This window comes from Schistocerca piceifrons, chromosome 2 (genome assembly GCF_021461385.2).
Source record: "Schistocerca piceifrons isolate TAMUIC-IGC-003096 chromosome 2, iqSchPice1.1, whole genome shotgun sequence".
NCBI lineage: Eukaryota > Metazoa > Arthropoda > Insecta > Orthoptera > Acrididae > Schistocerca > Schistocerca piceifrons.
In genome coordinates, this window is record NC_060139.1 from 128,902,706 (window position 1) to 128,974,794 (window position 72,089).

Here is a 72,089-nt window from a genome sequence, read left to right on the forward strand (position 1 = left end):
GATGAGCGACGGAAATTAAGTAAGCTGTTTCAAGTGAAAGTGAGTCAGCTGCTCACACGTTTCTGCCTGTTCTGGTAAACACAGCTCATGACCCTAAAGGAAAACCGTATTCAGTTTTGATTGTCTCATATGTGTGTTTGTGTGTGTGTGTGTGTGTGTGTGTGTGTGTGTGTATGTTGGTATGCATATATATCGTGAAAGTCTAAACAGGAAGTTGTGTTAAAACAGGAAACAAATGACTGATGAAGAACCACAAAGGTAAACATCAACCACACCTAACCCACTTTGAAAAGTGTCTGTCAGTTTTCTGGCTGACCCGTTTTTTTAATATTAATTGCAGCACCACTGAAGCCTAATTCCGCCAGTTGATTCGATCCGAGAACAAGACTGTATCAGAAACTAACTACTGCTCACAGCTGTACTCGCTCATCAGTAGTTTCATTATGATGAGCGACGGAAATTAAGTAAGCTGTTTCAAGTGAAAGTGAGTCAGCTGCTCACACGTTTCTGCCTGTTCTGGTAAACACAGCTCATGACCCTAAAGGAAAACCGTTTTCAGTTTTGATTGTCTCATATGTGTGTTTGTGTGTGTGTGTGTGTGTGTGTGTGTGTATGTTGGTATGCATATATATCGTGAAAGTCTAAACAGGAAGTTGTGTTAAAACAGGAAACAAATGACTGATGAAGAACCACAAAGGTAAACATCAACCACACCTAACCCACTTTGAAAAGTGTCTGTCAGTTTTCTGGCTGACCCGTTTTTTTAATATTAATTGCAGCACCACTGAAGCCTAATTCCGCCAGTTGATTCGATCCGAGAACAAGACTGTATCAGAAACTAACTACTGCTCACAGCTGTACTCGCTTATCAGTAGTTTCGTTATGATGAGCGACGGAAATTAAGTAAGCTATTTCACGTGAAAATGTATCAGCTACTCACACGTTTCTGCCTGTTCTGGTAAACACAGCTCATGACCCTAAAGGAAAACCGTATTCAGTTTTGATTGTCTCATATGTGTGTTTGTGTGTGTGTGTGTGTGTGTGTGTGTGTGTGTATGTTGGTATGCATATATATCGTGAAAGTCTAAACAGGAAGTTGTGTTAAAACAGGAAACAAATGACTGATGAAGAACCACAAAGGTAAACATCAACCACACCTAACCCACTTTGAAAAGTGTCTGTCAGTTTTCTGGCTGACCCGTTTTTTTAATATTAATTGCAGCACCACTGAAGCCTAATTCCGCCAGTTGATTCGATCCGAGAACAAGACTGTATCAGAAACTAACTACTGCTCACAGCTGTACTCGCTTTTCAGTAGTTTCGTTATGATGAGCGACGGAAATTAAGTAAGCTATTTCACGTGAAAATGTATCAGCTACTCACACGTTTCTGCCTGTTCTGGTAAACACAGCTCATGACCCTAAAGGAAAACCGTATTCAGTTTTGATTGTCTCATATGTGTGTTTGTGTGTGTGTGTGTGTGTGTGTGTGTGTGTGTGTGTGTGTGTATGTTGGTATGCATATATATCGTGAAAGTCTAAACAGGAAGTTGTGTTAAAACAGGAAACAAATGACTGATGAAGAACCACAAAGGTAAACATCAACCACACCTAACCCACTTTGAAAAGTGTCTGTCAGTTTTCTGGCTGACCCGTTTTTTTAATATTAATTGCAGCACCACTGAAGCCTAATTCCGCCAGTTGATTCGATCCGAGAACAAGACTGTATCAGAAACTAACTACTGCTCACAGCTGTACTCGCTTATCAGTAGTTTCGTTATGATGAGCGACGGAAATTAAGTAAGCTATTTCACGTGAAAATGTATCAGCTACTCACACGTTTCTGCCTGTTCTGGTAAACACAGCTCATGACCCTAAAGGAAAACCGTATTCAGTTTTGATTGTCTCATATGTGTGTTTGTGTGTGTGTGTGTGTGTGTGTGTGTGTGTGTGTGTGTGTGTGTGTGTATGTTGGTATGCATATATATCGTGAAAGTCTAAACAGGAAGTTGTGTTAAAACAGGAAACAAATGACTGATGAAGAACCACAAAGGTAAACATCAACCACACCTAACCCACTTTGAAAAGTGTCTGTCAGTTTTCTGGCTGACCCGTTTTTTAATATTAATTGCAGCACCACTAAAGCCTAATTCCGCCAGTTGATTCGATCCGAGAACAAGACTGTATCAGAAACTAACTACTGCTCACAGCTGTACTCGCTTATCAGTAGTTTCATTATGATGAGCGACGGAAATTAAGTAAGCTGTTTCAAGTGAAAGTGAGTCAGCTGCTCACACGTTTCTGCCTGTTCTGGTAAACACAGCTCATGACCCTAAAGGAAAACCGTATTCAGTTTTGATTGTCTCATATGTGTGTTTGTGTGTGTGTGTGTGTGTGTGTGTGTGTGTGTGTGTGTGTGTGTATGTTGGTATGCATATATATCGTGAAAGTCTAAACAGGAAGTTGTGTTAAAACAGGAAACAAATGACTGATGAAGAACCACAAAGGTAAACATCAACCACACCTAACCCACTTTGAAAAGTGTCTGTCAGTTTTCTGGCTGACCCGTTTTTTTAATATTAATTGCAGCACCACTGAAGCCTAATTCCGCCAGTTGATTCGATCCGAGAACAAGACTGTATAAGAAACTAACTACTGCTCACAGCTGTACTCGCTTATCAGTAGTTTCATTATGATGAGCGACGGAAATTAAGTAAGCTGTTTCAAGTGAAAGTGAGTCAGCTGCTCACACGTTTCTGCCTGTTCTGGTAAACACAGCTCATGACCCTAAAGGAAAACCGTATTCAGTTTTGATTGTCTCATATGTGTGTTTGTGTGTGTGTGTGTGTGTGTGTGTGTGTGTGTGTGTGTGTGTATGTATGTTGGTATGCATATATATCGTGTAAGTCTAAACAGGAAGTTGTGTTAAAACAGGAAACAAATGACTGATGAAGAACCACAAAGGTAAACATCAACCACACCTAACCCACTTTGAAAAGTGTCTGTCAGTTTTCTGGCTGACCCGTTTTTTTAATATTAATTGCAGCACCACTGAAGCCTAATTCCGCCAGTTGATTCGATCCGAGAACAAGACTGTATAAGAAACTAACTACTGCTCACAGCTGTACTCGCTTATCAGTAGTTTCGTTATGATGAGCGACGGAAATTAAGTAAGCTATTTCACGCGAAAATGTATCAGCTACTCACACGTTTCTGCCTGTTTTGGTAAACACAGCTCGTGACCCTAAAGGAAAACCGTATTCAGTTTTGATTGTCTCATATGTGTGTGTGTGTGTGTGTGTGTGTGTGTGTGTGTGTGTGTATGTTGGTATGCATATATATCGTGAAAGTCTAAACAGGAAGTTGTGTTAAAACAGGAAACAAATGACTGATGAAGAACAACAAAGGTAAACATCAACCACACCTAACCCACTTTGAAAAGTGTCTGTCAGTTTTCTGGCTGACCCGTTTTTTTAATATTAATTGCAGCACCACTGAAGCCTAATTCCGCCAGTTGATTCGATCCGAGAACAAGACTGTATCAGAAACTAACTACTGCTCACAGCTGTACTCGCTTATCAGTAGTTTCGTTATGATGAGCGACGGAAATTAAGTAAGCTATTTCACGTGAAAATGTATCAGCTACTCACACGTTTCTGCCTGTTTTGGTAAACACAGCTCGTGACCCTAAAGGAAAACCGTATTCAGTTTTGATTGTCTCATATGTGTGTGTGTGTGTGTGTGTGTGTGTGTGTGTGTGTGTGTGTGTGTGTATGTTGGTATGCATATATATCGTGGAAGTCTAAACAGGAAGTTGTGTTAAAACATTAAACAAATGACTGATGAAGAACCACAAAGGTAAACATCAACCACACCTAACCCACTTTGAAAAGTGTCTGTCAGTTTTCTGGCTGACCCGTTTTTTTAATATTAATTGCAGCACCACTGAAGCCTAATTCCGCCAGTTGATTCGATCGGAGAACAAGACTGTATCAGAAACTAACTACTGCTCACAGCTGTACTCGCTTATCAGTAGTTTCGTTGTGATGAGCGACGGAAATTAAGTAAGCTATTTCACGTGAAAATGTATCAGCTACTCACACGTTTCTGCCTGTTTTGGTGAACACAGCTCGTGACCCTAAAGGAAAACCGTATTCAGTTTTGATTGTCTCATATGTGTGTGTGTGTGTGTGTGTGTGTGTGTGTGTATGTTGGTATGCATATATATCGTGAAAGTCTAAACAGGAAGTTGTGTTAAAACAGGAAACAAATGACTGATGAAGAACCACAAAGGTAAACATCAACCACACCTAACCCACTTTGAAAAGTGTCTGTCAGTTTTCTGGCTGACCCGTTTTTTTAATATTAATTGCAGCACCACTGAAGCCTAATTCCGCCAGTTGATTCGATCCGAGAACAAGACTGTATCAGAAACTAATTACTGCTCACAGCTGTACTCGCTTATCAGTAGTTTCGTTATGATGAGCGACGGAAATTAAGTAAGCTATTTCACGTGAAAATGTATCAGCTACTCACACGTTTCTGCCTGTTTTGGTAAACACAGCTCGTGACCCTAAAGGAAAACCGTATTCAGTTTTGATTGTCTCATATGTGTGTGTGTGTGTGTGTGTGTGTGTGTGTGTATGTTGGTATGCATATATATCGTGAAAGTCTAAACAGGAAGTTGTGTTAAAACAGGAAACAAATGACTGATGAAGAACCACAAAGGTAAACATCAACCACACCTAACCCACTTTGAAAAGTGTCTGTCAGTTTTCTGGCTGACCCGTTTTTTTAATATTAATTGCAGCACCACTGAAGCCTAATTCCGCCAGTTGATTCGATCCGAGAACAAGACTGTATCAGAAACTAACTACTGCTCACAGCTGTACTCGCTTATCAGTAGTTTCGTTATGATGAGCGACGGAAATTAAGTAAGCTATTTCACGTGAAAATGTATCAGCTACTCACACGTTTCTGCCTGTTTTGGTAAACACAGCTCGTGATCCTAAAGGAAAACCGTATTCAGTTTTGATTGTCTCATATGTGTGTGTGTGTGTGTGTGTGTGTGTGTGTGTGTGTGTATGTTGGTATGCATATATATCGTGAAAGTCTAAACAGGAAGTTGTGTTAAAACAGGAAACAAATGACTGATGAAGAACCACAAAGGTAAACATCAACCACACCTAACCCACTTTGAAAAGTGTCTGTCAGTTTTCTGGCTGACCCGTTTTTTTAATATTAATTGCAGCACCACTGAAGCCTAATTCCGCCAGTTGATTCGATCCGAGAACAAGACTGTATCAGAAACTAACTACTGCTCACAGCTGTACTCGCTTATCAGTAGTTTCGTTATGATGAGCGACGGAAATTAAGTAAGCTATTTCACGTGAAAATGTATCAGCTACTCACACGTTTCTGCCTGTTTTGGTAAACACAGCTCGTGACCCTAAAGGAAAACCGTATTCAGTTTTGATTGTCTCATATGTGTGTGTGTGTGTGAGTGTGTGTGTGTGTGTATGTTGGTATGCATATATATCGTGAAAGTCTAAACAGGAAGTTGTGTTAAAACAGGAAACAAATGACTGATGAAGAACCACAAAGGTAAACATCAACCACACCTAACCCACTTTGAAAAGTGTCTGTCAGTTTTCTGGCTGACCCGTTTTTTTAATATTAGTTGCAGCACCACTGAAGCCTAATTCCGCCAGTTGATTCGATCCGAGAACAAGACTGTATCAGAAACTAACTACTGCTCACAGCTGTACTCGCTTATCAGTAGTTTCGTTATGATGAGCGACGGAAATTAAGTAAGCTATTTCACGTGAAAATGTATCAGCTACTCACACGTTTCTGCCTGTTTTGGTAAACACAGCTCGTGACCCTAAAGGAAAACCGTATTCAGTTTTGATTGTCTCATATATGTGTGTGTGTGTGTGTGTGTGTGTGTGTGTGTATGTTGGTATGCATATATATCGTGAAAGTCTAAACAGGAAGTTGTGTTAAAACAGGAAACAAATGACTGATGAAGAACCACAAAGGTAAACATCAACCACACCTAACCCACTTTGAAAAGTGTCTGTCAGTTTTCTGGCTGACCCGTTTTTTTAATATTAATTGCAGCACCACTGAAGCCTAATTCCGCCAGTTGATTCGATCCGAGAACAAGACTGTATCAGAAACTAACTACTGCTCACAGCTGTACTCGCTTATCAGTAGTTTCGTTATGATGAGCGACGGAAATTAAGTAAGCTATTTCACGTGAAAATGTATCAGCTACTCACACGTTTCTGCCTGTTTTGGTAAACACAGCTCGTGACCCTAAAGGAAAATCGTATTCAGTTTTGATTGTCTCATATGTGTGTGTGTGTGTGTGTGTGTGTGTGTGTGTGTGTGTGTGTGTGTATGTTGGTATGCATATATATCGTGAAAGTCTAAACAGGAAGTTGTGTTAAAACAGGAAACAAATGACTGATGAAGAACCACAAAGGTAAACATCAACCACACCTAACCCACTTTGAAAAGTGTCTGTCAGTTTTCTGGCTGACCCGTTTTTTTAATATTAATTGCAGCACCACTGAAGCCTAATTCCGCCAGTTGATTCGATCCGAGAACAAGACTGTATCAGAAACTAACTACTGCTCACAGCTGTACTCGCTTATCAGTAGTTTCGTTATGATGAGCGACGGAAATTAAGTAAGCTATTTCACGTGAAAATGTATCAGCTACTCACACGTTTCTGCCTGTTTTGGTAAACACAGCTCGTGACCCTAAAGGAAAACCGTATTCAGTTTTGATTGTCTCATATGTGTGTGTGTGTGTGTGTGTGTGTGTGTGTGTGTGTGTGTGTGTGTGTGTGTATGTTGGTATGCATATATATCGTGAAAGTCTAAACAGGAAGTTGTGTTAAAACAGGAAACAAATGACTGATGAAGAACCACAAAGGTAAACATCAACCACACCTAACCCACTTTGAAAAGTGTCTGTCAGTTTTCTGGCTGACCCGTTTTTTTAATATTAATTGCAGCACCACTGAAGCCTAATTCCGCCAGTTGATTCGATCCGAGAACAAGACTGTATCAGAAACTAACTACTGCTCACAGCTGTACTCGCTTATCAGTAGTTTCGTTATGAGGAGCGACGGAAATTAAGTAAGCTATTTCACGTGAAAATGTATCAGCTACTCACACGTTTCTGCCTGTTTTGGTAAACACAGCTCGTGACCCTAAAGGAAAACCGTATTCAGTTTTGATTGTCTCATATGTGTGTGTGTGTGTGTGTGTGTGTGTGTGTGTGTGTGTGTGTGTATGTTGGTAAGCATATATATCGTGAAAGTCTAAACAGGAAGTTGTGTTAAAACAGGAAACAAATGACTGATGAAGAACCACAAAGGTAAACATCAACCACACCTAACCCACTTTGAAAAGTGTCTGTCAGTTTTCTGGCTGACCCGTTTTTTTAATATTAATTGCAGCACCACTGAAGCCTAATTCCGCCAGTTGATTCGATCCGAGAACAAGACTGTATCAGAAACTAACTACTGCTCACAGCTGTACTCGCTTATCAGTAGTTTCGTTATGAGGAGCGACGGAAATTAAGTAAGCTATTTCACGTGAAAATGTATCAGCTACTCACACGTTTCTGCCTGTTTTGGTAAACACAGCTCGTGACCCTAAAGGAAAACCGTATTCAGTTTTCATTGTCTCATATGTGTGTGTGTGTGTGTGTGTGTGTGTGTGTGTGTGTGTATGTTGGTAAGCATATATATCGTGAAAGTCTAAACAGGAAGTTGTGTTAAAACAGGAAACAAATGACTGATGAAGAACCACAAAGGTAAACATCAACCACACCTAACCCACTTTGAAAAGTGTCTGTCAGTTTTCTGGCTGACCCGTTTTTTTAATATTAATTGCAGCACCACTGAAGCCTAATTCCGCCAGTTGATTCGATCCGAGAACAAGACTGTATCAGAAACTAACTACTGCTCACAGCTGTACTCGCTCATCAGTAGTTTCGTTATGATGAGATACGGAAATTAAGTAAGCTATTTCAAGTGAAAGTGAGTCAGCTGCTCACACGTTTCTGCCTGTTCTGGTAAACACAGCTCATGACCCTAAAGGAAAACCGTATTCAGTTTTGATTGTCTCATATGTGTGTGTGTGTGTGTGTGTGTGTGTGTGTGTGTGTGTATGTTGGTATGCATATATATCGTGAAAGTCTAAACAGGAAGTTGTGTTAAAACAGGAAACAAATGACTGATGAAGAACCACAAAGGTAAACATCAACCACACCTAACCCACTTTGAAAAGTGTCTGTCAGTTTTCTGGCTGACCCGTTTTTTTAATATTAATTGCAGCACCACTGAAGCCTAATTCCGCCAGTTGATTCGATCCGAGAACAAGACTGTATCAGAAACTAACTACTGCTCACAGCTGTACTCGCTTATCAGTAGTTTCGTTATGAGGAGCGACGGAAATTAAGTAAGCTATTTCACGTGAAAATGTATCAGCTACTCACACGTTTCTGCCTGTTTTGGTAAACACAGCTCGTGACCCTAAAGGAAAACCGTATTCAGTTTTGATTGTCTCATATGTGTGTGTGTGTGTGTGTGTGTGTGTGTGTGTGTGTATGTTGGTAAGCATATATATCGTGAAAGTCTAAACAGGAAGTTGTGTTAAAACAGGAAACAAATGACTGATGAAGAACCACAAAGGTAAACATCAACCACACCTAACCCACTTTGAAAAGTGTCTGTCAGTTTTCTGGCTGACCCGTTTTTTTAATATTAATTGCAGCACCACTGAAGCCTAATTCCGCCAGTTGATTCGATCCGAGAACAAGACTGTATCAGAAACTAACTACTGCTCACAGCTGTACTCGCTTATCAGTAGTTTCGTTATGAGGAGCGACGGAAATTAAGTAAGCTATTTCACGTGAAAATGTATCAGCTACTCACACGTTTCTGCCTGTTTTGGTAAACACAGCTCGTGACCCTAAAGGAAAACCGTATTCAGTTTTGATTGTCTCATATGTGTGTGTGTGTGTGTGTGTGTGTGTGTGTGTGTGTGTGTGTGTGTGTGTGTGTATGTTGGTAAGCATATATATCGTGAAAGTCTAAACAGGAAGTTGTGTTAAAACAGGAAACAAATGACTGATGAAGAACCACAAAGGTAAACATCAACCACACCTAACCCACTTTGAAAAGTGTCTGTCAGTTTTCTGGCTGACCCGTTTTTTTAATATTAATTGCAGCACCACTGAAGCCTAATTCCGCCAGTTGATTCGATCCGAGAACAAGACTGTATCAGAAACTAACTACTGCTCACAGCTGTACTCGCTTATCAGTAGTTTCGTTATGAGGAGCGACGGAAATTAAGTAAGCTATTTCACGTGAAAATGTATCAGCTACTCACACGTTTCTGCCTGTTTTGGTAAACACAGCTCGTGACCCTAAAGGAAAACCGTATTCAGTTTTGATTGTCTCATATGTGTGTGTGTGTGTGTGTGTGTGTGTGTGTGTGTGTGTGTGTGTATGTTGGTAAGCATATATATCGTGAAAGTCTAAACAGGAAGTTGTGTTAAAACAGGAAACAAATGACTGATGAAGAACCACAAAGGTAAACATCAACCACACCTAACCCACTTTGAAAAGTGTCTGTCAGTTTTCTGGCTGACCCGTTTTTTTAATATTAATTGCAGCACCACTGAAGCCTAATTCCGCCAGTTGATTCGATCCGAGAACAAGACTGTATCAGAAACTAACTACTGCTCACAGCTCTACTCGCTTATCAGTAGTTTCGTTATGAGGAGCGACGGAAATTAAGTAAGCTATTTCACGTGAAAATGTATCAGCTACTCACACGTTTCTGCCTGTTTTGGTAAACACAGCTCGTGACCCTAAAGGAAAACCGTATTCAGTTTTGATTGTCTCATATGTGTGTGTGTGTGTGTGTGTGTGTGTGTGTGTGTGTGTGTGTGTGTGTGTGTGTATGTTGGTAAGCATATATATCGTGAAAGTCTAAACAGGAAGTTGTGTTAAAACAGGAAACAAATGACTGATGAAGAACCACAAAGGTAAACATCAACCACACCTAACCCACTTTGAAAAGTGTCTGTCAGTTTTCTGGCTGACCCGTTTTTTTAATATTAATTGCAGCACCACTGAAGCCTAATTCCGCCAGTTGATTCGATCCGAGAACAAGACTGTATCAGAAACTAACTACTGCTCACAGCTGTACTCGCTCATCAGTAGTTTCGTTATGATGAGATACGGAAATTAAGTAAGCTATTTCAAGTGAAAGTGAGTCAGCTGCTCACACGTTTCTGCCTGTTCTGGTAAACACAGCTCATGACCCTAAAGGAAAACCGTATTCAGTTTTGATTGTCTCATATGTGTGTTTGTGTGTGTGTGTGTGTGTATGTTGGTATGCATATATATCGTGAAAGTCTAAACAGGAAGTTGTGTTAAAACAGGAAACAAATGACTGATGAAGAACCACAAAGGTAAACATCAACCACACCTAACCCACTTTGAAAAGTGTCTGTCAGTTTTCTGGCTGACCCGTTTTTTAAATATTAATTGTAGCACCACTGAAGCCTAATTCCGCCAGTTGATTCGATCCGAGAACAAGACTGTATCAGAAACTAACTACTGCTCACAGCTGTACTCGCTCATCAGTAGTTTCATTATGATGAGCGACGGAAATTAAGTAAGCTGTTTCAAGTGAAAGTGAGTCAGCTGCTCACACGTTTCTGCCTGTTCTGGTAAACACAGCTCATGACCCTAAAGGAAAACCGTATTCAGTTTTGATTGTCTCATATGTGTGTTTGTGTGTGTGTGTGTGTGTGTGTGTGTGTGTGTGTGTGTGTGTATGTTGGTATGCATATATATCGTGAAAGTCTAAACAGGAAGTTGTGTTAAACCAGGAAACAAATGACTGATGAAGAACCACAAAGGTAAACATCAACCACACCTAACCCACTTTGAAAAGTGTCTGTCAGTTTTCTGGCTGACCCGTTTTTTTAATATTAATTGCAGCACCACTGAAGCCTAATTCCGCCAGTTGATTCGATCCGAGAACAAGACTGTATCAGAAACTAACTACTGCTCACAGCTGTACTCGCTTATCAGTAGTTTCGTTATGAGGAGCGACGGAAATTAAGTAAGCTATTTCACGTGAAAATGTATCAGCTACTCACACGTTTCTGGCTGTTTTGGTAAACACAGCTCGTGACCCTAAAGGAAAACCGTATTCAGTTTTGATTGTCTCATATGTGTGTGTGTGTGTGTGTGTGTGTGTGTGTGTGTGTGTGTGTATGTTGGTAAGCATATATATCGTGAAAGTCTAAACAGGAAGTTGTGTTAAAACAGGAAACAAATGACTGATGAAGAACCACAAAGGTAAACATCAACCACACCTAACCCACTTTGAAAAGTGTCTGTCAGTTTTCTGGCTGACCCGTTTTTTTAATATTAATTGCAGCACCACTGAAGCCTAATTCCGCCAGTTGATTCGATCCGAGAACAAGACTGTATCAGAAACTAACTACTGCTCACAGCTGTACTCGCTTATCAGTAGTTTCGTTATGAGGAGCGACGGAAATTAAGTAAGCTATTTCACGTGAAAATGTATCAGCTACTCACACGTTTCTGCCTGTTTTGGTAAACACAGCTCGTGACCCTAAAGGAAAACCGTATTCAGTTTTGATTGTCTCATATGTGTGTGTGTGTGTGTGTGTGTGTGTGTGTGTGTGTGTGTGTGTGTGTGTATGTTGGTAAGCATATATATCGTGAAAGTCTAAACAGGAAGTTGTGTTAAAACAGGAAACAAATGACTGATGAAGAACCACAAAGGTAAACATCAACCACACCTAACCCACTTTGAAAAGTGTCTGTCAGTTTTCTGGCTGACCCGTTTTTTTAATATTAATTGCAGCACCACTGAAGCCTAATTCCGCCAGTTGATTCGATCCGAGAACAAGACTGTATCAGAAACTAACTACTGCTCACAGCTGTACTCGCTTATCAGTAGTTTCGTTATGAGGAGCGACGGAAATTAAGTAAGCTATTTCACGTGAAAATGTATCAGCTACTCACACGTTTCTGCCTGTTTTGGTAAACACAGCTCGTGACCCTAAAGGAAAACCGTATTCAGTTTTGATTGTCTCATATGTGTGTGTGTGTGTGTGTGTGTGTGTGTGTGTGTGTGTATGTTGGTAAGCATATATATCGTGAAAGTCTAAACAGGAAGTTGTGTTAAAACAGGAAACAAATGACTGATGAAGAACCACAAAGGTAAACATCAACCACACCTAACCCACTTTGAAAAGTGTCTGTCAGTTTTCTGGCTGACCCGTTTTTTTAATATTAATTGCAGCACCACTGAAGCCTAATTCCGCCAGTTGATTCGATCCGAGAACAAGACTGTATCAGAAACTAACTACTGCTCACAGCTGTACTCGCTCATCAGTAGTTTCGTTATGATGAGATACGGAAATTAAGTAAGCTATTTCAAGTGAAAGTGAGTCAGCTGCTCACACGTGTCTGCCTGTTCTGGTAAACACAGCTCATGACCCTAAAGGAAAACCGTATTCAGTTTTGATTGTCTCATATGTGTGTTTGTGTGTGTGTGTGTGTGTGTGTGTGTGTATGTTGGTATGCATATATATCGTGAAAGTCTAAACAGGAAGTTGTGTTAAAACAGGAAACAAATGACTGATGAAGAACCACAAAGGTAAACATCAACCACACCTAACCCACTTTGAAAAGTGTCTGTCAGTTTTCTGGCTGACCCGTTTTTTAAATATTAATTGTAGCACCACTGAAGCCTAATTCCGCCAGTTGATTCGATCCGAGAACAAGACTGTATCAGAAACTAACTACTGCTCACAGCTGTACTCGCTCATCAGTAGTTTCATTATGATGAGCGACGGAAATTAAGTAAGCTGTTTCAAGTGAAAGTGAGTCAGCTGCTCACACGTTTCTGCCTGTTCTGGTAAACACAGCTCATGACCCTAAAGGAAAACCGTATTCAGTTTTGATTGTCTCATATGTGTGTTTGTGTGTGTGTGTGTGTGTGTGTGTGTGTGTGTGTGTGTGTGTGTGTGTGTGTGTATGTTGGTATGCATATATATCGTGAAAGTCTAAACAGGAAGTTGTGTTAAAACAGGAAACAAATGACTGATGAAGAACCACAAAGGTAAACATCAACCACACCTAACCCACTTTGAAAAGTGTCTGTCAGTTTTCTGGCTGACCCGTTTTTTTAATATTAATTGTAGCACCAATGAAGCCTAATTCCGCCAGTTGATTCGATCCGAGAACAAGACTGTATCAGAAACTAACTACTGCTCACAGCTGTACTCGCTCATCAGTAGTTTCATTATGATGAGCGACGGAAATTAAGTAAGCTGTTTCAAGTGAAAGTGAGTCAGCTGCTCACACGTTTCTGCCTGTTCTGGTAAACACAGCTCATGACCCTAAAGGAAAACCGTTTTCAGTTTTGATTGTCTCATATGTGTGTTTGTGTGTGTGTGTGTGTGTGTGTGTGTGTGTATGTTGGTATGCATATATATCGTGAAAGTCTAAACAGGAAGTTGTGTTATAACAGGAAACAAATGACTGATGAAGAACCACAAAGGTAAACATCAACCACACCTAACCCACTTTGAAAAGTGTCTGTCAGTTTTCTGGCTGACCCGTTTTTTTAATATTAATTGCAGCACCACTGAAGCCTAATTCCGCCAGTTGATTCGATCCGAGAACAAGACTGTATCAGAAACTAACTACTGCTCACAGCTGTACTCGCTTATCAGTAGTTTCGTTATGATGAGCGACGGAAATTAAGTAAGCTATTTCACGTGAAAATGTATCAGCTACTCACACGTTTCTGCCTGTTTTGGTAAACACAGCTCGTGACCCTAAAGGAAAACCGTATTCAGTTTTGATTGTCTCATATGTGTGTGTGTGTGTGTGTGTGTGTGTGTGTGTGTGTGTGTGTGTGTATGTTGGTATGCATATATATCGTGAAAGTCTAAACAGGAAGTTGTGTTAAAACAGGAAACAAATGACTGATGAAGAACCACAAAGGTAAACATCAACCACACCTAACCCACTTTGAAAAGTGTCTGTCAGTTTTCTGGCTGACCCGTTTTTTTAATATTAATTGCAGCACCACTGAAGCCTAATTCCGCCAGTTGATTCGATCCGAGAACAAGACTGTATCAGAAACTAACTACTGCTCACAGCTGTACTCGCTTATCAGTAGTTTCGTTATGAGGAGCGACGGAAATTAAGTAAGCTATTTCACGTGAAAATGTATCAGCTACTCACACGTTTCTGCCTGTTTTGGTAAACACAGCTCGTGACCCTAAAGGAAAACCGTATTCAGTTTTGATTGTCTCATATGTGTGTGTGTGTGTGTGTGTGTGTGTGTGTGTGTGTGTGTGTGTGTATGTTGGTAAGCATATATATCGTGAAAGTCTAAACAGGAAGTTGTGTTAAAACAGGAAACAAATGACTGATGAAGAACCACAAAGGTAAACATCAACCACACCTAACCCACTTTGAAAAGTGTCTGTCAGTTTTCTGGCTGACCCGTTTTTTTAATATTAATTGCAGCACCACTGAAGCCTAATTCCGCCAGTTGATTCGATCCGAGAACAAGACTGTATCAGAAACTAACTACTGCTCACAGCTGTACTCGCTTATCAGTAGTTTCGTTATGATGAGATACGGAAATTAAGTAAGCTATTTCAAGTGAAAGTGAGTCAGCTGCTCACACGTTTCTGCCTGTTCTGGTAAACACAGCTCATGACCCTAAAGGAAAACCGTATTCAGTTTTGATTGTCTCATATGTGTGTTTGTGTGTGTGTGTGTGTGTGTGTGTGTGTGTATGTTGGTATGCATATATATCGTGAAAGTCTAAACAGGAAGTTGTGTTAAAACAGGAAACAAATGACTGATGAAGAACCACAAAGGTAAACATCAACCACACCTAACCCACTTTGAAAAGTGTCTGTCAGTTTTCTGGCTGACCCGTTTTTTAAATATTAATTGTAGCACCACTGAAGCCTAATTCCGCCAGTTGATTCGATCCGAGAACAAGACTGTATCAGAAAGTAACTACTGCTCACAGCTGTACTCGCTCATCAGTAGTTTCATTATGATGAGCGACGGAAATTAAGTAAGCTGTTTCAAGTGAAAGTGAGTCAGCTGCTCACACGTTTCTGCCTGTTCTGGTAAACACAGCTCATGACCCTAAAGGAAAACCGTATTCAGTTTTGATTGTCTCATATGTGTGTTTGTGTGTGTGTGTGTGTGTGTGTGTGTGTGTGTGTGTATGTATGTTGGTATGCATATATATCGTGAAAGTCTAAACAGGAAGTTGTGTTAAAACAGGAAACAAATGACTGATGAAGAACCACAAAGGTAAACATCAACCACACCTAACCCACTTTGAAAAGTGTCTGTCAGTTTTCTGGCTGACCCGTTTTTTTAATATTAATTGTAGCACCACTGAAGCCTAATTCCGCCAGTTGATTCGATCCGAGAACAAGACTGTATCAGAAACTAACTACTGCTCACAGCTGTACTCGCTCATCAGTAGTTTCATTATGATGAGCGACGGAAATTAAGTAAGCTGTTTCAAGTGAAAGTGAGTCAGCTGCTCACACGTTTCTGCCTGTTCTGGTAAACACAGCTCATGACCCTAAAGGAAAACCGTTTTCAGTTTTGATTGTCTCATATGTGTGTTTGTGTGTGTGTGTGTGTGTGTGTGTGTGTGTGTATGTTGGTATGCATATATATCGTGAAAGTCTAAACAGGAAGTTGTGTTAAAACAGGAAACAAATGACTGATGAAGAACCACAAAGGTAAACATCAACCACACCTAACCCACTTTGAAAAGTGTCTGTCAGTTTTCTGGCTGACCCGTTTTTTTAATATTAATTGCAGCACCACTGAAGCCTAATTCCGCCAGTTGATTCGATCCGAGAACAAGACTGTATCAGAAACTAACTACTGCTCACAGCTGTACTCGCTTATCAGTAGTTTCGTTATGATGAGCGACGGAAATTAAGTAAGCTATTTCACGTGAAAATGTATCAGCTACTCACACGTTTCTGCCTGTTCTGGTAAACACAGCTCATGACCCTAAAGAAAAACCGTATTCAGTTTTGATTGTCTCATATGTGTGTTTGTGTGTGTGTGTGTGTGTGTGTGTGTGTGTGTGTGTATGTTGGTATGCATATATATCGTGAAAGTCTAAACAGGAAGTTGTGTTAAAACAGGAAACAAATGACTGATGAAGAACCACAAAGGTAAACATCAACCACACCTAACCCACTTTGAAAAGTGTCTGTCAGTTTTCTGGCTGACCCGTTTTTTTAATATTAATTGTAGCACCACTGAAGCCTAATTCCGCCAGTTGATTCGATCCGAGAACAAGACTGTATCAGAAACTAACTACTGCTCACAGCTGTACTCGCTTATCAGTAGTTTCATTATGATGAGCGACGGAAATTAAGTAAGCTGTTTCAAGTGAAAGTGAGTCAGCTGCTCACACGTTTCTGCCTGTTCTGGTAAACACAGCTCATGACCCTAAAGGAAAACCGTATTCAGTTTTGATTGTCTCATATGTGTGTTTGTGTGTGTGTGTGTGTGTGTGTGTGTGTATGTGTGTGTGTGTGTGTGTGTATGTTGGTATGCATATATATCGTGAAAGTCTAAACAGGAAGTTGTGTTAAAACAGGAAACAAATGACTGATGAAGAACCACAAAGGTAAACATCAACCACACCTAACCCACTTTGAAAAGTGTCTGTCAGTTTTCTGGCTGACCCGTTTTTTTAATATTAATTGCAGCACCACTGAAGCCTAATTCCGCCAGTTGATTCGATCCGAGAACAAGACTGTATAAGAAACTAACTACTGCTCACAGCTGTACTCGCTTATCAGTAGTTTCGTTATGATGAGCGACGGAAATTAAGTAAGCTATTTCACGTGAAAATGTATCAGCTACTCACACGTTTCTGCCTGTTTTGGTAAACACAGCTCGTGACCCTAAAGGAAAACCGTATTCAGTTTTGATTGTCTCATATGTGTGTGTGTGTGTGTGTGTGTGTGTGTGTGTGTGTGTGTGTGTGTATGTTGGTATGCATATATATCGTGAAAGTCTAAACAGGAAGTTGTGTTAAAACAGGAAACAAATGACTGATGAAGAACCACAAAGGTAAACATCAACCACACCTAACCCACTTTGAAAAGTGTCTGTCAGTTTTCTGGCTGACCCGTTTTTTTAATATTAATTGCAGCACCACTGAAGCCTAATTCCGCCAGTTGATTCGATCCGAGAACAAGACTGTATCAGAAACTAACTACTGCTCACAGCTGTACTCGCTTATCAGTAGTTTCGTTATGATGAGCGACGGAAATTAAGTAAGCTATTTCACGTGAAAATGTATCAGCTACTCACACGTTTCTGCCTGTTTTGGTAAACACAGCTCGTGACCCTAAAGGAAAACCGTATTCAGTTTTGATTGTCTCATATGTGTGTGTGTGTGTGTGTGTGTGTGTGTGTGTGTGTGTGTGTGTGTATGTTGGTATGCATATATATCGTGGAAGTCTAAACAGGAAGTTGTGTTAAAACATTAAACAACTGACTGATGAAGAACCACAAAGGTAAACATCAACCACACCTAACCCACTTTGAAAAGTGTCTGTCAGTTTTCTGGCTGACCGTTTTTTTAATATTAATTGCAGCACCACTGAAGCCTAATTCCGCCAGTTGATTCGATCCGAGAACAAGACTGTATCAGAAACTAACTACTGCTCACAGCTGTACTCGCTTATCAGTAGTTTCGTTATGATGAGCGAAGGAAATGAAGTAAGCTATTTCACGTGAAAATGTATCAGCTACTCACACGTTTCTGCCTGTTTTGGTGAACACAGCTCGTGACCCTAAAGGAAAACCGTATTCAGTTTTGATTGTCTCATATGTGTGTGTGTGTGTGTGTGTGTGTGTGTGTGTGTGTATGTTGGTATGCATATATATCGTGAAAGTCTAAACAGGAAGTTGTGTTAAAACAGGAAACAAATGACTGATGAAGAACCACAAAGGTAAACATCAACCACACCTAACCCACTTTGAAAAGTGTCTGTCAGTTTTCTGGCTGACCCGTTTTTTTAATATTAATTGCAGCACCACTGAAGCCTAATTCCGCCAGTTGATTCGATCCGAGAACAAGACTGTATCAGAAACTAACTACTGCTCACAGCTGTACTCGCTTATCAGTAGTTTCGTTATGATGAGCGACGGAAATTAAGTAAGCTATTTCACGTGAAAATGTATCAGCTACTCACACGTTTCTGCCTGTTTTGGTAAACACAGCTCGTGACCCTAAAGGAAAACCGTATTCAGTTTTGATTGTCTCATATGTGTGTGTGTGTGTGTGTGTGTGTGTGTGTGTGTGTGTATGTTGGTATGCATATATATCGTGAAAGTCTAAACAGGAAGTTGTGTTAAAACAGGAAACAAATGACTGATGAAGAACCACAAAGGTAAACATCAACCACACCTAACCCACTTTGAAAAGTGTCTGTCAGTTTTCTGGCTGACCCGTTTTTTTAATATTAATTGCAGCACCACTGAAGCCTAATTCCGCCAGTTGATTCGATCCGAGAACAAGACTGTATCAGAAACTAACTACTGCTCACAGCTGTACTCGCTTATCAGTAGTTTCGTTATGATGAGCGACGGAAATTAAGTAAGCTATTTCACGTGGAAATGTATCAGCTACTCACACGTTTCTGCCTGTTTTGGTAAACACAGCTCGTGACCCTAAAGGAAAACCGTATTCAGTTTTGATTGTCTCATATGTGTGTGTGTGTGTGTGTGTGTGTGTGTGTGTGTGTGTGTGTGTATGTTGGTATGCATATATATCGTGAAAGTCTAAACAGGAAGTTGTGTTAAAACAGGAAACAAATGACTGATGAAGAACCACAAAGGTAAACATCAACCACACCTAACCCACTTTGAAAAGTGTCTGTCAGTTTTCTGGCTGACCCGTTTTTTTAATATTAATTGCAGCACCACTGAAGCCTAATTCCGCCAGTTGATTCGATCCGAGAACAAGACTGTATCAGAAACTAACTACTGCTCACAGCTGTACTCGCTTATCAGTAGTTTCGTTATGATGAGCGACGGAAATTAAGTAAGCTATTTCACGTGAAAATGTATCAGCTACTCACACGTTTCTGCCTGTTTTGGTAAACACAGCTCGTGACCCTAAAGGAAAACCGTATTCAGTTTTGATTGTCTCATATGTGTGTGTGTGTGTGTGTGTGTGTGTGTGTGTGTGTGTGTGTGTATGTTGGTATGCATATATATCGTGAAAGTCTAAACAGGAAGTTGTGTTAAAACAGGAAACAAATGACTGATGAAGAACCACAAAGGTAAACATCAACCACACCTAACCCACTTTGAAAAGTGTCTGTCAGTTTTCTGGCTGACCCGTTTTTTTAATATTAATTGCAGCACCACTGAAGCCTAATTCCGCCAGTTGATTCGATCCGAGAACAAGACTGTATCAGAAACTAACTACTGCTCACAGCTGTACTCGCTTATCAGTAGTTTCGTTATGAGGAGCGACGGAAATTAAGTAAGCTATTTCACGTGAAAATGTATCAGCTACTCACACGTTTCTGCCTGTTTTGGTAAACACAACTCGTGACCCTAAAGGAAAACCGTATTCAGTTTTGATTGTCTCATATGTGTGTGTGTGTGTGTGTGTGTGTGTGTGTGTGTGTGTGTGTGTGTATGTGTATGTTGGTAAGCATATATATCGTGAAAGTCTAAACAGGAAGTTGTGTTAAAACAGGAAACAAATGACTGATGAAGAACCACAAAGGTAAACATCAACCACACCTAACCCACTTTGAAAAGTGTCTGTCAGTTTTCTGGCTGACCCGTTTTTTTAATATTAATTGCAGCACCACTGAAGCCTAATTCCGCCAGTTGATTCGATCCGAGAACAAGACTGTATCAGAAACTAACTACTGCTCACAGCTGTACTCGCTTATCAGTAGTTTCGTTATGATGAGCGACGGAAATTAAGTAAGCTATTTCACGTGAAAATGTATCAGCTACTCACACGTTTCTGCCTGTTTTGGTAAACACAGCTCGTGACCCTAAAGGAAAACCGTATTCAGTTTTGATTGTCTCATATGTGTGTGTGTGTGTGTGTGTGTGTGTGTGTGTGTGTATGTTGGTAAGCATATATATCGTGAAAGTCTAAACAGGAAGTTGTGTTAAAACAGGACACAAATGACTGATGAAGAACCACAAAGGTAAACATCAACCACACCTAACCCACTTTGAAAAGTGTCTGTCAGTTTTCTGGCTGACCCGTTTTTTTAATATTAATTGCAGCACCACTGAAGCCTAATTCCGCCAGTTGATTCGATCCGAGAACAAGACTGTATCAGAAACTAACTACTGCTCACAGCTGTACTCGCTTATCAGTAGTTTCGTTATGATGAGCGACGGAAATTAAGTAAGCTATTTCACGTGAAAATGTATCAGCTACTCACACGTTTCTGCCTGTTTTGGTAAACACAGCTCGTGTCCCTAAAGGAAAACCGTATTCAGTTTTGATTGTCTCATATGTGTGTGTGTGTGTGTGTGTGTATGTTGGTATGCATATATATCGTGAAAGTCTAAACAGGAAGTTGTGTTAAAACAGGAAACAAATGACTGATGAAGAACCACAAAGGTAAACATCAACCACACCTAACCCACTTTGAAAAGTGTCTGTCAGTTTTCTGGCTGACCCGTTTTTTTAATATTAATTGCAGCACCACTGAAGCCTAATTCCGCCAGTTGATTCGATCCGAGAACAAGACTGTATCAGAAACTAACTACTGCTCACAGCTGTACTCGCTTATCAGTAGTTTCGTTATGATGAGCGACGGAAATTAAGTAAGCTATTTCACGTGAAAATGTATCAGCTACTCACACGTTTCTGCCTATTTTGGTAAACACAGCTCGTGACCCTAAAGGAAAACCGTATTCAGTCTTGATTGTCTCATATGTGTGTGTGTGTGTGTGTGTGTGTGTGTGTGTGTGTGTGTATGTTGGTATGCATATATATCGTGAAAGTCTAAACAGGAAGTTGTGTTAAAACAGGAAACAAATGACTGATGAAGAACCACAAAGGTAAACATCAACCACACCTAACCCACTTTGAAAAGTGTCTGTCAGTTTTCTGGCTGACCCGTTTTTTTAATATTAATTGCAGCACCACTGAAGCCTAATTCCGCCAGTTGATTCGATCCGAGAACAAGACTGTATCAGAAACTAACTACTGCTCACAGCTGTACTCGCTTATCAGTAGTTTCGTTATGATGAGCGACGGAAATTAAGTAAGCTATTTCACGTGAAAATGTATCAGCTACTCACACGTTTCTGCCTGTTTTGGTTAACACAGCTCGTGACCCTAAAGGAAAACCGTATTCAGTTTTGATTGTCTCATATGTGTGTGTGTGTGTGTGTGTGTGTGTGTGTGTATGTTGGTATGCATATATATCGTGAAAGTCTAAACAGGAAGTTGTGTTAAAACAGGAAACAAATGACTGATGAAGAACCACAAAGGTAAACATCAACCACACCTAACCCACTTTGAAAAGTGTCTGTCAGTTTTCTGGCTGACCCGTTTTTTTAATATTAATTGCAGCACCACTGAAGCCTAATTCCGCCAGTTGATTCGATCCGAAATCAAGACTGTATCAGAAACTAACTACTGCTCACAGCTGTACTCGCTTATCAGTAGTTTCGTTATGATGAGCGACGGAAATTAAGTAAGCTATTTCACGTGAAAATGTATCAGCTACTCACACGTTTCTGCCTGTTTTGGTAAACACAGCTCGTGACCCAAAAGGAAAACCGTATTCAGTTTTGATTGTCTCATATGTGTGTGTGTGTGTGTGTGTGTGTGTGTGTGTGTGTGTGTGTATGTTGGTATGCATATATATCGTGGAAGTCTAAACAGGAAGTTGTGTTAAAACATTAAACAAATGACTGATGAAGAACCACAAAGGTAAACATCAACCACACCTAACCCACTTTGAAAAGTGTCTGTCAGTTTTCTGGCTGACCCGTTTTTTTAATATTAATTGCAGCACCACTGAAGCCTAATTCCGCCAGTTGATTCGATCGGAGAACAAGACTGTATCAGAAACTAACTACTGCTCACAGCTGTACTCGCTTATCAGTAGTTTCGTTATGATGAGCGACGGAAATTAAGTAAGCTATTTCACGTGAAAATGTATCAGCTACTCACACGTTTCTGCCTGTTTTGGTGAACACAGCTCGTGACCCTAAAGGAAAACCGTATTCAGTTTTGATTGTCTCATATGTGTGTGTGTGTGTGTGTGTGTGTGTGTGTGTGTATGTTGGTATGCATATATATCGTGAAAGTCTAAACAGGAAGTTGTGTTAAAACAGGAAACAAATGACTGATGAAGAACCACAAAGGTAAACATCAACCACACCTAACCCACTTTGAAAAGTGTCTGTCAGTTTTCTGGCTGACCCGTTTTTTTAATATTAATTGCAGCACCACTGATGCCTAATTCCGCCAGTTGATTCGATCCGAGAACAAGACTGTATCAGAAACTAACTACTGCTCACAGCTGTACTCGCTTATCAGTAGTTTCGTTATGATGAGCGACGGAAATTAAGTAAGCTGTTTCACGTGAAAATGTATCAGCTACTCACACGTTTCTGCCTGTTTTGGTAAACACAGCTCGTGACCCTAAAGGAAAACCGTATTCAGTTTTGATTGTCTCATATGTGTGTGTGTGTGTGTGTGTGTGTGTATGTTGGTATGCATATATATCGTGAAAGTCTAAACAGGAAGTTGTGTTAAAACAGGAAACAAATGACTGATGAAGAACCACAAAGGTAAACATCAACCACACCTAACCCACTTTGAAAAGTGTCTGTCAGTTTTCTGGCTGACCCGTTTTTTTAATATTAATTGCAGCACCACTGAAGCCTAATTCCGCCAGTTGATTCGATCCGAGAACAAGACTGTATCAGAAACTAACTACTGCTCACAGCTGTACTCGCTTATCAGTAGTTTCGTTATGATGAGCGACGGAAATTAAGTAAGCTGTTTCACGTGAAAATGTATCAGCTACTCACACGTTTCTGCCTGTTTTGGTAAACACAGCTCGTGACCCTAAAGGAAAACCGTATTCAGTTTTGATTGTCTCATATGTGTGTGTGTGTGTGTGTGTGTGTATGTTGGTATGCATATATATCGTGAAAGTCTAAACAGGAAGTTGTGTTAAAACAGGAAACAAATGACTGATGAAGAACCACAAAGGTAAACATCAACCACACCTAACCCACTTTGAAAAGTGTCTGTCAGTTTTCTGGCTGACCCGTTTTTTTAATATTAATTGCAGCACCACTGAAGCCTAATTCCGCCAGTTGATTCGATCGGAGAACAAGACTGTATCAGAAACTAACTACTGCTCACAGCTGTACTCGCTTATCAGTAGTTTCGTTATGATGAGCGACGGAAATTAAGTAAGCTGTTTCACGTGAAAATGTATCAGCTACTCACACGTTTCTGCCTGTTTTGGTAAACACAGCTCGTGACCCTAAAGGAAAACCGTATTCAGTTTTGATTGTCTCATATGTGTGTGTGTGTGTGTGTGTGTATGTTGGTATGCATATATATCGTGAAAGTCTAAACAGGAAGTTGTGTTAAAACAGGAAACAAATGACTGATGAAGAACCACAAAGGTAAACATCAACCACACCTAACCCACTTTGAAAAGTGTCTGTCAGTTTTCTGGCTGACCCGTTTTTTTAATATTAATTGCAGCACCACTGAAGCCTAATTCCGCCAGTTGATTCGATCCGAGAACAAGACTGTATCAGAAACTAACTACTGCTCACAGCTGTACTCGCTTATCAGTAGTTTCGTTATGATGAGCGACGGAAATTAAGTAAGCTGTTTCACGTGAAAATGTATCAGCTACTCACACGTTTCTGCCTGTTTTGGTAAACACAGCTCGTGACCCTAAAGGAAAACCGTATTCAGTTTTGATTGTCTCATATGTGTGTGTGTGTGTGTGTGTGTATGTTGGTATGCATATATATCGTGAAAGTCTAAACAGGAAGTTGTGTTAAAACAGGAAACAAATGACTGATGAAGAACCACAAAGGTAAACATCAACCACACCTAACCCACTTTGAAAAGTGTCTGTCAGTTTTCTGGCTGACCCGTTTTTTTAATATTAATTGCAGCACCACTGAAGCCTAATTCCGCCAGTTGATTCGATCCGAGAACAAGACTGTATCAGAAACTAACTACTGCTCACAGCTGTACTCGCTTATCAGTAGTTTCGTTATGATGAGCGACGGAAATTAAGTAAGCTATTTCACGTGAAAATGTATCAGCTACTCACACGTTTCTGCCTGTTTTGGTAAACACAGCTCGTGACCCTAAAGGAAAACCGTATTCAGTTTTGATTGTCTCATATGTGTGTGTGTGTGTGTGTGTGTGTGTGTGTGTGTATGTTGGTATGCATATATATCGTGAAAGTCTAAACAGGAAGTTGTGTTAAAACAGGAAACAAATGACTGATGAAGAACCACAAAGGTAAACATCAACCACACCTAACCCACTTTGAAAAGTGTCTGTCAGTTTTCTGGCTGACCCGTTTTTTTAATATTAATTGCAGCACCACTGAAGCCTAATTCCGCCAGTTGATTCGATCCGAGAACAAGACTGTATCAGAAACTAACTACTGCTCACAGCTGTACTCGCTTATCAGTAGTTTCGTTATGATGAGCGACGGAAATTAAGTAAGCTATTTCACGTGAAAATGTATCAGCTACTCACACGTTTCTGCCTGTTTTGGTAAACACAGCTCGTGACCCTAAAGGAAAACCGTATTCAGTTTTGATTGTCTCATATGTGTGTGTGTGTGTGTGTGTGTGTGTGTGTGTATGTTGGTATGCATATATATCGTGAAAGTCTAAACAGGAAGTTGTGTTAAAACAGGAAACAAATGACTGATGAAGAACCACAAAGGTAAACATCAACCACACCTAACCCACTTTGAAAAGTGTCTGTCAGTTTTCTGGCTGACCCGTTTTTTTAATTTTAATTGCAGCACCACTGAAGCCTAATTCCGCCAGTTGATTCGATCCGAGAACAAGACTGTATCAGAAACTAACTACTGCTCACAGCTGTACTCGCTTATCAGTAGTTTCGTTATGATGAGCGACGGAAATTAAGTAAGCTATTTCACGTGAAAATGTATCAGCTACTCACACGTTTCTGCCTGTTTTGGTAAACACAGCTCGTGACCCTAAAGGAAAACCGTATTCAGTTTTGATTGTCTCATATGTGTGTGTGTGTGTGTGTGTGTGTGTGTGTGTGTGTGTGTGTATGTTGGTATGCATATATATCGTGAAAGTCTAAACAGGAAGTTGTGTTAAAACAGGAAACAAATGACTGATGAAGAACCACAAAGGTAAACATCAACCACACCTAACCCACTTTGAAAAGTGTCTGTCAGTTTTCTGGCTGACCCGTTTTTTTAATATTAATTGCAGCACCACTGAAGCCTAATTCCGCCAGTTGATTCGATCCGAGAACAAGACTGTATCAGAAACTAACTACTGCTCACAGCTGTACTCGCTTATCAGTAGTTTCGTTATGATGAGCGACGGAAATTAAGTAAGCTATTTCACGTGAAAATGTATCAGCTACTCACACGTTTCTGCCTGTTTTGGTAAACACAGCTCGTGACCCTAAAGGAAAACCGTATTCAGTTTTGATTGTCTCATATGTGTGTGTGTGTGTGTGTGTGTGTGTGTGTGTGTGTATGTTGGTATGCATATATATCGTGAAAGTCTAAACAGGAAGTTGTGTTAAAACAGGAAACAAATGACTGATGAAGAACCACAAAGGTAAACATCAACCACACCTAACCCACTTTGAAAAGTGTCTGTCAGTTTTCTGGCTGACCCGTTTTTTTAATATTAATTGCAGCACCACTGAAGCCTAATTCCGCCAGTTGATTCGATCCGAGAACAAGACTGTATCAGAAACTAACTACTGCTCACAGCTGTACTCGCTTATCAGTAGTTTCGTTATGATGAGCGACGGAAATTAAGTAAGCTATTTCACGTGAAAATGTATCAGCTACTCACACGTTTCTGCCTGTTTTGGTAAACACAGCTCGTGACCCTAAAGGAAAACCGTATTCAGTTTTGATTGTCTCATATGTGTGTGTGTGTGTGTGTGTGTGTGTGTGTGTGTGTGTGTGTGTGTGTGTATATGTTGGTATGCATATATATCGTGAAAGTCTAAACAGGAAGTTGTGTTAAAACAGGAAACAAATGACTGATGAAGAACCACAAAGGTAAACATCAACCACACCTAACCCACTTTGAAAAGTGTCTGTCAGTTTTCTGGCTGACCCGTTTTTTTAATATTAATTGCAGCACCACTGAAGCCTAATTCCGCCAGTTGATTCGATCCGAGAACAAGACTGTATCAGAAACTAACTACTGCTCACAGCTGTACTCGCTTATCAGTAGTTTCGTTATGAGGAGCGACGGAAATTAAGTAAGCTATTTCACGTGAAAATGTATCAGCTACTCACACGTTTCTGCCTGTTTTGGTAAACACAGCTCGTGACCCTAAAGGAAAACCGTATTCAGTTTTGATTGTCTCATATGTGTGTGTGTGTGTGTGTGTGTGTGTGTGTGTGTGTGTGTGTGTGTGTATGTTGGTAAGCATATATATCGTGAAAGTCTAAACAGGAAGTTGTGTTAAAACAGGAAACAAATGACTGATGAAGAACCACAAAGGTAAACATCAACCACACCTAACCCACTTTGAAAAGTGTCTGTCAGTTTTCTGGCTGACCCGTTTTTTTAATATTAATTGCAGCACCACTGAAGCCTAATTCCGCCAGTTGATTCGATCCGAGAACAAGACTGTATCAGAAACTAACTACTGCTCACAGCTGTACTCGCTTATCAGTAGTTTCGTTATGATGAGCGACGGAAATTAAGTAAGCTATTTCACGTGAAAATGTATCAGCTACTCACACGTTTCTGCCTGTTTTGGTAAACACAGCTCGTGACCCTAAAGGAAAACCGTATTCAGTTTTGATTGTCTCATATGTGTGTGTGTGTGTGTGTGTGTGTGTGTGTGTATGTTGGTAAGCATATATATCGTGAAAGTCTAAACAGGAAGTTGTGTTAAAACAGGAAACAAATGACTGATGAAGAACCACAAAGGTAAACATCAACCACACCTAACCCACTTTGAAAAGTGTCTGTCAGTTTTCTGGCTGACCCGTTTTTTTAATATTAATTGCAGCACCACTGAAGCCTATTTCCGCCAGTTGATTCGATCCGAGAACAAGACTGTATCAGAAACTAACTACTGCTCACAGCTGTACTCGCTTATCAGTAGTTTCGTTATGATGAGCGACGGAAATTAAGTAAGCTATTTCACGTGAAAATGTATCAGCTACTCACACGTTTCTGCCTGTTTTGGTAAACACAGCTCGTGACCCTAAAGGAAAACCGTATTCAGTTTTGATTGTCTCATATGTGTGTGTGTGTGTGTGTGTGTGTGTGTGTGTGTGTGTGTATGTTGGTAAGCATATATATCGTGAAAGTCTAAACAGGAAGTTGTGTTAAAACAGGAAACAAATGACTGATGAAGAACCACAAAGGTAAACATCAACCACACCTAACCCACTTTGAAAAGTGTCTGTCAGTTTTCTGGCTGACCCGTTTTTTTAATATTAATTGCAGCACCACTGAAGCCTAATTCCGCCAGTTGATTCGATCCGAGAACAAGACTGTATCAGAAACTAACTACTGCTCACAGCTGTACTCGCTTATCAGTAGTTTCGTTATGATGAGCGACGGAAATTAAGTAAGCTATTTCACGTGAAAATGTATCAGCTACTCACACGTTTCTGCCTGTTTTGGTAAACACAGCTCGTGTCCCTAAAGGAAAACGGTATTCAGTTTTGATTGTCTCATATGTGTGTGTGTGTGTGTGTGTGTGTGTGTATGTTGGTATGCATATATATCGTGAAAGTCTAAACAGGAAGTTGTGTTAAAACAGGAAACAAATGACTGATGAAGAACCACAAAGGTAAACATCAACCACACCTAACCCACTTTGAAAAGTGTCTGTCAGTTTTCTGGCTGACCCGTTTTTTTAATATTAATTGCAGCACCACTGAAGCCTAATTCCGCCAGTTGATTCGATCCGAGAACAAGACTGTATCAGAAACTAACTACTGCTCACAGCTGTACTCGCTTATCAGTAGTTTCGTTATGATGAGCGACGGAAATTAAGTAAGCTATTTCACGTGAAAATGTATCAGCTACTCACACGTTTCTGCCTGTTTTGGTAAACACAGCTCGTGACCCTAAAGGAAAACCGTATTCAGTTTTGATTGTCTCATATGTGTGTGTGTGTGTGTGTGTATGTTGGTATGCATATATATCGTGAAAGTATAAACAGGAAGTTGTGTTAAAACAGGAAACAAATGACTGATGAAGAACCACAAAGGTAAACATCAACCACACCTAACCCACTTTGAAAAGTGTCTGTCAGTTTTCTGGCTGACCCGTTTTTTTAATATTAATTGCAGCACCACTGAAGCCTAATTCCGCCAGTTGATTCGATCCGAGAACAAGACTGTATCAGAAACTAACTACTGCTCACAGCTGTACTCGCTTATCAGTAGTTTCGTTATGATGAGCGACGGAAATTAAGTAAGCTATTTCACGTGAAAATGTATCAGCTACTCACACGTTTCTGCCTATTTTGGTAAACACAGCTCGTGACCCTAAAGGAAAACCGTATTCAGTCTTGATTGTCTCATATGTGTGTGTGTGTGTGTGTGTGTGTGTGTGTGTGTGTGTGTGTGTGTGTGTGTGTATGTTGGTATGCATATATATCGTGAAAGTCTAAACAGGAAGTTGTGTTAAAACAGGAAACAAATGACTGATGAAGAACCACAAAGGTAAACATCAACCACACCTAACCCACTTTGAAAAGTGTCTGTCAGTTTTCTGGCTGACCCGTTTTTTTAATATTAATTGCAGCACCACTGAAGCCTAATTCCGCCAGTTGATTCGATCCGAGAACAAGACTGTATCAGAAACTAACTACTGCTCACAGCTGTACTCGCTTATCAGTAGTTTCGTTATGATGAGCGACGGAAATTAAGTAAGCTATTTCACGTGAAAATGTATCAGCTACTCACACGTTTCTGCCTGTTTTGGTAAACACAGCTCGTGACCCTAAAGGAAAACCGTATTCAGTTTTGATTGTCTCATATGTGTGTGTGTGTGTGTGTGTGTGTGTGTGTGTGTGTGTATGTTGGTATGCATATATATCGTGAAAGTCTAAACAGGAAGTTGTGTTAAAACAGGAAACAAATGACTGATGAAGAACCACAAAGGTAAACATCAACCACACCTAACCCACTTTGAAAAGTGTCTGTCAGTTTTCTGGCTGACCCGTTTTTTTAATATTAATTGCAGCACCACTGAAGCCTAATTCCGCCAGTTGATTCGATCCGAGAACAAGACTGTATCAGAAACTAACTACTGCTCACAGCTGTACTCGCTTATCAGTAGTTTCGTTATGATGAGCGACGGAAATTAAGTAAGCTATTTCACGTGAAAATGTATCAGCTACTCACACGTTTCTGCCTGTTTTGGTAAACACAGCTCGTGACCCTAAAGGAAAACCGTATTCAGTTTTGATTGTCTCATATGTGTGTGTGTGTGTGTGTGTGTGTGTGTGTGTGTGTGTGTATGTTGGTATGCATATATATCGTGAAAGTCTAAACAGGAAGTTGTGTTAAAACAGGAAACAAATGACTGATGAAGAACCACAAAGGTAAACATCAACCACACCTAACCCACTTTGAAAAGTGTCTGTCAGTTTTCTGGCTGACCCGTTTTTTTAATATTAATTGCAGCACCACTGAAGCCTAATTCCGCCAGTTGATTCGATCCGAGAACAAGACTGTATCAGAAACTAACTACTGCTCACAGCTCTACTCGCTTATCAGTAGTTTCGTTATGATGAGCGACGGAAATTAAGTAAGCTATTTCACGTGAAAATGTATCAGCTACTCACACGTTTCTGCCTGTTTTGGTAAACACAGCTCGTGACCCTAAAGGAAAACCGTATTCAGTTTTGATTGTCTCATATGTGTGTGTGTGTGTGTGTGTGTGTGTGTGTGTGTGTGTGTATGTTGGTATGCATATATATCGTGAAAGTCTAAACAGGAAGTTGTGTTAAAACAGGAAACAAATGACTGATGAAGAACCACAAAGGTAAACATCAACCACACCTAACCCACTTTGAAAAGTGTCTGTCAGTTTTCTGGCTGACCCGTTTTTTTAATGTTAATTGCAGCACCACTGAAGCCTAATTCCGCCAGTTGATTCGATCCGAGAACAAGACTGTATCAGAAACTAACTACTGCTCACAGCTGTACTCGCTTATCAGTAGTTTCGTTATGATGAGCGACGGAAATTAAGTAAGCTATTTCACGTGAAAATGTATCAGCTACTCACACGTTTCTGCCTGTTTTGGTAAACACAGCTCGTGACCCTAAAGGAAAACCGTATTCAGTTTTGATTGTCTCATATGTGTGTGTGTGTGTGTGTGTGTGTGTGTGTGTGTATGTTGGTATGCATATATATCGTGAAAGTCTAAACAGGAAGTTGTGTTAAAACAGGAAACAAATGACTGATGAAGAACCACAAAGGTAAACATCAACCACACCTAACCCACTTTGAAAAGTGTCTGTCAGTTTTCTGGCTGACCCGTTTTTTTAATATTAATTGCAGCACCACTGAAGCCTAATTCCGCCAGTTGATTCGATCCGAGATCAAGACTGTATCAGAAACTAACTACTGCTCACAGCTGTACTCGCTTATCAGTAGTTTCGTTATGATGAGCGACGGAAATTAAGTAAGCTATTTCACGTGAAAATGTATCAGCTACTCACACGTTTCTGCCTGTTTTGGTAAACACAGCTCGTGACCCTAAAGGAAAACCGTATTCAGTTTTGATTGTCTCATATGTGTGTGTGTGTGTGTGTGTGTGTGTGTGTGTGTATGTTGGTATGCATATATATCGTGAAAGTCTAATCAGGAAGTTGTGTTAAAACAGGAAACAAATGACTGATGAAGAACCACAAAGGTAAACATCAACCACACCTAACCCACTTTGAAAAGTGTCTGTCAGTTTTCTGGCTGACCCTTTTTTTTAATATTAATTGCAGCACCACTGAAGTCTAATTCCGCCAGTTGATTCGATCCGAGAACAAGACTGTATCAGAAACTAACTACTGCTCACAGCTGTACTCGCTTATCAGTAGTTTCGTTATAATGAGCGACGGAAAGTAAGTAAGCTACTTCACGTGAAAATGTATCAGCTACTCACACGTTTCTGCCCGTTTTGGTAAACACAGCTCGTGACCCTAAAGGAAAACCGTATTCAGTTTTGATTGTCTCATATGTGTGTGTGTGTGTGTGTGTGTGTGTGTGTGTATGTTGGTATGCATATATATCATGAAAGTCTAAACAGGAAGTTGTGTTAAAACATTAAACAAATGACTGATGAAGAACCACAAAGGTAAACATCAACCACACCTAACCCACTTTGAAAAGTGTCTGTCAGTTTTCTGGCTGACCCGTTTTTTTAATATTAATTGCAGCACCACTGAAGCCTAATTCCGCCAGTTGATTCGATCGGAGAACAAGACTGTATCAGAAACTAACTACTGCTCACAGCTGTACTCGCTTATCAGTAGTTTCGTTATGATGAGCGACGGAAATTAAGTAAGCTATTTCACGTGAAAATGTATCAGCTACTCACACGTTTCTGCCTGTTTTGGTAAACACAGCTCGTGACCCTAAAGGAAAACCGTATTCAGTTTTGATTGTCTCATATGTGTGTGTGTGTGTGTGTGTGTGTGTGTGTGTGTGTATGTTGGTATGCAAATATATCGTGAAAGTCTAAACAGGAAGTTGTGTTAAAACAGGAAACAAATGACTGATGAAGAACCACAAAGGTAAACATCAACCACACCTAACCCACTTTGAAAAGTGTCTGTCAGTTTTCTGGCTGACCGGTTTTTTTAATATTAATTGCAGCACCACTGAAGCCTAATTCCGCCAGTTGATTCGATCCGAGAACAAGACTGTATCAGAAACTAACTACTGCTCACAGCTGTACTCGCTTATCAGTAGTTTCGTTATGATGAGCGACGGAAATTAAGTAAGCTATTTCACGTGAAAATGTATCAGCTACTCACACGTTTCTGCCTGTTTTGGTAAACACAGCTCGTGACCCTAAAGGAAAACCGTATTCAGTTTTGATTGTCTCATATGTGTGTGTGTGTGTGTGTGTGTGTGTGTGTGTGTGTGTGTATGTTGGTATGCATATATATCGTGAAAGTCTAAACAGGAAGTTGTGTTAAAACAGGAAACAAATGACTGATGAAGAACCACAAAGGTAAACATCAACCACACCTAACCCACTTTGAAAAGTGTCTGTCAGTTTTCTGGCTGACCCGTTTTTTTAATATTAATTGCAGCACCACTGAAGCCTAATTCCGCCAGTTGATTCGATCCGAGAACAAGACTGTATCAGAAACTAACTACTGCTCACAGCTGTACTCGCTTATCAGTAGTTTCGTTATGATGAGCGACGGAAATTAAGTAAGCTATTTCACGTGAAAATGTATCAGCTACTCACACGTTTCTGCCTGTTTTGGTAAACACAGCTCGTGACCCTAAAGGAAAACCGTATTCAGTTCTGATTGTCTCATATGTGTGTGTGTGTGTGTGTGTGTGTGTGTGTGTGTGTGTGTGTGTGTATGTTGGTAAGCATATATATCGTGAAAGTCTAAACAGGAAGTTGTGTTAAAACAGGAAACAAATGACTGATGAAGAACCACAAAGGTAAACATCAACCACACCTAACCCACTTTGAAAAGTGTCTGTCAGTTTTCTGGCTGACCCGTTTTTTTAATATTAATTGCAGCACCACTGAAGCCTAATTCCGCCAGTTGATTCGATCCGAGAACAAGACTGTATCAGAAACTAACTACTGCTCACAGCTGTACTCGCTTATCAGTAGTTTCGTTATGATGAGCGACGGAAATTAAGTAAGCTATTTCACGTGAAAATGTATCAGCTACTCACACGTTTCTGCCTGTTTTGGTAAACACAGCTCGTGACCCTAAAGGAAAACCGTATTCAGTTTTGATTGTCTCATATGTGTGTGTGTGTGTGTGTGTGTGTGTGTGTGTGTGTGTGTGTATGTTGGTATGCATATATATCGTGAAAGTCTAAACAGGAAGTTGTGTTAAAACAGGAAACATATGACTGATGAAGAACCACAAAGGTAAACATCAACCACACCTAACCCACTTTGAAAAGTGTCTGTCAGTTTTCTGGCTGACCCGTTTTTTTAATATTAATTGCAGCACCACTGAAGCCTAATTCCGCCAGTTGATTCGATCCGAGAACAAGACTGTATCAGAAACTAACTACTGCTCACAGCTGTACTCGCTTATCAGTAGTTTCGTTATGATGAGCGACGGAAATTAAGTAAGCTATTTCACGTGAAAATGTATCAGCTACTCACACGTTTCTGCCTGTTTTGGTAAACACAGCTCGTGACCCTAAAGGAAAACCGTATTCAGTTTTGATTGTCTCATATGTGTGTGTGTGTGTGTGTGTGTGTGTGTGTGTGTGTGTGTGTATGTTGGTATGCATATATATCGTGAAAGTCTAAACAGGAAGTTGTGTTAAAACAGGAAACAAATGACTGATGAAGAACCACAAAGGTAAACATCAACCACACCTAACCCACTTTGAAAAGTGTCTGTCAGTTTTCTGGCTGACCCGTTTTTTTAATATTAATTGCAGCACCACTGAAGCCTAATTCCGCCAGTTGATTCGATCGAGAACAAGACTGTATCAGAAACTAACTACTGCTCACAGCTGTACTCGCTTATCAGTAGTTTCGTTATGATGAGCGACGGAAATTAAGTAAGCTATTTCACGTGAAAATGTATCAGCTACTCACACGTTTCTGCCTGTTTTGGTAAACACAGCTCGTGACCCTAAAGGAGAACCGTATTCAGTTTTGATTGTCTCATATGTGTGTGTGTGTGTGTGTGTGTGTGTGTGTGTGTGTGTGTGTGTGTATGTTGGTATGCATATATATCGTGAAAGTCTAAACAGGAAGTTGTGTTAAAACAGGAAACAAATGACTGATGAAGAACCACAAAGGTAAACATCAACCACACCTAACCCACTTTGAAAAGTGTCTGTCAGTTTTCTGGCTGACCCGTTTTTTTAATATTAATTGCAGCACCACTGAAGCCTAATTCCGCCAGTTGATTCGATCCGAGAACAAGACTGTATCAGAAACTAACTACTGCTCACAGCTGTACTCGCTTATCAGTAGTTTCGTTATGATGAGCGACGGAAATTAAGTAAGCTATTTCACGTGAAAATGTATCAGCTACTCACACGTTTCTGCCTGTTTTGGTAAACACAGCTTGTGACCCTAAAGGAAAACCGTATTCAGTTTTGATTGTCTCATATGTGTGTGTGTGTGTGTGTGTGTGTGTGTGTGTGTGTATGTTGGTATGCATATATATCGTGAAAGTCTAAACAGGAAGTTGTGTTAAAACAGGAAACAAATGACTGATGAAGAACCACAAAGGTAAACATCAACCACACCTAACCCACTTTGAAAAGTGTCTGTCAGTTTTCTGGCTGACCCGTTTTTTTAATATTAATTGCAGCACCACTGAAGCCTAATTCCGCCAGTTGATTCGATCCGAGAACAAGACTGTATCAGAAACTAACTACTGCTCACAGCTGTACTCGCTTATCAGTAGTTTCGTTATGATGAGCGACGGAAATTAAGTAAGCTATTTCACGTGAAAATGTATCAGCTACTCACACGTTTCTGCCTGTTTTGGTAAACACAGCTCGTGACCCTAAAGGAAAACCGTATTCAGTTTTGATTGTCTCATATGTGTGTGTGTGTGTGTGTGTGTGTGTGTGTGTGTGTGTGTATGTTGGTATGCATATATATCGTGAAAGTCTAAACAGGAAGTTGTGTTAAAACAGGAAACAAATGACTGATGAAGAACCACAAAGGTAAACATCAACCACACCTAACCCACTTTGAAAAGTGTCTGTCAGTTTTCTGGCTGACCCGTTTTTTTAATATTAATTGCAGCACCACTGAAGCCTAATTCCGCCAGTTGATTCGATCCGAGAACAAGACTGTATCAGAAACTAACTACTGCTCACAGCTGTACTCGCTTATCAGTAGTTTCGTTATGATGAGCGACGGAAATTAAGTAAGCTATTTCACGTGAAAATGTATCAGCTACTCACACGTTTCTGCCTGTTTTGGTAAACACAGCTCGTGACCCTAAAGGAAAACCGTATTCAGTTTTGATTGTCTCATATGTGTGTGTGTGTGTGTGTGTGTGTGTGTGTGTGTGTGTGTGTGTGTGTATGTTGGTATGCATATATATCGTGAAAGTCTAAACAGGAAGTTGTGTTAAAACAGGAAACAAATGACTGATGAAGAACCACAAAGGTAAACATCAACCACACCTAACCCACTTTGAAAAGTGTCTGTCAGTTTTCTGGCTGACCCGTTTTTTTAATATTAATTGCAGCACCACTGAAGCCTAATTCCGCCAGTTGATTCGATCCGAGAACAAGACTGTATCAGAAACTAACTACTGCTCACAGCTGTACTCGCTTATCAGTAGTTTCGTTATGATGAGCGACGGAAATTAAGTAAGCTATTTCACGTGAAAATGTATCAGCTACTCACACGTTTCTGCCTATTTTGGTAAACACAGCTCGTGACCCTAAAGGAAAACCGTATTCAGTGTTGATTGTCTCATATGTGTGTGTGTGTGTGTGTGTGTGTGTGTGTGTGTGTGTGTGTGTGTGTGTGTGTGTATGTTGGTATGCATATATATCGTGAAAGTCTAAACAGGAAGTTGTGTTAAAACAGGAAACAAATGACTGATGAAGAACCACAAAGGTAAACATCAACCACACCTAACCCACTTTGAAAAGTGTCTGTCAGTTTTCTGGCTGACCCGTTTTTCTAATATTAATTGCAGCACCACTGAAGCCTAATTCCGCCAGTTGATTCGATCCGAGAACAAGACTGTATCAGAAACTAACTACTGCTCACAGCTGTACTCGCTTATCAGTAGTTTCGTTATGATGAGCGACGGAAATTAAGTAAGCTATTTCACGTGAAAATGTATCAGCTACTCACACGTTTCTGCCTGTTTTGGTAAACACAGCTCGTGACCCTAAAGGAAAACCGTATTCAGTTTTGATTGTCTCATATGTGTGTGTGTGTGTGTGTGTGTGTGTGTGTGTGTGTGTGTATGTTGGTATGCATATATATCGTGAAAGTCTAAACAGGAAGTTGTGTTAAAACAGGAAACAAATGACTGATGAAGAACCACAAAGGTAAACATCAACCACACCTAACCCACTTTGAAAAGTGTCTGTCAGTTTTCTGGCTGACCCGTTTTTTTAATATTAATTGCAGCACCACTGAAGCCTAATTCCGCCAGTTGATTCGATCCGAGAACAAGACTGTATCAGAAACTAACTACTGCTCACAGCTGTACTCGCTTATCAGTAGTTTCGTTATGATGAGCGACGGAAATTAAGTAAGCTATTTCACGTGAAAATGTATCAGCTACTCACACGTTCCTGCCTGTTTTGGTAAACACAGCTCGTGACCCTAAAGGAAAACCGTATTCAGTTTTGATTGTCTCATATGTGTGTGTGTGTGTGTGTGTGTGTGTGTGTGTGTGTGTGTGTGTATGTTGGTATGCATATATATCGTGAAAGTCTAAACAGGAAGTTGTGTTAAAACAGGAAACAAATGACTGATGAAGAACCACAAAGGTAAACATCAACCACACCTAACCCACTTTGAAAAGTGTCTGTCAGTTTTCTGGCTGACCCGTTTTTTTAATATTAATTGCAGCACCACTGAAGCCTAATTCCGCCAGTTGATTCGATCCGAGAACAAGACTGTATCAGAAACTAACTACTGCTCACAGCTGTACTCGCTTATCAGTAGTTTCGTTATGATGAGCGACGGAAATTAAGTAAGCTATTTCACGTGAAAATGTATCAGCTACTCACACGTTTCTGCCTGTTTTGGTAAACACAGCTCGTGACCCTAAAGGAAAACCGTATTCAGTTTTGATTGTCTCATATGTGTGTGTGTGTGTGTGTGTGTGTGTGTGTGTGTGTGTGTGTGTGTGTGTGTGTGCGTATGTTGGTATGCATATATATCGTGAAAGTCTAAACAGGAAGTTGTGTTAAAACAGGAAACAAATGACTGATGAAGAACCACAAATGTAAACATCAACCACACCTAACCCACTTTGAAAAGTGTCTGTCAGTTTTCTGGCTGACCCGTTTTTTTAATATTAATTGCAGCACCACTGAAGCCTAATTCCGCCAGTTGATTCGATCCGAGAACAAGACTGTATCAGAAACTAACTACTGCTCACAGCTGTACTCGCTTATCAGTAGTTTCGTTATGATGAGCGACGGAAATTAAGTAAGCTATTTCACGTGAAAATGTATCAGCTACTCACACGTTTCTGCCTGTTTTGGTAAACACAGCTCGTGACCCTAAAGGAAAACCGTATTCAGTTTTGATTGTCTCATATGTGTGTGTGTGTGTGTGTGTGTGTGTGTGTGTGTGTGTGTGTGTGTGTATGTTGGTATGCATATATATCGTGAAAGTCTAAACAGGAAGTTGTGTTAAAACAGGAAACAAATGACTGATGAAGAACCACAAAGGTAAACATCAACCACACCTAACCCACTTTGAAAAGTGTCTGTCAGTTTTCTGGCTGACCCGTTTTTTTAATATTAATTGCAGCACCACTGAAGCCTAATTCCGCCAGTTGATTCGATCCGAGATCAAGACTGTATCAGAAACTAACTACTGCTCACAGCTGTACTCGCTTATCAGTAGTTTCGTTATGATGAGCGACGGAAATTAAGTAAGCTATTTCACGTGAAAATGTATCAGCTACTCACACGTTTCTGCCTGTTTTGGTAAACACAGCTCGTGACCCTAAAGGAAAACCGTATTCAGTTTTGATTGTCTCATATGTGTGTGTGTGTGTGTGTGTGTGTGTGTGTGTGTGTGTGTGTATGTTGGTATGCATATATATCGTGAAAGTCTAAACAGGAAGTTGTGTTAAAACAGGAAACAAATGACTGATGAAGAACCACAAAGGTAAACATCAACCACACCTAACCCACTTTGAAAAGTGTCTGTCAGTTTTCTGGCTGACCCGTTTTTTTAATATTAATTGCAGCACCACTGAAGCCTAATTCCGCCAGTTGATTCGATCCGAGATCAAGACTGTATCAGAAACTAACTACTGCTCACAGCTGTACTCGCTTATCAATAGTTTCGTTATGATGAGCGACGGAAATTAAGTAAGCTATTTCACGTGAAAATGTATCAGCTACTCACACGTTTCTGCCTGTTTTGGTAAACACAGCTCGTGACCCTAAAGGAAAACCGTATTCAGTTTTGATTGTCTCATATGTGTGTGTGTGTGTGTGTGTGTGTGTGTGTGTGTGTGTGTGTGTGTGTGTGTGTATGTTGGTATGCATATATATCGTGAAAGTCTAAACAGGAAGTTGTGTTAAAACAGGAAACAAATGACTGATGAAGAACCACAAAGGTAAACATCAACCACACCTAACCCACTTTGAAAAGTGTCTGTCAGTTTTCTGGCTGACCCGTTTTTTTAATATTAATTGCAGCACCACTGAAGCCTAATTCCGCCAGTTGATTCGATCCGAGATCAAGACTGTATCAGAAACTAACTACTGCTCACAGCTGTACTCGCTTATCAGTAGTTTCGTTATGATGAGCGACGGAAATTAAGTAAGCTATTTCACGTGAAAATGTATCAGCTACTCACACGTTTCTGCCTGTTTTGGTAAACACAGCTCGTGACCCTAAAGGAAAACCGTATTCAGTTTTGATTGTCTCATATGTGTGTGTGTGTGTGTGTGTGTGTGTGTGTGTGTGTGTGTGTGTGTGTGTATGTTGGTATGCATATATATCGTGAAAGTCTAAACAGGAAGTTGTGTTAAAACAGGAAACAAATGACTGATGAAGAACCACAAAGGTAAACATCAACCACACCTAACCCACTTTGAAAAGTGTCTGTCAGTTTTCTGGCTGACCCGTTTTTTTAATATTAATTGCAGCACCACTGAAGCCTAATTCCGCCAGTTGATTCGATCCGAGAACAAGACTGTATCAGAAACTAACTACTGCTCACAGCTGTACTCGCTTATCAGTAGTTTCGTTATGATGAGCGACGGAAATTAAGTAAGCTATTTCACGTGAAAATGTATCAGCTACTCACACGTTTCTGCCTGTTTTGGTAAACACAGCTCGTGACCCTAAAGGAAAACCGTATTCAGTTTTGATTGTCTCATATGTGTGTGTGTGTGTGTGTGTGTGTGTGTGTGTGTGTGTGTGTATGTTGGTATGCATATATATCGTGAAAGTCTAAACAGGAAGTTGTGTTAAAACAGGAAACAAATGACTGATGAAGAACCACAAAGGTAAACATCAACCACACCTAACCCACTTTGAAAAGTGTCTGTCAGTTTTCTGGCTGACCCGTTTTTTTAATATTAATTGCAGCACCACTGAAGCCTAATTCCGCCAGTTGATTCGATCCGAGAACAAGACTGTATCAGAAACTAACTACTGCTCACAGCTGTACTCGCTTATCAGTAGTTTCGTTATGATGAGCGACGGAAATTAAGTAAGCTATTTCACGTGAAAATGTATCAGCTACTCACACGTTTCTGCCTGTTTTGGTAAACACAGCTCGTGACCCTAAAGGAAAACCGTATTCAGTTTTGATTGTCTCATATGTGTGTGTGTGTGTGTGTGTGTGTGTGTGTGTGTGTGTGTGTGTGTGCGTATGTTGGTATGCATATATATCGTGAAAGTCTAAACAGGAAGTTGTGTTAAAACAGGAAACAAATGACTGATGAAGAACCACAAATGTAAACATCAACCACACCTAACCCACTTTGAAAAGTGTCTGTCAGTTTTCTGGCTGACCCGTTTTTTTAATATTAATTGCAGCACCACTGAAGCCTAATTCCGCCAGTTGATTCGATCCGAGAACAAGACTGTATCAGAAACTAACTACTGCTCACAGCTGTACTCGCTTATCAGTAGTTTCGTTATGATGAGCGACGGAAATTAAGTAAGCTATTTCACGTGAAAATGTATCAGCTACTCACACGTTTCTGCCTGTTTTGGTAAACACAGCTCGTGACCCTAAAGGAAAACCGTATTCAGTTTTGATTGTCTCATATGTGTGTGTGTGTGTGTGTGAGTGTGTGTGTGTGTGTATGTTGGTATGCATATATATCGTGAAAGTCTAAACAGGAAGTTGTGTTAAAACAGGAAACAAATGACTGATGAAGAACCACAAAGGTAAACATCAACCACACCTAACCCACTTTGAAAAGTGTCTGTCAGTTTTCTGGCTGACCCGTTTTTTTAATATTAATTGCAGCACCACTGAAGCCTAATTCCGCCAGTTGATTCGATCCGAGAACAAGACTGTATCAGAAACTAACTACTGCTCACAGCTGTACTCGCTTATCAGTAGTTTCGTTATGATGAGCGACGGAAATTAAGTAAGCTATTTCACGTGAAAATGTATCAGCTACTCACACGTTTCTGCCTGTTTTGGTAAACACAGCTTGTGACCCTAAAGGAAAACCGTATTCAGTTTTGATTGTCTCATATGTGTGTGTGTGTGTGTGTGTGTGTGTGTGTGTGTATGTTGGTATGCATATATATCGTGAAAGTCTAAACAGGAAGTTGTGTTAAAACAGGAAACAAATGACTGATGAAGAACCACAAAGGTAAACATCAACCACACCTAACCCACTTTGAAAAGTGTCTGTCAGTTTTCTGGCTGACCCGTTTTTTTAATATTAATTGCAGCACCATTGAAGCCTAATTCCGCCAGTTGATTCGATCCGAGAACAAGACTGTATCAGAAACTAACTACTGCTCACAGCTGTACTCGCTTATCAGTAGTTTCGTTATGATGAGCGACGGAAATTAAGTAAGCTATTTCACGTGAAATGTATCAGCTACTCACACGTTTCTGCCTGTTTTGGTAAACACAGCTCGTGACCCTAAAGGAAAACCGTATTCAGTTTTGATTGTCTCATATGTGTGTGTGTGTGTGTGTGTGTGTGTGTGTGTGTGTGTGTGTGTGTGTGTATGTTGGTATGCATATATATCGTGAAAGTCTAAACAGGAAGTTGTGTTAAAACAGGAAACAAATGACTGATGAAGAACCACAAAGGTAAACATCAACCACACCTAACCCACTTTGAAAAGTGTCTGTCAGTTTTCTGGCTGACCCGTTTTTTTAATATTAATTGCAGCACCACTGAAGCCTAATTCCGCCAGTTGATTCGATCCGAGAACAAGACTATCAGAAACTAACTACTGCTCACAGCTGTACTCGCTTATCAGTAGTTTCGTTATGATGAGCGACGGAAATTAAGTAAGCTATTTCACGTGAAAATGTATCAGCTACTCACACGTTTCTGCCTGTTTTGGTAAACACAGCTCGTGACCCTAAAGGAAAACCGTATTCAGTTTTGATTGTCTCATATGTGTGTGTGTGTGTGTGTGTGTGTGTGTGTGTGTGTGTGTGTATGTTGGTATGCATATATATCGTGAAAGTCTAAACAGGAAGTTGTGTTAAAACAGGAAACAAATGACTGATGAAGAACCACAAAGGTTAACATCAACCACACCTAACCCACTTTGAAAAGTGTCTCTCAGTTTTCTGGCTGACCCGTTTTTTTTAATATTAATTGCAGCACCACTGAAGCCTAATTCCGCCAGTTGATTCGATCCGAGAACAAGACTGTATCAGAAACTCTCACAGCTGTACTCGCTTATCAGTAGTTTCGTTATGATGAGCGACGGAAATTAAGTAAGCTATTTCACGTGAAAATGTATCAGCTACTCACACGTTTCTGCCTGTTTTGGTAAACACAGCTCGTGACCCTAAAGGAAAACCGTATTCAGTTTTGATTGTCTCATATGTGTGTGTGTGTGTGTGTGTGTGTGTGTGTGTGTGTGTATGTTGGTATGCATATATATCGTGAAAGTCTAAACAGGAAGTTGTGTTAAAACAGGAAACAAATGACTGATGAAGAACCACAAAGGTAAACATCAACCACACCTAACCCACTTTGAAAAGTGTCTGTCAGTTTTCTGGCTGACCCGTTTTTTTAATATTAATTGCAGCACCACTGAAGCCTAATTCCGCCAGTTGATTCGATCCGAGAACAAGACTGTATCAGAAACTAACTACTGCTTATAAAGGCACATTTGCATGCCGAGCGTGAGTTTCCTCGGAAACGCGAGATATTAATTAAATAAATAATCAGTGACAAATAAATAAAGCCTATGGCACACAACTGCAGCGCTGTGTCGCTGATAAAACAAAAGTACATTATCGTTAGTCGTATGTTTGAAAAAAAAAAAGGAAGAGCCCTGGTTGAAGTGGTGCGAGAAGCACGTATTTTAGTTTATTGTCTGGCACACCGCCATATTTCATGATATAGAAAATTACTGCGAGTTGCAACCATACTAGGCACTCGATTCTGTAAAGAATTTATATTTATAAAAGTAAGTAGGATTATGAACTGTAGGCTTATTCATTGAATATATCTGATTTAACTAACTGTGTCATTTTTTGTTTAGTAGACAATCACCTCTGTACGACGTTTTGGCATGGCTGGCAAATTATTGTAATATTGAGATTTAGTTTATGAGTCCGCACCTACCGCAGCAGTCTTTGGAATCGATTTAATTACGAAGTCCGATTATTTCAGTTTTATTTCACGGTCAAGTACGAGTAACATTGCCTTTACGAAAAAGCCATTGTCAAGCGTCTGATACCGAATAATCAAAACCTGACGACTCATAGGAGAGCCAATCAGACAGATAAAAATAATTAATATTTTATTTTATTTTATTTTATTTTATTTATTTTATATTGGCGACCGTGACAGGACTTGTTATTTTGTCATTTGTTACATTGTTCTCTTTGTTTCATGTGAAAAATCAACCTTCTGGTCCTGGACTTGACTATATGAGAAATAAAAAAAAAAAATCAGAAGATATTTGCCAATTATAAAATTTTGCGGGAAGACGCAAAGAAGCTTCCAGCAAAATAAGGTAAGACGCAGCATCTTTGCATTAGCAGGCTTGACCAGACGTATAATTCAGTGTATTAGCTTTTCAGTAAAATTCTGTAGTGTTTCTTTTCCGCATAACAGTTTCAGTGATAAATTCCATTCTCAGTATTTTTCCTTAAACAATAACGTATGCAACAATACCAATACACGAGTGTACAATATGGCCGACTTCTGTACGATATCATGTAACATGGCCAGCAGCCATTACCAATAATCTCAAATTCAGTTTATATTTTTAAATTAACAGACAGCCATTGTTGCTACGACCGATTCATGCTCAACTGCATTTTATTTTAAAACCAGTGTCAAACATTAATTTCTTGAAATATATAGCACGTGTGGCATGGTAATAACTAGAAAACAATACGCAAAAATGGAACAGCAAAGACGTACTATTCAGACGCAATCCGACTCGGACGAGAGACAAATGTTAGAAAATGACTTTACGACAGCAACCGGTAGTGACGATACATCAAATATTGACGCAAGTGTCAACGGAAATTTTGACAATAGGCCGTCCACCACAAAAATTTCAAAGTCTCAGTCAGAGCCCATGTTAATACATGACGTCACGTCTAATGACGCGGCGGGGGCAGAGACCTTGCAAACAGTAAACATTGCCAACATGTTACAAATGCTAATGAAACAAAACGCAGAAAATATGGCAACCTTAAGGATGCAGAACGCGGAAAACATGGCAACCTTAAAGACACAAAATGAACAGTTAAAGACACAAAATGACGAAATTAAATCTGATCTCATAGCAATCAAGGCATGTAATGACACTTTGTGTAAACGTGTGGAACTTATAGACGCCACACTGACCGAACAGATGACTGAACTCAGTACGAAATTTTCCAAGCTTAATACGAGACAAGAAAAGACTACAAATGACGTAGCACTTTTACAGAAACAATTAAAAAACCTTAATGTCACGTGTGAAGCTCTTACTGAACAAATTCAAACATATCCTTCAGTACACGACAACCTTGAAAAACGAATTACTGACGTGCAGAATAAATTTGACGATGTTGAACAACACCTGACTGACATCTTACAATCTGATGCCACAGCTCATTTTCAAAATATTAATAAAGAATTTCATGATTGGGTAGAGAACAAAGACAAACATTTTGATAGATGCATACGTGAAAATTTACCAACAATTGTGCACGACTCCGTAGCGGAATACATCACTAATAACAAACAGCTGATTAGTGACGCAGTACAATCCGTCACTGCACCCATGAGACAATTCACCGATCAACCACAGTCTGAATGTAACGAAAATATCAGTCAAAATGTACAGTTCAGAAATCAATATACATTCGAGTATGACGCACACATACCGCACACAACATACACACAAGAACAAAACACACCACGACAACAACACATACCACAACGTGCAAACACAAACACAAGGTATTATCATGGTAAACCACAGCAACATTATCGTAATTACTCGCCAGCTGAGCATTGCAGTAATTACAGTGGTACAAATCCATATCATAATGCAAAGGAAGAAGAAAGCTTAATGAAACACAGGCAATTTCAGATTTTTATCCCAGAAAAACGAACCATTCATCCGGTGATTTTTCTTAAATCTTTTAGTAACGCATTTCCACGCACTTGGAGTGACCGGAAAAAGATTTCATATATTGTCGGTTACATCCAAGGCGATGCAGCTGTCTGGGCATACAGTCAAGCTGACGTATGTACCACGTACAGTGAGTTTGAGCGTGCTTTTCTGAACAAATTCTGGTCGCAATCCGTCCAGGAGCGACTCAGAAGACAAATTTTAGAACCTGAAACTTTTAACAGTAAAAATGGTAACTTACGCAGATATTTTGAAAAATACTTGAACATGGGACATTTTTTAGACGAACCAGTCGCAACACGTGATATACTCCGAGCGTTGAAGGCCAAATTGCCTTTCAACATTAAGGAAAAACTTCTACATATCCCGGATGACGATTCAGATTATTTTTTAACAGCTTTAGATTCGGTTGACATGTTACTTGAAGATCAGCGCTTCGCGCGGCAAAACAGCAGCCACAATGTTTACACTAGTGGTATGCAAAACATGCAGGCTTGCCAACACAATTCTGGCGCGCCCACAGTTGGATACGCGGTACAACAAAAACAGCAAACTCACATGCCGTCTCAGTACGGAAATCAAAATCAACACGCGTATTCCAATACGAACAATAGTTACAACAGTAATAACATTTCATGCGGCAATCCATACAAAAGGCACCGCGGTAATAACTGCAACGGTAACAACGGATACAAAGGTAATAACAAAAACACAAACAGAAATAGAAATAATAATAACTACGAGCCAAGACAGCATCAAGGTTGGACTCGTAACGATCAGTACTTTCATTCAAACTCTGCTTTACCACAGCAGCCACCAGGTCAAAATTGGAGCATACCTTACGACCGACAGGTAAGTTATAATGCGCAACAGCAACAACAACCGCAAAAGTTTGGAGATCATAATAGGCAATATCCGAATGTGAATATAATAGAAATGACACCTGATGCACAACCTCAATCTGTGTCAGTACCTAGTACAAATGATAATCCAACAAACTAGAAACAGTCACTACTTTGCCCCAGGTCGTGGCTGAAGAATCCTTGGGGGGCGGCTTCAATGTTAATCAGTTATTTGACACCACACTTGAACAACAGAATAATGATATGCCGAGTAATTCTAAACAAAAACTACCTGTTTTATTTATAAGATACAACCACAATAACAATATATCAGATGAACTTTTACAAGACAGTACACAATGTCGTTTAAACACAAATGAAATTGTTTTAGCATCCACTACTGGTGTAGTAGGTGGGATTCCAACTACTATTATCCTAGATACAGGTGCAGCTGTGAGCGTTTTATCTTTTAATTTTTATAAAAAGATGTGTGAATTGGAACCTGTGCCTGAGTTTCCTGCCCAAAACTGTAAAATAACTACTGCACTAGGTAATAAGTCATGTAGGGTTACGAAGCAAGTTTTTGTAAACGTTAAAATAGGTAATGGAACCGTACAATGGCCATTCCTGGTTGTACAAAACCTTGTGACAAATTGCATATTAGGAATAGATATTATGAGCGAGAAGGACTGCATTATAGACTTCTCCAAAGGTAAATGTATTTTAAATGATAAAAGCAGGGTAATTATTATTGATTTGGACAGGAGAACTCTAAAGCATGACAAACACTGTACAGGGTACAAGGTTCAGTTAGTACTTGACAAAGACATTCAAGACATGCAAACACACTCATCTGACACAGAGCTAATGGACTTGAAAACATTGCTTGATCATAATATAAGTGAAGCTACAGCTCTCAGGGTACATGAACGTATAAAACTACAGGAAGTGTTATCCAAATATTTACAAGTTTTTACCAAACGATTAGGTGTTATCAACACGTATGTGTACAAGATTGAAGTTAAGCCTCACAAGATCTTCTACCATAAGACATATAACGTACCGTTATCTCAACGACCTGCTGTGTGGCAAGAATTAAAACAAATGTTAGACTGGAAGGTCATTGAACCATCCACCTCACCTTATTGTAGTCCTCTACTTGTCGTCAAAAAATCAAATGGAGGCATTAGGTTAGTGTTAGACGCACGAGCTATTAATGAAATAATTTTACCGGTTCACACAAAACCTGAAAATTTAGAAGAGCAATTACAGAAATTTCTAGATGCAAAATATTTTTCCACAATAGATCTCGCTAATTCGTTTTGGCAGGTGGGTATCACTCCTGATTCTCGGAAATATACTGCATTTATGTTCGGGGGGCGAACCTATCAGTTTTGTGTTCTACCCTTCGGACTGAATGTCAGCTCTGGGGTATTCATTACAGCCCTGGATACCGTGCTTGGCGACGATTTAGTTGAGACAGTCACACACTATGTAGATGATATACTGATAGCTACACAATCCTGGAATGAACACGTTGACACACTTCAAAGAATTTTAGAAAAATTTGCACAAGCTGGAGTCACAGCCAACCTAAGAAAATCAAAATTTGGTTGCAGTGAGATAAAGTATTTAGGACATATCATTAATTCACAGGGCATACGTCCGGATCCCAGTAAATTAGATGCTATCAGAAACTTTCCTAGCCCTCGAACTAAAAAGCAGTTAAAATCATTCCTTGGGCTATGTTCATTTTTCAGACGTTTTTTGCCACAACCACTTTTGAACAGTAAACATCTGCTAAATCTACTCAGAAGGAATCAAGTTTGGATCTGGTCGGAACAGTGCCAGAATGACTTTAATACAATTAAACATGCTTTAGTGAATGCTAACATTTTGAGCCATCCAGATTTCAATTTAGATTTTTGTATGACTTGTGACGCTTCACGTACTGGCTTGGGCTGTTGCTTATTTCAAGTTGTAAAGAATAAAGAGGAGGAACAGATAAGAATTATTGGGTTTGCGAGTCGCACTCTAACTGAATGTGAGCGTACATACTCCACTACTGAGTTAGAAACACTTTCCATAGTATGGGCATTCAAGAAATTCAATTATTATTTATTTGGAAAACATACGGTAATTTACACCGATCACCAGGCCCTGACATTTTTGTTAACTTGTAAACTTGTACATCCTAGACTATCACGATGGGCAGTTACACTTCAGAACTACTCTTTTGAAAATTAAGTACATAAGAGGTAAGGACAACACCATTGCAGACACTTTGTCTAGACTTCCACAAGGTATGAATGATACCAACAGTGACTTAGAAAATATAAATGACTACAGGATTCTCTTAATGCAAGACAAGCAGTATCACCAATATTATATTGATATGTGCAGAAACATGGCTGAATTACAAAAATCTGATCCTCACTGGTATAAGATAATAACATTACTGGTAGAAAAACACAACCATCCTTTGACTCAGTATTACAAGTTACACAATGATGTGTTATTTTACCGCCGACATCCAAATGCTACTAACTGGTGTGTATGCATTCCCAAAGAGTCTGAACGTAATCTAATTTGGCACACACACTTAGTTTGGGGTCATTATGGGACGAAAAAGTGTTTGGCAAAGCTCAGTACATACTGTTATTTTAGCAATATGAGAAGAAAAATTTACAGGGAACTAAAAACATGTGTCATATGTCAAAAATCAAAACCTCAGAATTTATCCACAAAAACAGATTTACATTCTATTTTACCTGGTAGACCCCTGGAAATTCTGTGTACTGACATTAGTGGACCGCATCCAGCAAGCTCTGGAGGCGTCAAATATATCTTAGCTTTTTACGATATATTTTCTAAACACGTAAAACTTTATGCTTTAAAATCCGCCACTGCAAATGCTATAATACGAAGATTCTCAAGTGATTACCTGACGCACGTGGGAAAACCTAAAGCAATTCTGTCAGATAATGCAGCATACTACTCTGGGTACAAATGGAGAAATTTCTTGAAGGACAATAACATTAAAAGTATATTTATTTCGAGGTTTAGTCCACAATGTAACGCGACTGAGAGACTTTTCCGAGAATTAAATCGATTCATGAGGACCTATATTTCATCAAAACATACTAATTGGGTGTCCTACCTAAGTCTTTTCGAAGACGTACACAATAACTTAAATATTTACGATACAAATTACACACCTAACGAGATCATGTTCAATTGCAAACAGAACGATCAGTGGATAGAACCATTACCTAAGTTGTCAGACAAGGAAATCACACCTGAACAGAAAATAAAAGAAGTATTGACTACGCTGACACATCACGCACAGATACGAAACAAACATCACAGAAACATAATAAAAAGAAAACAAAAATTCGAGGTAGGAATGCTTGTACTACTTCGTACTCATCATAAATCTGTTGCACTCAAACGACGCAACGCTAAGTGGCGTCTGCTATATGAAGGACCTTATATAATTGTTAACATACCGCACCCTGGTGCGTATCTGTTACAACATCGTAGAACTAACAAAATTATTGGGCTATACGCACACCGAGATCTTAGAGCATTTCATGCTGAATAATGTAAAAGTCATACCCATCAAAATATTGCTAAGCAACTCGAAAAACTCTGTTGCTACAACACAGATAATAAGTAGTATAGAAATTTTCATTTCAGCGTTCCAGAGTCGCAGTTGAAGACAGAAGAACTTTTCTTTCAACGCCGCGGTTCCACCGAGAAGACTGAATATTAAAGTAAAATTTATGATTACGTAGCAGTGAATGATATATAAATTTTTCACGGAACATTTGTGACTGTAGGTACCACTGACTTGCTATGACACCTGACGAACCGACAGACGTCATCTGTGAAGCGATCTTTTACTTCGAGAAATAGATTAGACGCACATCTCTCAGCAAGAAAAGCATCTACCAGTAGTCAAGGCCACACAGACACACTACACACACGCACAAAACGCGAGGAATCGAACATTTTCTCTCTCTTACTATTTTGAATATTTATTGAGTAGTGAAAACGCCTGGTCTTGCCTACTGATGTAATGAATGTTGTGTCTAACCTATCTTAATTTCAGATGACATCACAAAAAACATCGATAATATCCCAGCAAAACCGCTAAAGAGGATGTAAATATCTGCAATTCATGTAATCAAATATGACACAATGTAATAACCTATAGCTATGTAATGATGATGTAAACATGTTTATGTGCAACTGTATTATGTTTATGCTAAGAAAATATGTGACGTGTGTATGTATTATTACTTATTTTTTTAACTGATGTATCATGTAAAGATTTGAACAAAACGAGTGCCAAAAGGGCATTGCATAGTGAACCTCTGTTCACGGACATTAACGAACATTTAGGTGAGCTATATTCAGCAAAAAACTGAAAATGTGAAGTGAATAATTCGTGCATCGTCTAGTGACATTACTACAGTACCCAACTTCAAGATGTTAACTGGATTAAATGGACACAAAGTGCCTGTCCAGAAAACAACACGACGGGTGGAAGAGTTTTGGTTGGAACTTCAGGGAATGAAATGTTCTCGAAATGTGACGGACACTCTTACCTGGACTGTCCAAGGATCGACGCCAGCTATGTGCCGTCCGAGGTTCTGCAACCAAGCTTCCAAGGAATATCGAAAACGAACTGCATATGGACTAATTACTCGACGGGTCACGTCTGATCTGTAATAAACAATGCTTTTTGTCACAACGAACTGCATCACAACGACTATAATGGAAATAGGAAATGGACATGCTTATGTATCAATCACGTTGTTATACAACGATGTTACTGTGATCAAAAAAAAACTTTACCACGACGATACTAACCTGTAAAAAATTATTGTGCAGCAGATGAATATGAACTGTGATAACGACACCATGTGTATAGGTCAACGCACCTGAAAAATACGGACATTTTTCTTTGAAGCATTTCATTGCAATGCTATGTAGCTAAGAACATTCAACAATCTAAAGTTGTATTGTATTATAACAAATATTGTAATTTTAAAACTAAGTTACCTGTCATAGAATGTAGTTTTCATATGTAATCTTGGTGGAATATTTTCTTTGTGCAACGACTAAGAAATGCGCGCGCACACGAACAATATGAACTGCAATACTGTGCCGCGTGATCTAAATTTACGAAATAACGGCAGTGCCGTAGTTACACAGACGCTTCTGCGCATGCGCGCACTCTGTTTGCCAACATAAGAACTTTTTCGGCGCACGCGCGTCATTCAAATTTTGTGTATAATATACAGTATAATGTAAGTCATGTAAATAGTTGTAGATAACTTAGATTTTCTTGTGCCTTTAGGTGAATTGCTCGCCTGCAGGTGTGTCCTTTCGCCTCGCAATTCAGGGGGCAATATAAAGGCACATTTGCATGCCGAGCGTGAGTTTCCTCGGAAACGCGAGATATTAATTAAATAAATAATCAGTGACAAATAAATAAAGCCTATGGCACACAACTGCAGCGCTGTGTCGCTGATAAAACAAAAGTACATTTTCGTTAGTCGTATGTTTGAAAAAAAAAAGGAAGAGCCCTGGTTGAAGTGGTGCGAGAAGCACGTATTTTAGTTTATTGTCTGGCACACCGCCATATTTCATGATATAGAAAATTACTGCGAGTTGCAACCATACTAGGCACTCGATTCTGTAAAGAATTTATATTTATAAAAGTAAGTAGGATTATGAACTGTAGGCTTATTCATTGAATATATCTGATTTAACTAACTGTGTCATTTTTTGTTTAGTAGACAATCACCTCTGTACGACGTTTTGGCATGGCTGGCAAATTATTGTAATATTGAGATTTAGTTTATGAGTCCGCACCTACCGCAGCAGTCTTTGGAATCGATTTAATTACGAAGTCCGATTATTTCAGTTTTATTTCACGGTCAAGTACGAGTAACATTGCCTTTACGAAAAAGCCATTGTCAAGCGTCTGATACCGAATAATCAAAACCTGACGACTCATAGGAGAGCCAATCAGACAGATAAAAATAATTAATATTTTATTTTATTTTATTTTATTTTATTTATTTTATATGCTCACAGCTGTACTCGCTTATCAGTAGTTTCGTTATGATGAGCGACGGAAATTAAGTAAGCTATTTCACGTGAAAATGTATCAGCTACTCACACGTTTCTGCCTGTTTTGGTAAACACAGCTCGTGACCCTAAAGGAAAACCGTATTCAGTTTTGATTGTCTCATATGTGTGTGTGTGTGTGTGTGTGTGTGTGTGTGTGTGTGTGTATGTTGGTATGCATATATATCGTGAAAGTCTAAACAGGAAGTTGTGTTAAAACAGGAAACAAATGACTGATGAAGAACCACAAAGGTAAACATCAACCACACCTAACCCACTTTGAAAAGTGTCTGTCAGTTTTCTGGCTGACCCGTTTTTTTAATATTAATTGCAGCACCACTGAAGCCTAATTCCGCCAGTTGATTCGATCCGAGAACAAGACTGTATCAGAAACTAACTACTGCTCACAGCTGTACTCGCTTATCAGTAGTTTCGTTATGATGAGCGACGGAAATTAAGTAAGCTATTTCACGTGAAAATGTATCAGCTACTCACACGTTTCTGCCTGTTTTGGTAAACACAGCTCGTGACCCTAAAGGAAAACCGTATTCAGTTTTGATTGTCTCATATGTGTGTGTGTGTGTGTGTGTGTGTGTGTGTGTATGTTGGTATGCATATATATCGTGAAAGTCTAAACAGGAAGTTGTGTTAAAACAGGAAACAAATGACTGATGAAGAACCACGAAGGTAAACATCAACCACACCTAACCCACTTTGAAAAGTGTCTGTCAGTTTTCTGGCTGACCCGTTTTTTTAATATTAATTGCAGCACCACTGAAGCCTAATTCCGCCAGTTGATTCGATCCGAGAACAAGACTGTATCAGAAACTAACTACTGCTCACAGCTGTACTCGCTTATCAGTAGTTTCGTTATGATGAGCGACGGAAATTAAGTAAGCTATTTCACGTGAAAATGTATCAGCTACTCACACGTTTCTGCCTGTTTTGGTAAACACAGCTCGTGACCCTAAAGGAAAACCGTATTCAGCTTTGATTGTCTCATATGTGTGTGTGTGTGTGTGTGTGTGTGTGTGTGTGTGTGTGTATGTTGGTATGCATATATATCGTGAAAGTCTAAACAGGAAGTTGTGTTAAAACAGGAAACAAATGACTGATGAAGAACCACAAAGGTAAACATCAACCACACCTAACCCACTTTGAAAAGTGTCTGTCAGTTTTCTGGCTGACCCGTTTTTTTAATATTAATTGCAGCACCACTGAAGCCTAATTCCGCCAGTTGATTCGATCCGAGAACAAGACTGTATCAGAAACTAACTACTGCTCACAGCTGTACTCGCTTATCAGTAGTTTCGTTATGATGAGCGACGGAAATTAAGTAAGCTATTTCACGTGAAAATGTATCAGCTACTCACACGTTTCTGCCTGTTTTGGTAAACACAGCTCGTGACCCTAAAGGAAAACCGTATTCAGTTTTGATTGTCTCATATGTGTGTGTGTGTGTGTGTGTGTGTGTGTGTGTGTGTGTGTGTGTATGTTGGTATGCATATATATCGTGAAAGTCTAAACAGGAAGTTGTGTTAAAACAGGAAACAAATGACTGATGAAGAACCACAAAGGTAAACATCAACCACACCTAACCCACTTTGAAAAGTGTCTGTCAGTTTTCTGGCTGACCCGTTTTTTTAATATTAATTGCAGCACCACTGAAGCCTAATTCCGCCAGTTGATTCGATCCGAGAACAAGACTGTATCAGAAACTAACTACTGCTCACAGCTGTACTCGCTTATCAGTAGTTTCGTTATGATGAGCGACGGAAATTAAGTAAGCTATTTCACGTGAAAATGTATCAGCTACTCACACGTTTCTGCCTGTTTTGGTAAACACAGCTCGTGACCCTAAAGGAAAACCGTATTCAGTTTTGATTGTCTCATATGTGTGTGTGTGTGTGTGTGTGTGTGTGTGTGTGTGTGTGTGTGTGTGTGTGTGTGTGTATGTTGGTATGCATATATATCGTGAAAGTCTAAACAGGAAGTTGTGTTAAAACAGGAAACAAATGACTGATGAAGAACCACAAAGGTAAACATCAACCACACCTAACCCACTTTGAAAAGTGTCTGTCAGTTTTCTGGCTGACCCGTTTTTTCAATATTAATTGCAGCACCACTGAAGCCTAATTCCGCCAGTTGATTCGATCCGAGAACAAGACTGTATCAGAAACTAACTACTGCTCACAGCTGTACTCGCTTATCAGTAGTTTCGTTATGATGAGCGACGGAAATTAAGTAAGCTATTTCACGTGAAAATGTATCAGCTACTCACACGTTTCTGCCTGTTTTGGTAAACACAGCTCGTGACCCTAAAGGAAAACCGTATTCAGTTTTGATTGTCTCATATGTGTGTGTGTGTGTGTGTGTATGTTGGTATGCATATATATCGTGAAAGTCTAAACAGGAAGTTGTGTTAAAACAGGAAACAAATGACTGATGAAGAACCACAAAGGTAAACATCAACCACACCTAACCCACTTTGAAAAGTGTCTGTCAGTTTTCTGGCTGACCCGTTTTTTTAATATTAATTGCAGCACCACTGAAGCCTAATTCCGCCAGTTGATTCGATCCGAGAACAAGACTGTATCAGAAACTAACTACTGCTCACAGCTGTACTCGCTTATCAGTAGTTTCGTTATGATGAGCGACGGAAATTAAGTAAGCTATTTCACGTGAAAATGTATCAGCTACTCACACGTTTCTGCCTGTTTTGGTAAACACAGCTCGTGACCCTAAAGGAAAACCGTATTCAGTTTTGATTGTCTCATATGTGTGTGTGTGTGTGTGTGTGTGTGTGTGTGTGTGTGTATGTTGGTATGCATATATATCGTGAAAGTCTAAACAGGAAGTTGTGTTAAAACAGGAAACAAATGACTGATGAAGAACCACAAAGGTAAACATCAACCACACCTAACCCACTTTGAAAAGTGTCTGTCAGTTTTCTGGCTGACCCGTTTTTTTAATATTAATTGCAGCACCACTGAAGCCTAATTCCGCCAGTTGATTCGATCCGAGAACAAGACTGTATCAGAAACTAACTACTGCTCACAGCTGTACTCGCTTATCAGTAGTTTCGTTATGATGAGCGACGGAAATTAAGTAAGCTATTTCACGTGAAAATGTATCAGCTACTCACACGTTTCTGCCTGTTTTGGTAAACACAGCTCGTGACCCTAAAGGAAAACCGTATTCAGTTTTGATTGTCTCATATGTGTGTGTGTGTGTGTGTGTGTGTGTATGTTGGTATGCATATATATCGTGAAAGTCTAAACAGGAAGTTGTGTTAAAACAGGAAACAAATGACTGATGAAGAACCACAAAGGTAAACATCAACCACACCTAACCCACTTTGAAAAGTGTCTGTCAGTTTTCTGGCTGACCCGTTTTTTTAATATTAATTGCAGCACCACTGAAGCCTAATTCCGCCAGTTGATTCGATCCGAGAACAAGACTGTATCAGAAACTAACTACTGCTCACAGCTGTACTCGCTTATCAGTAGTTTCGTTATGATGAGCGACGGAAATTAAGTAAGCTATTTCACGTGAAAATGTATCAGCTACTCACACGTTTCTGCCTGTTTTGGTAAACACAGCTCGTGACCCTAAAGGAAAACCGTATTCAGTTTTGATTGTCTCATATGTGTGTGTGTGTGTGTGTGTGTGTGTGTGTGTGTATGTTGGTATGCATATATATCGTGAAAGTCTAAACAGGAAGTTGTGTTAAAACAGGAAACAAATGACTGATGAAGAACCACAAAGGTAAACATCAACCACACCTAACCCACTTTGAAAAGTGTCTGTCAGTTTTCTGGCTGACCCGTTTTTTTAATATTAATTGCAGCACCACTGAAGCCTAATTCCGCCAGTTGATTCGATCCGAGAACAAGACTGTATCAGAAACTAACTACTGCTCACAGCTGTACTCGCTTATCAGTAGTTTCGTTATGATGAGCGACGGAAATTAAGTAAGCTATTTCACGTGAAAATGTATCAGCTACTCACACGTTTCTGCCTGTTTTGGTAAACACAGCTCGTGACCCTAAAGGAAAACCGTATTCAGTTTTGATTGTCTCATATGTGTGTGTGTGTGTGTGTGTGTGTGTGTGTGTGTGTGTATGTTGGTATGCATATATATCGTGAAAGTCTAAACAGGAAGTTGTGTTAAAACAGGAAACAAATGACTGATGAAGAACCACAAAGGTAAACATCAACCACACCTAACCCACTTTGAAAAGTGTCTGTCAGTTTTCTGGCTGACCCGTTTTTTTAATATTAATTGCAGCACCACTGAAGCCTAATTCCGCCAGTTGATTCGATCCGAGAACAAGACTGTATCAGAAACTAACTACTGCTCACAGCTGTACTCGCTTATCAGTAGTTTCGTTATGATGAGCGACGGAAATTAAGTAAGCTATTTCACGTGAAAATGTATCAGCTACTCACACGTTTCTGCCTGTTTTGGTAAACACAGCTCGTGACCCTAAAGGAAAACCGTATTCAGTTTTGATTGTCTCATATGTGTGTGTGTGTGTGTGTGTGTGTGTGTGTGTGTGTGTGTGTGTGTGTATGTTGGTATGCATATATATCGTGAAAGTCTAAACAGGAAGTTGTGTTAAAACAGGAAACAAATGACTGATGAAGAACCACAAAGGTAAACATCAACCACACCTAACCCACTTTGAAAAGTGTCTGTCAGTTTTCTGGCTGACCCGTTTTTTTAATATTAATTGCAGCACCACTGAAGCCTAATTCCGCCAGTTGATTCGATCCGAGAACAAGACTGTATCAGAAACTAACTACTGCTCACAGCTGTACTCGCTTATCAGTAGTTTCGTTATGATGAGCGACGGAAATTAAGTAAGCTATTTCACGTGAAAATGTATCAGCTACTCACACGTTTCTGCCTGTTTTGGTAAACACAGCTCGTGACCCTAAAGGAAAACCGTATTCAGTTTTGATTGTCTCATATGTGTGTGTGTGTGTGTGTGTGTGTGTGTGTGTGTGTGTGTGTGTGTGTATGTTGGTATGCATATATATCGTGAAAGTCTAAACAGGAAGTTGTGTTAAAACAGGAAACAAATGACTGATGAAGAACCACAAAGGTAAACATCAACCACACCTAACCCACTTTGAAAAGTGTCTGTCAGTTTTCTGGCTGACCCGTTTTTTTAATATTAATTGCAGCACCACTGAAGCCTAATTCCGCCAGTTGATTCGATCCGAGATCAAGACTGTATCAGAAACTAACTACTGCTCACAGCTGTACTCGCTTATCAGTAGTTTCGTTATGATGAGCGACGGAAATTAAGTAAGCTATTTCACGTGAAAATGTATCAGCTACTCACACGTTTCTGCCTGTTTTGGTAAACACAGCTCGTGACCGTAAAGGAAAACCGTATTCAGTTTTGATTGTCTCATATGTGTGTGTGTGTGTGTGTGTGTGTGTGTGTGTGTGTGTGTGTGTGTATGTTGGTATGCATATATATCGTGAAAGTCTAAACAGGAAGTTGTGTTAAAACAGGAAACAAATGACTGATGAAGAACCACAAAGGTAAACATCAACCACACCTAACCCACTTTGAAAAGTGTCTGTCAGTTTTCTGGCTGACCCGTTTTTTTAATATTAATTGCAGCACCACTGAAGCCTAATTCCGCCAGTTGATTCGATCCGAGATCAAGACTGTATCAGAAACTAACTACTGCTCACAGCTGTACTCGCTTATCAATAGTTTCGTTATGATGAGCGACGGAAATTAAGTAAGCTATTTCACGTGAAAATGTATCAGCTACTCACACGTTTCTGCCTGTTTTGGTAAACACAGCTCGTGACCCTAAAGGAAAACCGTATTCAGTTTTGATTGTCTCATATGTGTGTGTGTGTGTGTGTGTGTGTGTGTGTGTGTGTGTGTGTGTGTGTGTGTGTGTGTATGTTGGTATGCATATATATCGTGAAAGTCTAAACAGGAAGTTGTGTTAAAACAGGAAACAAATGACTGATGAAGAACCACAAAGGTAAACATCAACCACACCTAACCCACTTTGAAAAGTGTCTGTCAGTTTTCTGGCTGACCCGTTTTTTTAATATTAATTGCAGCACCACTGAAGCCTAATTCCGCCAGTTGATTCGATCCGAGATCAAGACTGTATCAGAAACTAACTACTGCTCACAGCTGTACTCGCTTATCAGTAGTTTCGTTATGATGAGCGACGGAAATTAAGTAAGCTATTTCACGTGAAAATGTATCAGCTACTCACACGTTTCTGCCTGTTTTGGTAAACACAGCTCGTGACCCTAAAGGAAAACCGTATTCAGTTTTGATTGTCTCATATGTGTGTGTGTGTGTGTGTGTGTGTGTGTGTGTGTGTGTGTGTGTGTGTGTATGTTGGTATGCATATATATCGTGAAAGTCTAAACAGGAAGTTGTGTTAAAACAGGAAACAAATGACTGATGAAGAACCACAAAGGTAAACATCAACCACACCTAACCCACTTTGAAAAGTGTCTGTCAGTTTTCTGGCTGACCCGTTTTTTTAATATTAATTGCAGCACCACTGAAGCCTAATTCCGCCAGTTGATTCGATCCGAGAACAAGACTGTATCAGAAACTAACTACTGCTCACAGCTGTACTCGCTTATCAGTAGTTTCGTTATGATGAGCGACGGAAATTAAGTAAGCTATTTCACGTGAAAATGTATCAGCTACTCACACGTTTCTGCCTGTTTTGGTAAACACAGCTCGTGACCCTAAAGGAAAACCGTATTCAGTTTTGATTGTCTCATATGTGTGTGTGTGTGTGTGTGTGTGTGTGTGTGTGTGTGTATGTTGGTATGCATATATATCGTGAAAGTCTAAACAGGAAGTTGTGTTAAAACAGGAAACAAATGACTGATGAAGAACCACAAAGGTAAACATCAACCACACCTAACCCACTTTGAAAAGTGTCTGTCAGTTTTCTGGCTGACCCGTTTTTTTAATATTAATTGCAGCACCACTGAAGCCTAATTCCGCCAGTTGATTCGATCCGAGAACAAGACTGTATCAGAAACTAACTACTGCTCACAGCTGTACTCGCTTATCAGTAGTTTCGTTATGATGAGCGACGGAAATTAAGTAAGCTATTTCACGTGAAAATGTATCAGCTACTCACACGTTTCTGCCTGTTTTGGTAAACACAGCTCGTGACCCTAAAGGAAAACCGTATTCAGTTTTGATTGTCTCATATGTGTGTGTGTGTGTGTGTGTGTGTGTGTGTGTATGTTGGTATGCATATATATCGTGAAAGTCTAAACAGGAAGTTGTGTTAAAACAGGAAACAAATGACTGATGAAGAACCACAAAGGTAAACATCAACCACACCTAACCCACTTTGAAAAGTGTCTGTCAGTTTTCTGGCTGACCCGTTTTTTTAATATTAATTGCAGCACCACTGAAGCCTAATTCCGCCAGTTGATTCGATCCGAGAACAAGACTGTATCAGAAACTAACTACTGCTCACAGCTGTACTCGCTTATCAGTAGTTTCGTTATGATGAGCGACGGAAATTAAGTAAGCTATTTCACGTGAAAATGTATCAGCTACTCACACGTTTCTGCCTGTTTTGGTAAACACAGCTCGTGACCCTAAAGGAAAACCGTATTCAGTTTTGATTGTCTCATATGTGTGTGTGTGTGTGTGTGTGTGTGTGTGTGTGTGTATGTTGGTATGCATATATATCGTGAAAGTCTAAACAGGAAGTTGTGTTAAAACAGGAAACAAATGACTGATGAAGAACCACAAAGGTAAACATCAACCACACCTAACCCACTTTGAAAAGTGTCTGTCAGTTTTCTGGCTGACCCGTTTTTTTAATATTAATTGCAGCACCACTGAAGCCTAATTCCGCCAGTTGATTCGATCCGAGAACAAGACTGTATCAGAAACTAACTACTGCTCACAGCTGTACTCGCTTATCAGTAGTTTCGTTATGATGAGCGACGGAAATTAAGTAAGCTATTTCACGTGAAAATGTATCAGCTACTCACACGTTTCTGCCTGTTTTGGTAAACACAGCTCGTGACCCTAAAGGAAAACCGTATTCAGTTTTGATTGTCTCATATGTGTGTGTGTGTGTGTGTGTGTGTGTGTGTGTGTGTGTGTGTGTGTGTATGTTGGTATGCATATATATCGTGAAAGTCTAAACAGGAAGTTGTGTTAAAACAGGAAACAAATGACTGATGAAGAACCACAAAGGTAAACATCAACCACACCTAACCCACTTTGAAAAGTGTCTGTCAGTTTTCTGGCTGACCCGTTTTTTTAATATTAATTGCAGCACCACTGAAGCCTAATTCCGCCAGTTGATTCGATCCGAGAACAAGACTGTATCAGAAACTAACTACTGCTCACAGCTGTACTCGCTTATCAGTAGTTTCGTTATGATGAGCGACGGAAATTAAGTAAGCTATTTCACGTGAAAATGTATCAGCTACTCACACGTTTCTGCCTGTTTTGGTAAACACAGCTCGTGACCCTAAAGGAAAACCGTATTCAGTTTTGATTGTCTCATATGTGTGTGTGTGTGTGTGTGTGTGTGTGTGTGTGTGTGTGTGTGTGTATGTTGGTATGCATATATATCGTGAAAGTCTAAACAGGAAGTTGTGTTAAAACAGGAAACAAATGACTGATGAAGAACCACAAAGGTAAACATCAACCACACCTAACCCACTTTGAAAAGTGTCTGTCAGTTTTCTGGCTGACCCGTTTTTTTAATATTAATTGCAGCACCACTGAAGCCTAATTCCGCCAGTTGATTCGATCCGAGATCAAGACTGTATCAGAAACTAACTACTGCTCACAGCTGTACTCGCTTATCAGTAGTTTCGTTATGATGAGCGACGGAAATTAAGTAAGCTATTTCACGTGAAAATGTATCAGCTACTCACACGTTTCTGCCTGTTTTGGTAAACACAGCTCGTGACCGTAAAGGAAAACCGTATTCAGTTTTGATTGTCTCATATGTGTGTGTGTGTGTGTGTGTGTGTGTGTGTGTGTGTGTGTGTGTATGTTGGTATGCATATATATCGTGAAAGTCTAAACAGGAAGTTGTGTTAAAACAGGAAACAAATGACTGATGAAGAACCACAAAGGTAAACATCAACCACACCTAACCCACTTTGAAAAGTGTCTGTCAGTTTGCTGGCTGACCCGTTTTTTTAATATTAATTGCAGCACCACTGAAGCCTAATTCCGCCAGTTGATTCGATCCGAGATCAAGACTGTATCAGAAACTAACTACTGCTCACAGCTGTACTCGCTTATCAATAGTTTCGTTATGATGAGCGACGGAAATTAAGTAAGCTATTTCACGTGAAAATGTATCAGCTACTCACACGTTTCTGCCTGTTTTGGTAAACACAGCTCGTGACCCTAAAGGAAAACCGTATTCAGTTTTGATTGTCTCATATGTGTGTGTGTGTGTGTGTGTGTGTGTGTGTGTGTGTGTGTGTGTGTGTGTGTGTATGTTGGTATGCATATATATCGTGAAAGTCTAAACAGGAAGTTGTGTTAAAACAGGAAACAAATGACTGATGAAGAACCACAAAGGTAAACATCAACCACACCTAACCCACTTTGAAAAGTGTCTGTCAGTTTTCTGGCTGACCCGTTTTTTTAATATTAATTGCAGCACCACTGAAGCCTAATTCCGCCAGTTGATTCGATCCGAGATCAAGACTGTATCAGAAACTAACTACTGCTCACAGCTGTACTCGCTTATCAGTAGTTTCGTTATGATGAGCGACGGAAATTAAGTAAGCTATTTCACGTGAAAATGTATCAGCTACTCACACGTTTCTGCCTGTTTTGGTAAACACAGCTCGTGACCCTAAAGGAAAACCGTATTCAGTTTTGATTGTCTCATATGTGTGTGTGTGTGTGTGTGTGTGTGTGTGTGTGTGTGTGTGTGTGTGTGTGTATGTTGGTATGCATATATATCGTGAAAGTCTAAACAGGAAGTTGTGTTAAAACAGGAAACAAATGACTGATGAAGAACCACAAAGGTAAACATCAACCACACCTAACCCACTTTGAAAAGTGTCTGTCAGTTTTCTGGCTGACCCGTTTTTTTAATATTAATTGCAGCACCACTGAAGCCTAATTCCGCCAGTTGATTCGATCCGAGAACAAGACTGTATCAGAAACTAACTACTGCTCACAGCTGTACTCGCTTATCAGCAGTTTCGTTATGATGAGCGACGGAAATTAAGTAAGCTATTTCACGTGAAAATGTATCAGCTACTCACACGTTTCTGCCTGTTTTGGTAAACACAGCTCGTGACCCTAAAGGAAAACCGTATTCAGTTTTGATTGTCTCATATGTGTGTGTGTGTGTGTGTGTGTGTGTGTGTGTGTGTGTGTGTATGTTGGTATGCATATATATCGTGAAAGTCTAAACAGGAAGTTGTGTTAAAACAGGAAACAAATGACTGATGAAGAACCACAAAGGTAAACATCAACCACACCTAACCCACTTTGAAAAGTGTCTGTCAGTTTTCTGGCTGACCCGTTTTTTTAATATTAATTGCAGCACCACTGAAGCCTAATTCCGCCAGTTGATTCGATCCGAGAACAAGACTGTATCAGAAACTAACTACTGCTCACAGCTGTACTCGCTTATCAGTAGTTTCGTTATGATGAGCGACGGAAATTAAGTAAGCTATTTCACGTGAAAATGTATCAGCTACTCACACGTTTCTGCCTGTTTTGGTAAACACAGCTCGTGACCCTAAAGGAAAACCGTATTCAGTTTTGATTGTCTCATATGTGTGTGTGTGTGTGTGTGTGTGTGTGTGTGTGTGTGTGTGTGTGTGCGTATGTTGGTATGCATATATATCGTGAAAGTCTAAACAGGAAGTTGTGTTAAAACAGGAAACAAATGACTGATGAAGAACCACAAATGTAAACATCAACCACACCTAACCCACTTTGAAAAGTGTCTGTCAGTTTTCTGGCTGACCCGTTTTTTTAATATTAATTGCAGCACCACTGAAGCCTAATTCCGCCAGTTGATTCGATCCGAGAACAAGACTGTATCAGAAACTAACTACTGCTCACAGCTGTACTCGCTTATCAGTAGTTTCGTTATGATGAGCGACGGAAATTAAGTAAGCTATTTCACGTGAAAATGTATCAGCTACTCACACGTTTCTGCCTGTTTTGGTAAACACAGCTCGTGACCCTAAAGGAAAACCGTATTCAGTTTTGATTGTCTCATATGTGTGTGTGTGTGTGTGTGAGAGTGTGTGTGTGTGTGTATGTTGGTATGCATATATATCGTGAAAGTCTAAACAGGAAGTTGTGTTAAAACAGGAAACAAATGACTGATGAAGAACCACAAAGGTAAACATCAACCACACCTAACCCACTTTGAAAAGTGTCTGTCAGTTTTCTGGCTGACCCGTTTTTTTAATATTAATTGCAGCACCACTGAAGCCTAATTCCGCCAGTTGATTCGATCCGAGAACAAGACTGTATCAGAAACTAACTACTGCTCACAGCTGTACTCGCTTATCAGTAGTTTCGTTATGATGAGCGACGGAAATTAAGTAAGCTATTTCACGTGAAAATGTATCAGCTACTCACACGTTTCTGCCTGTTTTGGTAAACACAGCTCGTGACCCTAAAGGAAAACCGTATTCAGTTTTGATTGTCTCATATGTGTGTGTGTGTGTGTGTGTGTGTGTGTGTGTGTGTGTGTGTGTGTGTATGTTGGTATGCATATATATCGTGAAAGTCTAAACAGGAAGTTGTGTTAAAACAGGAAACAAATGACTGATGAAGAACCACAAAGGTAAACATCAACCACACCTAACCCACTTTGAAATGTGTCTGTCAGTTTTCTGGCTGACCCGTTTTTTTAATATTAATTGCAGCACCATTGAAGCCTAATTCCGCCAGTTGATTCGATCCGAGAACAAGACTGTATCAGAAACTAACTACTGCTCACAGCTGTACTCGCTTATCAGTAGTTTCGTTATGATGAGCGACGGAAATTAAGTAAGCTATTTCACGTGAAATGTATCAGCTACTCACACGTTTCTGCCTGTTTTGGTAAACACAGCTCGTGACCCTAAAGGAAAACCGTATTCAGTTTTGATTGTCTCATATGTGTGTGTGTGTGTGTGTGTGCGTGTGTGTGTGTGTGTGTGTGTGTGTATGTTGGTATGCATATATATCGTGAAAGTCTAAACAGGAAGTTGTGTTAAAACAGGAAACAAATGACTGATGAAGAACCACAAAGGTAAACATCAACCACACCTAACCCACTTTGAAAAGTGTCTGTCAGTTTTCTGGCTGACCCGTTTTTTTAATATTAATTGCAGCACCACTGAAGCCTAATTCCGCCAGTTGATTCGATCCGAGAACAAGACTATCAGAAACTAACTACTGCTCACAGCTGTACTCGCTTATCAGTAGTTTCGTTATGATGAGCGACGGAAATTAAGTAAGCTATTTCACGTGAAAATGTATCAGCTACTCACACGTTTCTGCCTGTTTTGGTAAACACAGCTCGTGACCCTAAAGGAAAACCGTATTCAGTTTTGATTGTCTCATATGTGTGTGTGTGTGTGTGTGTGTGTGTGTGTGTGTGTGTGTGTATGTTGGTATGCATATATATCGTGAAAGTCTAAACAGGAAGTTGTGTTAAAACAGGAAACAAATGACTGATGAAGAACCACAAAGGTTAACATCAACCACACCTAACCCACTTTGAAAAGTGTCTCTCAGTTTTCTGGCTGACCCGTTTTTTTTAATATTAATTGCAGCACCACTGAAGCCTAATTCCGCCAGTTGATTCGATCCGAGAACAAGACTGTATCAGAAACTCTCACAGCTGTACTCGCTTATCAGTAGTTTCGTTATGATGAGCGACGGAAATTAAGTAAGCTATTTCACGTGAAAATGTATCAGCTACTCACACGTTTCTGCCTGTTTTGGTAAACACAGCTCGTGACCCTAAAGGAAAACCGTATTCAGTTTTGATTGTCTCATATGTGTGTGTGTGTGTGTGTGTGTGTGTGTGTGTGTGTGTGTGTGTGTATGTTGGTATGCATATATATCGTGAAAGTCTAAACAGGAAGTTGTGTTAAAACAGGAAACAAATGACTGATGAAGAACCACAAAGGTAAACATCAACCACACCTAACCCACTTTGAAAAGTGTCTGTCAGTTTTCTGGCTGACCCGTTTTTTTAATATTAATTGCAGCACCACTGAAGCCTAATTCCGCCAGTTGATTCGATCCGAGAACAAGACTGTATCAGAAACTAACTACTGCTCACAGCTGTACTCGCTTATCAGTAGTTTCGTTATGATGAGCGACGGAAATTAAGTAAGCTATTTCACGTGAAAATGTATCAGCTACTCACACGTTTCTGCCTGTTTTGGTAAACACAGCTCGTGACCCTAAAGGAAAACCGTATTCAGTTTTGATTGTCTCATATGTGTGTGTGTGTGTGTGTGTGTGTGTGTGTGTGTGTGTGTGTGTGTGTGTATGTTGGTATGCATATATATCGTGAAAGTCTAAACAGGAAGTTGTGTTAAAACAGGAAACAAATGACTGATGAAGAACCACAAAGGTAAACATCAACCACACCTAACCCACTTTGAAAAGTGTCTGTCAGTTTTCTGGCTGACCCGTTTTTTTAATATTAATTGCAGCACCACTGAAGCCTAATTCCGAAAGTTGATTCGATCCGAGAACAAGACTGTATCAGAAACTAACTACTGCTCACAGCTGTACTCGCTTATCAGTAGTTTCGTTATGATGAGCGACGGAAATTAAGTAAGCTATTTCACGTGAAAATGTATCAGCTACTCACACGTTTCTGCCTGTTTTGGTAAACACAGCTCGTGACCCTAAAGGAAAACCGTATTCAGTTTTGATTGTCTCATATGTGTGTGTGTGTGTGTGTGTGTGTGTGTGTGTGTATGTTGGTATGCATATATATCGTGAAAGTCTAAACAGGAAGTTGTGTTAAAACAGGAAACAAATGACTGATGAAGAACCACGAAGGTAAACATCAACCACACCTAACCCACTTTGAAAAGTGTCTGTCAGTTTTCTGGCTGACCCGTTTTTTTAATATTAATTGCAGCACCACTGAAGCCTAATTCCGCCAGTTGATTCGATCCGAGAACAAGACTGTATCAGAAACTAACTACTGCTCACAGCTGTACTCGCTTATCAGTAGTTTCGTTATGATGAGCGACGGAAATTAAGTAAGCTATTTCACGTGAAAATGTATCAGCTACTCACACGTTTCTGCCTGTTTTGGTAAACACAGCTCGTGACCCTAAAGGAAAACCGTATTCAGCTTTGATTGTCTCATATGTGTGTGTGTGTGTGTGTGTGTGTGTGTGTGTGTGTGTGTGTATGTTGGTATGCATATATATCGTGAAAGTCTAAACAGGAAGTTGTGTTAAAACAGGAAACAAATGACTGATGAAGAACCACAAAGGTAAACATCAACCACACCTAACCCACTTTGAAAAGTGTCTGTCAGTTTTCTGGCTGACCCGTTTTTTTAATATTAATTGCAGCACCACTGAAGCCTAATTCCGCCAGTTGATTCGATCCGAGAACAAGACTGTATCAGAAACTAACTACTGCTCACAGCTGTACTCGCTTATCAGTAGTTTCGTTATGATGAGCGACGGAAATTAAGTAAGCTATTTCACGTGAAAATGTATCAGCTACTCACACGTTTCTGCCTGTTTTGGTAAACACAGCTCGTGACCCTAAAGGAAAACCGTATTCAGTTTTGATTGTCTCATATGTGTGTGTGTGTGTGTGTGTGTGTGTGTGTGTGTGTGTATGTTGGTATGCATATATATCGTGAAAGTCTAAACAGGAAGTTGTGTTAAAACAGGAAACAAATGACTGATGAAGAACCACAAAGGTAAACATCAACCACACCTAACCCACTTTGAAAAGTGTCTGTCAGTTTTCTGGCTGACCCGTTTTTTTAATATTAATTGCAGCACCACTGAAGCCTAATTCCGCCAGTTGATTCGATCCGAGAACAAGACTGTATCAGAAACTAACTACTGCTCACAGCTGTACTCGCTTATCAGTAGTTTCGTTATGATGAGCGACGGAAATTAAGTAAGCTATTTCACGTGAAAATGTATCAGCTACTCACACGTTTCTGCCTGTTTTGGTAAACACAGCTCGTGACCCTAAAGGAAAACCGTATTCAGTTTTGATTGTCTCATATGTGTGTGTGTGTGTGTGTGTGTGTGTGTGTGTGTGTGTGTGTGTGTGTGTATGTTGGTATGCATATATATCGTGAAAGTCTAAACAGGAAGTTGTGTTAAAACAGGAAACAAATGACTGATGAAGAACCACAAAGGTAAACATCAACCACACCTAACCCACTTTGAAAAGTGTCTGTCAGTTTTCTGGCTGACCCGTTTTTTCAATATTAATTGCAGCACCACTGAAGCCTAATTCCGCCAGTTGATTCGATCCGAGAACAAGACTGTATCAGAAACTAACTACTGCTCACAGCTGTACTCGCTTATCAGTAGTTTCGTTATGATGAGCGACGGAAATTAAGTAAGCTATTTCACGTGAAAATGTATCAGCTACTCACACGTTTCTGCCTGTTTTGGTAAACACAGCTCGTGACCCTAAAGGAAAACCGTATTCAGTTTTGATTGTCTCATATGTGTGTGTGTGTGTGTGTGTATGTTGGTATGCATATATATCGTGAAAGTCTAAACAGGAAGTTGTGTTAAAACAGGAAACAAATGACTGATGAAGAACCACAAAGGTAAACATCAACCACACCTAACCCACTTTGAAAAGTGTCTGTCAGTTTTCTGGCTGACCCGTTTTTTTAATATTAATTGCAGCACCACTGAAGCCTAATTCCGCCAGTTGATTCGATCCGAGAACAAGACTGTATCAGAAACTAACTACTGCTCACAGCTGTACTCGCTTATCAGTAGTTTCGTTATGATGAGCGACGGAAATTAAGTAAGCTATTTCACGTGAAAATGTATCAGCTACTCACACGTTTCTGCCTGTTTTGGTAAACACAGCTCGTGACCCTAAAGGAAAACCGTATTCAGTTTTGATTGTCTCATATGTGTGTGTGTGTGTGTGTGTGTGTGTGTGTGTGTGTGTGTGTGTATGTTGGTATGCATATATATCGTGAAAGTCTAAACAGGAAGTTGTGTTAAAACAGGAAACAAATGACTGATGAAGAACCACAAAGGTAAACATCAACCACACCTAACCCACTTTGAAAAGTGTCTGTCAGTTTTCTGGCTGACCCGTTTTTTTAATATTAATTGCAGCACCACTGAAGCCTAATTCCGCCAGTTGATTCGATCCGAGAACAAGACTGTATCAGAAACTAACTACTGCTCACAGCTGTACTCGCTTATCAGTAGTTTCGTTATGATGAGCGACGGAAATTAAGTAAGCTATTTCACGTGAAAATGTATCAGCTACTCACACGTTTCTGCCTGTTTTGGTAAACACAGCTCGTGACCCTAAAGGAAAACCGTATTCAGTTTTGATTGTCTCATATGTGTGTGTGTGTGTGTGTGTGTGTGTGTGTGTGTGTGTGTGTATGTTGGTATGCATATATATCGTGAAAGTCTAAACAGGAAGTTGTGTTAAAACAGGAAACAAATGACTGATGAAGAACCACAAAGGTAAACATCAACCACACCTAACCCACTTTGAAAAGTGTCTGTCAGTTTTCTGGCTGACCCGTTTTTTTAATATTAATTGCAGCACCACTGAAGCCTAATTCCGCCAGTTGATTCGATCCGAGAACAAGACTGTATCAGAAACTAACTACTGCTCACAGCTGTACTCGCTTATCAGTAGTTTCGTTATGATGAGCGACGGAAATTAAGTAAGCTATTTCACGTGAAAATGTATCAGCTACTCACACGTTTCTGCCTGTTTTGGTAAACACAGCTCGTGACCCTAAAGGAAAACCGTATTCAGTTTTGATTGTCTCATATGTGTGTGTGTGTGTGTGTGTGTGTGTGTGTGTATGTTGGTATGCATATATATCGTGAAAGTCTAAACAGGAAGTTGTGTTAAAACAGGAAACAAATGACTGATGAAGAACCACAAAGGTAAACATCAACCACACCTAACCCACTTTGAAAAGTGTCTGTCAGTTTTCTGGCTGACCCGTTTTTTTAATATTAATTGCAGCACCACTGAAGCCTAATTCCGCCAGTTGATTCGATCCGAGAACAAGACTGTATCAGAAACTAACTACTGCTCACAGCTGTACTCGCTTATCAGTAGTTTCGTTATGATGAGCGACGGAAATTAAGTAAGCTATTTCACGTGAAAATGTATCAGCTACTCACACGTTTCTGCCTGTTTTGGTAAACACAGCTCGTGACCCTAAAGGAAAACCGTATTCAGTTTTGATTGTCTCATATGTGTGTGTGTGTGTGTGTGTGTGTGTGTGTGTGAGTGTGTGTGTGTGTATGTTGGTATGCATATATATCGTGAAAGTCTAAACAGGAAGTTGTGTTAAAACAGGAAACAAATGACTGATGAAGAACCACAAAGGTAAACATCAACCACACCTAACCCACTTTGAAAAGTGTCTGTCAGTTTTCTGGCTGACCCGTTTTTTTAATATTAATTGCAGCACCACTGAAGCCTAATTCCGCCAGTTGATTCGATCCGAGAACAAGACTGTATCAGAAACTAACTACTGCTCACAGCTGTACTCGCTTATCAGTAGTTTCGTTATGATGAGCGACGGAAATTAAGTAAGCTATTTCACGTGAAAATGTATCAGCTACTCACACGTTTCTGCCTGTTTTGGTAAACACAGCTCGTGACCCTAAAGGAAAACCGTATTCAGTTTTGATTGTCTCATATGTGTGTGTGTGTGTGTGTGTGTGTGTGTGTGTGTGTGTGTGTGTATGTTGGTATGCATATATATCGTGAAAGTCTAAACAGGAAGTTGTGTTAAAACAGGAAACAAATGACTGATGAAGAACCACAAAGGTAAACATCAACCACACCTAACCCACTTTGAAAAGTGTCTGTCAGTTTTCTGGCTGACCCGTTTTTTTAATATTAATTGCAGCACCACTGAAGCCTAATTCCGCCAGTTGATTCGATCCGAGAACAAGACTGTATCAGAAACTAACTACTGCTCACAGCTGTACTCGCTTATCAGTAGTTTCGTTATGATGAGCGACGGAAATTAAGTAAGCTATTTCACGTGAAAATGTATCAGCTACTCACACGTTTCTGCCTGTTTTGGTAAACACAGCTCGTGACCCTAAAGGAAAACCGTATTCAGTTTTGATTGTCTCATATGTGTGTGTGTGTGTGTGTGTGTGTGTGTGTGTGTATGTTGGTATGCATATATATCGTGAAAGTCTAAACAGGAAGTTGTGTTAAAACAGGAAACAAATGACTGATGAAGAACCACAAAGGTAAACATCAACCACACCTAACCCACTTTGAAAAGTGTCTGTCAGTTTTCTGGCTGACCCGTTTTTTTAATATTAATTGCAGCACCACTGAAGCCTAATTCCGCCAGTTGATTCGATCCGAGAACAAGACTGTATCAGAAACTAACTACTGCTCACAGCTGTACTCGCTTATCAGTAGTTTCGTTATGATGAGCGACGGAAATTAAGTAAGCTATTTCACGTGAAAATGTATCAGCTACTCACACGTTTCTGCCTGTTTTGGTAAACACAGCTCGTGACCCTAAAGGAAAACCGTATTCAGTTTTGATTGTCTCATATGTGTGTGTGTGTGTGTGTGTGTGTGTGTGTGTGTGTGTGTATGTTGGTATGCATATATATCGTGAAAGTCTAAACAGGAAGTTGTGTTAAAACAGGAAACAAATGACTGATGAAGAACCACAAAGGTAAACATCAACCACACCTAACCCACTTTGAAAAGTGTCTGTCAGTTTTCTGGCTGACCCGTTTTTTTAATATTAATTGCAGCACCACTGAAGCCTAATTCCGCCAGTTGATTCGATCCGAGAACAAGACTGTATCAGAAACTAACTACTGCTCACAGCTGTACTCGCTTATCAGTAGTTTCGTTATGATGAGCGACGGAAATTAAGTAAGCTATTTCACGTGAAAATGTATCAGCTACTCACACGTTTCTGCCTGTTTTGGTAAACACAGCTCGTGACCCTAAAGGAAAACCGTATTCAGTTTTGATTGTCTCATATGTGTGTGTGTGTGTGTGTGTGTGTGTGTGTGTGTGTGTGTGTGTGTATGTTGGTATGCATATATATCGTGAAAGTCTAAACAGGAAGTTGTGTTAAAACAGGAAACAAATGACTGATGAAGAACCACAAAGGTAAACATCAACCACACCTAACCCACTTTGAAAAGTGTCTGTCAGTTTTCTGGCTGACCCGTTTTTTTAATATTAATTGCAGCACCACTGAAGCCTAATTCCGCCAGTTGATTCGATCCGAGAACAAGACTGTATCAGAAACTAACTACTGCTCACAGCTGTACTCGCTTATCAGTAGTTTCGTTATGATGAGCGACGGAAATTAAGTATGCTATTTCACGTGAAAATGTATCAGCTACTCACACGTTTCTGCCTGTTTTGGTAAACACAGCTCGTGACCCTAAAGGAAAACCGTATTCAGTTTTGATTGTCTCATATGTGTGTGTGTGTGTGTGTGTGTGTGTGTGTGTGTATGTTGGTATGCATATATATCGTGAAAGTCTAAACAGGAAGTTGTGTTAAAACAGGAAACAAATGACTGATGAAGAACCACAAAGGTAAACATCAACCACACCTAACCCACTTTGAAAAGTGTCTGTCAGTTTTCTGGCTGACCCGTTTTTTTAATATTAATTGCAGCACCACTGAAGCCTAATTCCGCCAGTTGATTCGATCCGAGAACAAGACTGTTTCAGAAACTAACTACTGCTCACAGCTGTACTCGCTTATCAGTAGTTTCGTTATGATGAGCGACGGAAATTA